General features: G+C 35.9%; 2 protein-coding genes across 2 annotated transcripts; both read right to left on the reverse strand.

The window, feature by feature from the left end:
* Positions 1-9,542: 9,542 nt before the first annotated feature.
* LOC102584193 (zinc transporter ZTP29) lies at positions 9,543-20,757 on the reverse strand. The gene is made up of 12 exons (XM_006354192.2): positions 20,379-20,757; positions 19,679-19,737; positions 19,282-19,374; positions 19,088-19,177; positions 18,919-19,000; positions 17,213-17,268; positions 12,212-12,268; positions 11,619-11,659; positions 10,933-11,000; positions 10,726-10,782; positions 10,506-10,623; positions 9,543-9,967 (listed from the first exon to the last, which is right to left on the reverse strand). Exons 1-12 carry the CDS (start codon positions 20,440-20,442, stop codon positions 9,922-9,924), a joined length of 831 nt encoding a protein of 276 aa, XP_006354254.1. The 5' UTR covers positions 20,443-20,757; the 3' UTR covers positions 9,543-9,921.
* A 2,736-nt stretch (positions 20,758-23,493) lies between these two features.
* Positions 23,494-56,758, reverse strand: LOC102584530 (chromatin structure-remodeling complex protein SYD). The gene is made up of 37 exons (XM_006354193.2): positions 56,581-56,758; positions 55,422-55,539; positions 55,280-55,341; positions 54,816-54,931; positions 54,581-54,703; positions 51,618-51,883; positions 49,867-50,033; positions 49,706-49,770; positions 48,899-49,615; positions 48,391-48,578; positions 46,510-46,607; positions 42,880-43,065; positions 42,577-42,757; positions 42,304-42,498; positions 42,144-42,187; positions 41,863-41,919; positions 41,630-41,726; positions 41,311-41,483; positions 40,993-41,206; positions 40,738-40,860; positions 40,547-40,636; positions 38,557-38,673; positions 38,087-38,167; positions 37,783-37,890; positions 37,267-37,436; positions 34,572-34,650; positions 34,409-34,483; positions 32,673-32,770; positions 32,473-32,580; positions 31,843-31,900; positions 31,486-31,710; positions 30,066-31,371; positions 29,290-29,957; positions 27,127-29,206; positions 25,197-27,005; positions 24,927-25,090; positions 23,494-24,049 (listed from the first exon to the last, which is right to left on the reverse strand). Exons 2-36 carry the CDS (start codon positions 55,524-55,526, stop codon positions 24,981-24,983), a joined length of 10,359 nt encoding a protein of 3,452 aa, XP_006354255.1. The 5' UTR covers positions 55,527-55,539; positions 56,581-56,758; the 3' UTR covers positions 23,494-24,049; positions 24,927-24,980.
* Between the last annotated feature and the right edge of the window lie 15,331 nt (positions 56,759-72,089).

Consider the following 72,089-nt stretch of genomic DNA (forward strand, 5'->3'; position numbering starts at 1 on the left):
ATGTTATAACTTGAAAGTCTAAATCTACTGCTATAACTCGAAAATATTAGTATAATATATGTCATATTAGAAATTTTCACATTTTACAATGTATATCCTAGAATTTCTACAAAATTTTAACATCAATTTCTCTTTTCGTCTCTACTAAAATAAAAAAACTCAATTCTAGGGTTCAAGACTTGCTTTTGAAGCAAGTTAATCAAGATTTCTTCTTTACGAATCAAGGTAAGCATACTATCATCATTCTCTAGTGTTTCTAACATATGATTATGTGTCGTAAGCTAGAATATATCATCAATAGAGGTGGGCATGGTATGTATATACCGAAATATCATACCGTGCCGAAATTTTTAATACTATGGTTTTGATATTATGGTATTTGATGTGGTATATGGTATACATTTTAATTTCTTTGGCATTCGATACGGTATTTGGTATTTAGATATAACATACCGAAATACTGAATACCATACCGAAGTATATAGTTACATACTAACATATATATTATTAAAATACTAACAAATATGCAACCTAGTATTAGTATAAACTAAATGTTCAGAAGTTAAAACTTTGACTACTCCACTTTGATTGAAATGTATTTGAATTGTAATTGATTAACAAAAGAAGTTGTTTGTACTATATTTTGCATATATATTTCTACATGTGTAATATGTTAGTATGATACAATTGAGACCTTTTTTTAATTGACAAAGTCATAATACTCTATTATACGAGTATATATTAGTTAAAGTTGAACAAATTATGGTTACCGATTTATCATACTGTAAAATAACGAAACTAAACTTCGATATACCGAATTAAATTGGTATGGTAATGGTATAATGTTTTAAAATCCGAATACCAAAATTACGGTATCAAAACTTTCAAATATCATATCATACCATACCATGCCTACCCTTAATCATCAAAACATATGATTTTCAAAAACGAATCCAAGAATTTCAGTAAAGGGTCTCTTGATCAATCTTCGTCAAATTAAGGTTATTTTTCAAGATTTATGGAGAGTTTAAGGTATATAAGGTCATCATAGCGAGGAACTTAGTTCTTCCTCACCCCCTACATCAACCGTTTTAGTTAGTAAGATTAAAGCTATGATTTTCACCTTCAAACTTTAAGTTCAGCGATTCTATCAAGGTTTTTCATTCCAGGTATGTGGGATTTTATCAATGGGTATCCTTTCACCCATTGAGTCCCAATGTAAGCCTATTTTCCTGTTCATGATTTCTACGACAATTAGGGTGTTATGAAAAACATGATTCCTACGATACTTTTCATTCCTCTTCATGAATAGTTTAATTATGTGTTTACAAACTATAATTCAGTATTTATAAATAGTATTTTTATGAACCCTTAGAACATAGATATTTCATGTCTCAAAACTATATAATTTCATATGCCTGCCTCAGACTACCAATTTTTATGATTAAATATGCTTTCAGGTAAAGTATCTATTAGTATTCATGAGCTACTCAGATTTATCAGTACATCAACATCATTTAGTATAATCCAGTTTATTACTGTTTTTAGCTTATCAGCATGTTTTCGTTGAGAGTTTTACTTAGCACCGAGCAGACCTAGGGATGAGGCTTATATGTCAGTTAGGACTCAGATATTTAGTAGAATCTCTAAGTCCCAAAACTACGTGTTATTGAAGATATTTAAGAGTCACTCGTCAAACCAGGACTAACTCCTTAGTTCTTTATGGACATTAGTTTAGTGGCATAACATTAAATTAGATCAACCTTTATACCCTGACAGGGTATATTGGACCCTTTTTTATGGGGAATATATATCAAACTCCATGTTTAGCTCACATGATTATATGTCGATTATTAGTACCTCCCACAATTCAGTCTCAAATGTTGCATGACCTTATGTTCAGTTGTTTTTATTTCAGTTGCATGTTTTACTACATGGTCATTGCATCAGTTTATGTATGTCAATTCAATATTCAGTTTAGCTTCTCAAATTCATCATGTCCAGCATTACAGATTATCATTTGTATCTAACATACTCATCACATTCAAAGTATTGATTGCATACCTATTTTACCTACATTTTTCATGTGATGTACATTTAGATTTTTACTATCAGGATCCTAGTCAACTAGATAATAGCTTCCGGTCAGCAAGTAACGAGTTCTCTTATTTCGAGGGCTCAAGTCAATCCATGGTTTCAGTGTCTTATTTATCTTCATATATATTGATTAAGGGAAGAAGGGGGATCATGTCTAACCACATATACTCATTATTAGTAGAAGATTCATAGACATTTAGTTAGAGTTGATGTATTCAATATGGTTAGTATCAATTTCTTTTCATAATACAATTGTTGTATACAAAAACTTTGTTAAGTAATGTATTGAACCATTTTACACCATAATATGCTTATCAATATTTACTCAACTAATGTCATGCTTGTTGTAGCATAAAAATATAAATATGTTGGAAAATATTCAATACCACGTACATAGTGTTTTAATAATCAAGCATATAACATGTATGTATACAATCAATATTTACTCAACTAATGTCATGCTTGTTGTAGCATAAAAATATAAATATGTTGAAACACATTCAATACCACGTACATAATGTAAGGAAAAGAGCGTGGAAACACCACATAGCATTGCATCATATTGATAAAGCAATTCCTGAAATGGAAAAAGCATATTTAAGTACAAGCTTAAGATCTACAAAGCTGATAGTAGCAATACATGAAATGAGAATGCTTAGAATATATGAGTATTTTGCATACAAAGATGCTAAAAGAATATTAAAAAAATGTGTGCTTCATACAGCATAAATTCCGCATATATATATATATAATATATTCATAACAGTCTCGGGTTGTGATAATGTTAAAAGGTGAAACTAAGGAGGCATTTATGGATCTGGAGCAACGAAAATGTATCATGATCTGAATCAACATTACTAGTGGTATCGAATGAAGATAGACATCATAGAGTATGCCTTTGATGTTTGAATTTTCAGTAGGTAAATTACGGACACCAAAGATCATGCGGTATAACTCATATGATGTGGGTACCTGAGTGAAAGTGGAAGAAGATTGTTAAGAATTTCATAGTAGGATTTCACAGATTTTGAGGAAATTTGATATTATTTGGATCACCGTGAATTAATTGATCAAATCAACTCATTTTGTGTTGGTTCAGACTTCATACAATGCGGAGAAGTTGATTAGGATTTATATTCTTGAGATATATAGTACGATTGCATGATGTGCCCATTTCTATAATTTTGAATCAAGATACTAAGTTCATGTTCAATTTCTGAAAGTCAATATAGATTGAGTTGGGTACTTGAATAAAATTTAGCACAACTTTTCATCCACATGATATAGATGGTAAGTTCAAGTGAATGGTTAAAGTGTTTGAGAATATGTTATGGCATATATGATTGATTTTGGTTGTCACTGAGATCAATTCTTTTTATCAGCGGAGTTTGCATATTACCATTTCAATATTCAGATGGTCTTATTTAATGCATGTATGTTGTTCTTTGACGGGTTGGTTCAAGCCTATGATGTCAGGCCTTGGGGTACGAATTTGTGGAAATATGAGCTGGTTGTGCCACTAGACTTAACAGATATTTCATGTTTCATTGTTGAAGAAATATCACTGTGATGGTTCTTATGTGATTCAATGGAATTCGGTACAGTTAGATCCAAATCTAACATTTGAGGAGAAGCCTATAGTTATTCTGGCAAGTTAGAAAACGGAGATTCAAGGACATAACATTTGTGAAGGTACACTAGAGTTATCGTCCGACAGAGGAATACACTTGAGAGGTTGAATATAACCTGCAAAACTGATATCGTTCGGCATTTCAGGTACTTTTCTTTTTGTTCAAAGACGAATCTGTATTTTAGGATTGATGATGTAACGATCCTTTTAGTCATTTTATGAATTTTACATTCTTTTTTTTTATTCCTTCATATTGCTTTTATAAGTGATTTATGACTTACATAAATGGATAACATGATTTTCAAAGTGATCAAACGAGTTTCAGAGAAGATAGTTCATTTTGAGAGTACATAGTTATTGTTCGTATTTCAACGCTTCAAAAAAAAATTTGAACATGTTTGAGAACGAATATAATTTTAAGTGATAGAGAATTTAATAAATCATATATTTATGAGGGATCATTGTATCCTTAAACAAAACAAAAAAGAAGAAGAATTAAGGGTTTTTCAACAAATGAAAAGATTAAAGTTTGATTACATAAGCAACAATAAACCTCAAAGGCGCAAAAATAGAGACGCAACAAAAAGAAAGAAAACAAATTTAGGAGAAAGGAGAAGAAGGGGAGAAAAATAGAGGGAAAAAAAAGAGAAAAATAGGAAATTTTCAACTCAAAACATCAAAGTAATTATTCTAAAATTTTCTTTGAGATTATTGCGTGATAATAAGTTAAAGTTTTTGGTAGAAATATGAAAGAATTATTCGGAAACAAGAATAAGATTTTTAGAGTAAGAATTTATGATTTTGAGGGTCGAGTAATTAACAATTTGTTTTAGCTGAAATTTGACATATAAGTTCATTTCATTATAGGTAAATGTAATCTGAAGAAAATTTTCAAATTCAACTGTAGAGGTTTGGGTTAATTTTTTGATTTAATTGTTAATAGAAATATGAGTATCATTAGATTCGTATTCTTAATGAAAATTCTATATTTAACAAATTTTGACGTTTGAAAGCATTACGAAAGGGCAAGTTCGTAATTTTACGTTTGACCTTCAGTTGAGGCAAATAGAAATTTCTTAATTCCTTGAGGTGTTAGTTTTGTGTATTAAATGAATTTAAGGGTAATGGATAATAAGAGGCTCTTGTATAAATACAATAACGAGCATTATGGATCGAGATACCAATACCATGCTATGAATAATATAAAATGAAATTATTATCAATTGATAGTATCTCATGACATGCGATATGATTCAATTGTTGAAACTTGTGGATTTCTTCAACTTGTGACTAGATGATTTTTTATTGTAGGGTTGAATGACGAATTCATGTTATATATTGTTCATGCATATTCATACCACTCTTATTATTGCATAATAATGATTGATTGAAATTTTTCATTATGTTATTTGTGAAATTCATATTAATATCGATGAGAAATAGTTTCGAAAAGTGACATCATGTAAAGCCATTAAAAAATAATTCCGACGAGTATATGGACCTCATAGTCCCCCATTGATCTTGACTATCCGACATAGAAAGCGGGTGTGTACAAACTGTTGGCCGGTGCATTCCATTTTATTTCTTCGTTATTACATTTCATATTGAGTTGTGTTCAAGTATTGATATGATTGTGTTATTGATTTGATTCATCTTAGAAAAATTGTGATATTATATGTGGTGTAACTGATTTTGGAAATCCACCTGTTTTATTTGTTATGTTGTGGTGATTTATGTTGTAACATAATTATACTAGTGGGAAAAAAATTCTTAGAATATATATATTGTGTTATCACTTTTAGAAAGGATCTGCAATCAAAACTTGTTGAGTACACTTGTTTTACATACTAACTCTATACTTGTTGTACTTTTTTGTGTGCATGAACTGAACCAGATACGTATACAAGTGGTACTTGAGTTGCTATATATTTTTGAGATTTTGCTATTTGAGTCTAGAGTGGGCTATTTTCTCTTCGATAGCACTGGATATTTGAGACCTTATATATTTTTAGTTATTTTCTTCTAGACTATTATTTTGATCCTTTTTGACTTGCTTTGTATTCCTAAACTCTTGTACTGGTGTCACCGGGTATTGGGGTTGTTTTGAATTTAAATTCTTTATTTCCGCACTTTTATTTTTACGCAATTTATTTAGTTATAAAAGTAAGTGGTTATTTTATATTAGTTGCACATTATTTATATTATTAAACAGTTAATAAAGAAATGAGATTCGTCTGTAAGGATAGTGGGTGTTCTCACAACCTAATAAAAAAATTTGAATCGTGACATAACTATTAATTCTTAAAAAAACGTGCAAAGTTCAAACTGAATAAATAAAAATGAACGGAGGGAGTAATCATTTATTCATGTTTTTCCTAACACATTATTTAGTGACAATCTTTGTATCTATGCAACAATCGTCCCAAGGATACAACTTACAAGCACGAATAAACGGGCATGTAGAGTCACACCAAGTCAGTGTACCTGCTGTGTGACATGTCCAATTGGACAGGAGCTTATATCAAGTCCCAAAGCAATTGGCTAATAAAGACATTTGCTAGCTAGGCCCTTTGGAACTCAAACTTACAGACTAATACATCCTATACACACACTGATCATCACTTACTTGAACTTTAATTTCTTTTTAGCACTTGTTTGAGTATACTTGAGTGGGAGGGAGAGTATATGAGAAGGCTTGCAACAACCTAGAACTAGTGTTTAGGATTATTGTCATCAAGTTTGTAAGAGGATTATTATATAGCTGTAATAATTTCTTCTATTGTAAAAGTTGTGACGTTGGTAACAAAAAGAGAGTGTATCCTCTTGATGAGTTGTTGGAATAGTTAGAGTTATTTGCCTAGCAAGGTACTATAATTAGTCTTTTAAATTATAAAGTTGTAAAATCTGAAACCGCTTGTTGAAGTTAGTGAAAGTTTTGTACATCATGTTACGTTTTTCACTAGTAAAGAGGTTTCCCACAGCAAATTGTGTGTTCTTTATTTTACTGGTTTAGCTATCCTTAAGGAACCTGATTCATTAAGCCGAATAGTTGAAACTAGTTTCTTTTAAACCTATTCAATCTTTTACATAAATCTCATAATGTTAATAGTTAATTACATTATTTCTCTACTATTTTTCAAATTACAAAAATCCTTAAAATTTATAAATTGCGGATACACCACTGGATTTCCGGATACATCACTGGACATCCGGATACATAGGTAAGGGATGTATCAAAGATGGGAGGAATGTATTAGATATATCTGACTAGAGGGGAGGGATATATCTGAGAGGGGAGGAATGTACTAGAGGAGATAGGATCCAGATACATAGGAGAGGAAGGTATCCGAGAGGGGAGGGATAATGATGTATCAGCGAGAGAGAAGTGATGTATCCGAGAGGGGATTTTTGAAAAAAATTTAAATGGTAGGGAATTTTGGAGATTATGGTAGAATAAGATGTATATTTGAATATTTTTTCCTTTTTTTAATACCATCAATCATCATATTAGCTTACTTAATTTCTAGATTATCAAATTATTGATAATACATAATTCAAAATGAAAAATTAAAAGAAGACTCAAATATATGATATGAAAACAAAAGGCAGAAGAATCATTCCTCACCAGCAACGCATGCTTGAAGAGCAACTACACCAACCCGTGATATTTTTTTTAAAAGGGAATTAAGAAGAAATTCAATTTAATCAGTAAATAAAGAAGTGATTTAAATTTGTGCAAAAAATGTCAAAAGACTATATCGATGGAAGTTAAATGAGTAACTACTAAAAAAATAACTATCAAAATAAGTGATGAAAAGACTTGCGTTGTAAACTACTACTCCCTCCATTCCATATTAAGTTAATTTTTGAGGTATTTTTCATTTTTCAAATTAACTTAATTGTTCATTTTTCAAGACTACTTTTAGAGTGTTCTTTCAATTTTACCCTTCATTAGTTAGTATGGGAATTAGTGATTAATTAATATTTAGTTATTTTAATCATAAATTTGACAATAATTAATAAGGGTAAAAATTAAAAACTAGGTTCAATTTATGTCTTAATCTACTTTTCTTAAAGGGTGTGAAACACCTCAAAAATTAACTTAATATGGAATGGAGGGAGTAGTAAATAAAAGATTTATTTACAATTAACTATATTAACATTAAATATGCCGTTAATTTTTAATGGCAGAAAAGTGCTACATTGTCTTTTTTCCTAATTAAAACTTCTTTTTTGTTAGAATATAAATTTACATCACCGTACAAAAATGTATTAAGTAATATTAGGTTAAAGGTATCATCATTAGGGGTGTTCATGGGTTGGTTTGGATCGGTTATTGGTCAAAACCAAAACCAAACCAACTTAATCGGTTTTAAAATTATCAAAACCAAACCAAACCAAATATAATATACATTTATCGGTTTGGTGATTATCGGTTTCGATTTGGTTTGGTTCGGTTATTTGGTTATTAACCATACACAAAAATAAAAGAAACAATTCATTTAAAATGTGAAAAAAGTGACAACAATCCATTCAAAACGAAAAATAGTTAGAATGACTTAAATTACTAAACTTTCGATCACTAAATTTACTATCAATAAAGCTTTAAAATTCACTATATTGGTCTAGAAGGAAGAGAAAATAACATTTTCAGTCCCACAAAGAATTGTCATAGACACTCATATACATGAAATTAATAAGATAAATGTTTCATCTTGGGACAATAAGTAAATTATAAAGAAATTTTAATGAAAATATGTATAAGATCTTTAAAATTGTTTATAAAAACAATATATTAAGTATGTATATTAATAAAATATATGTAAATAATTCATCGATTCGGTTCGGTTATTTCTTCGATTTTTTTCAAATAAAACCATAATCAAACCAAATACTATCGGTTTTCAAAAATCTAAAACCAAACCAAATCAAACCCAAATAAAATCGGTTTTATTTTATCGATTTGGTTTGGTTTTTCGGTTTGGATCGGTTTTTATCCAAACCGTGAACACCCCTAATCATCATGATCACTTCACTTTGTAGGGTTATTATGGTGTTTTAACTGTCGGACTTCTCGCATATAATAAATTATAATAATAGAGAATTTATATAGTGATGTTTTTATTTCAACTAATTCAATTTCATTTTACTTTACCAAGTCACGGTACATTTTGCTTAACATCATTAGCCGAATGACATTTTTACAAGAGAAAAATTTGGAAAACTCATTATTATAGGGTGTAGTTATTAATTATTATAGGGTGTAATTACGTAAGGCAGTAATGGTTTAGTTACGGGGTACTAAACTAATATCTCATAAAAGCAAAATAATTATAAATATATATCTCTTTATATTGATATCCCACTAAATAATTACACTATATACCCCCCAAACTAATTTCACTTAACTGATAGTAAATCAATATATATATATATATATATATATATATATATATATATATATATATATATATATATATATATATATATATATATATATATATATATATATATATATATATATATATATATATATATATATATATATATATATATATATATATATATATATATATATATATATATATATATATATATATATGCACTGATTTTATATTAGTTGTCATGTTTTTCTTTCACTGCTGTTTTTTTCCCTGCATTACTACTTTGATTTGCTTCGCTTAAAGCTGAGATATTTGGAAAACAGTCCTTCTACCTCCCTATACTCCACTTAGTGGGATTTCACCGCGTATGCTGTTTTTGTTGCCACATGAGTATAGTTAAAGTTAGCTGCTAAAATGGCAGACTAGTTGTGTTTCCAAACTGAATTTACGTTTTCCAGCATTCAGTTAATACTTTTTGAGTTTATTTATTTCATTACAAAGGTTAGTTTTGTGACATTGTTACAACGAATTGAAAGTTGGATGACCATTCGTAAATTAATCCACACAATGTTTTGCCCATGTATCTCTTGTTCATATATGAGATACTGGCTGAGTCTCTGTGCATTTCCTATTTTACTATAAAACAATCTCAGAAACTGTTATACCTTCACTCTCATTCAGCTTGCCAAACCAAATGCCATGCCTCATGGATTTTGTAAGAATGCGAATTTTAGTTTTGAAGCTTAGCACCACGAAAAAACTCCATCGAAGTTCAGCAGTACAAGTAGTGAAACACCATATGACTGAGAACTACAAGCTCATGTCCGCTGGCAAGCTCCGCTCTAGGAAATATAGGCTGCAATAGGAGAGAAGGTAAAACTACAGCAAAAGTAAAAAAGAAAAAGAAACGAGAAAGTATAAGAAGATAACAAAATCGATATTCAGCAAGCAGCTTTGATGAGGTAGGTGCCATGCCCAAGACAAACAAATTTAGAAAGAAAGAATCCTTTACAGCATGTAATTATAGCAGATTGCTTGGTAATTATTTATATTGGTAAATGAAAGAACAATCAGCTAAGTATGCTGGTATTGCTGAGTTCCTTAAGTACTAGCATTAACTGAATAACAGAATCCTCTGTTATATTTTACTTCAACCATTAGGCATCTAAAAGTTAATATACTTCCATTTTATATAGTAATGTTAAAAAAATTGGATCAAGCAAAGGAGGTTCCACTAGATCAAAAGCATGGAAACAAAAAAATAAATCAAGTTGCCGCTGAGTGCATGTAGTGTTAACTCATTGAAGCTCGGGACCTTTCAAGTCGAAGTACAATAGTTAGCTGTGTTTGGTAACTACCAGGAGTGACGTTGAAGTTTACAGAAGTTATCTCACCTCGCAGACATGAAAGCCATTCCAAGGAATACAGCTTTGACAGCTCGCTTCTGACCGGCATAGTCGAATGCCAATGGAAGCATCTCATGTAAGGTTAAAAATGCCATCACCCCTCCCACTGAAAGCAACATGATCCATTAGAGGATAGCATAATTCAAAAGTAAATGTTTCTCCTTTCTCATCAGTCAAGAAACTAGAAGTAAATAAATATCATATCAACCTGCTCCCAGGAGGCCCTCCAGAATTTCAGGATTCAAGCTGCTTGGAAATAGATATGCTGCAATCAAATCATGTTTAAATTAAAAAATGAATTCTGAACCTATTCTCTGCTTCATGTACACTTTGTGTTCTACTTGAACTAAAAGACATGGATATCAGGTAATTCTTATCCTTCTAAAAGAAAAAGGCATGAATATCAGGTACTCACCCACAATAATTACACCCAGGGGCTCTGCGAGACCAGAAAGTGTTGCCAATTTGAATGCCTGCCATTTGCTGAGACACATATAGACTCACTATATAAATCTCAACTATCTAAGAAAAAAATGGGGATAGTGCATACAACAAGATGAGCTTTGGTGAAACTAATTATGATTGAAGTGTTCTTTAGTCGTTGCACTAGAACTTTATCCTTGCAATGCCATTGACAGAGCCATGATAAATTGTTCTGGGCAGAAGAAAGAATTTTATTTCTACAAAGTGATGAGAGCACCTTGTTGTTACCTTTTGTTGGAGGGAAGAAGGAAAAGGATTTGATTTCATTGATCTTTCTTACTATCTGCGTTTTAATTTCTTATATTCCAAAGCTTCCAGCAACTTCAGTTATGTGCATGTAAGTCTTGCGATTTAAATCGCTGGATGCATTTTATAATTTAAATAGCGTAGTCTTTATGACTCAAATAGCCTTAAGGCCTCAAGCATAAGATGTACAGATAACATGACTTTGTCGAGAAACTACATTCATATGACCTGACTAAATTGAAGATAAGATGTTTACGTGCATCGAGTCTATTAAATAATTAGAAAATTAACCTAATAAAATAAACCCAGATTGGCACAAGCAAAAGATGTTATCCTTAATTAATACTAAGTTAGTTTACTACGAATCATTACCTCTGTGTTGCAAAATAAACTGGAAGTGCAACTGCAACACCCTGCAACCAAATAAATCAGGTCCCCAAATGGAAAAGGAACAAAAAAGACACATCCCTTAGTTCCTTTTAGTTTGATCCCAATAAACATGTTGATTGTTAATTTACCTGTTTTGGCAAGACTATCCACTGTTTTTACAGTAGATGCCTTCCTTGGCATCGTCAATCAATCAACGATCTCAACCCAACTCAGCTAGGGATTTGGTATAATATGGAAATGTATGAAAGAATGAAAAGTGCCCAAACAATGTACAGGCTTTATCTTTAAATATAGGCCACACGTAGCTCTTAATTGAACTGATAAGCACATTGATTTATTATTTACATACATGATCAACAATCTGCTCAGCAGCGAAAATTCAAATAACATGTTCATAGAGCCAAAAATGAATGAAACCAAGAATACTACAGCAATCAAGTACATACACAGACACATTGTGATAGGATAAGATATCTTATATTACAGCTGTAATAAGGAGTCCATTAGTGTATCCTTGCACTCAAGAAACATACAGAAATCAGGAAATAAACTGGTAAATTTGTAAGAAAGTATACCTCTGGTATGTTGTGTAAAGCAATAGCAAGAGCCAAGTTTAGACCAACCCGAAGTCCCTAAAATAAAAGCATGATGAAAACAGAGTAAGCTCTAAATAATTCCAAGTTTATAACTGAAGATCAGTTGCCTGCAAGTTTAGTCACCATAAGAAGAGTGAATTGAGGTGAAACTACATGGGATTGCAGTACCTAAATGCAAACAATTGATATTTAGGCTTGTTGTTCCAGGAGAATGAAATGATAAATGAGGATGTTGCACATAGAATCAAAATCGGATAGTTAAAAATATAGAAGTGTTGCAAGGGTGGTGTTAAGTGATAGAAGGATGTTTATTAAAGTGAAAATGTAAGTTCTATAGAACAGTTATTAGACCAGCAAATGCTGTGTGACTGAATGTTGGACCACTAAAGTTTAACACATCCACAAGATGAATTTTGGATATATGCCGATGCTAAGATAGATGTGTGGTCATACAAAATTAGGCAGGACTAAAACTGATCACATTCGCAAGAAGGTTCAAGTAGCACACATCGAGGATACAATGAAAGAATGTCGGTTGATATGATTTGGCATGTCCTGCATTGACCTCCAAATACAAGTTGTGAAACCATGGTAAGTGAAGGTATTAAAAGAGAACGAGTTAGACCTAAAATCACATGGAAAAAAATTGTCTCGAAGGACCTAGAATATCTGAGGTCCATGTAAGCTAAGCAAAAGATATAGCACAATAGAAGAAAGATTTACATAGGCAATACATATTCGTTAAGAGTAATTTTAGGGATGCTAGCACTTTGACGAGAAACTATGCTTTCTAAGAGTGGTTTAGCCTTTCAGAGATTTATGCATTTTAGAAAATATAGAAAACTTCTAATACATTGAATATGTATTTGCATAATATTGGCATGAGATGAGCTTATGGAATCACATGGTCAGTGAAGATTCATATGACCGACCTTAAATTGTTTTGGACTTAATGAAGTTGTTACAACTGAGGATCTTGACTTTTCCAAGAAAAGACTTCAAAATGTCTTCTCATCAAACAAAACAAAGTTATTAACATACTCTTTCTACAACTAACATGTATCAGTAGCAGCACTAGTTCAGCTTGCTTGAAGCCAAACTCAAAAGTTAATTCTGGCACTTCCATTTTTCTTTCCGAACAACAAATGGCACCTAAGGTTATTTGAAAATTTACGATGTAGATACGCAAGAGAAGTATGGGATTGTGCAATTCCCTGCCCTGTAGTTCAGTGCATTTGGTACAGTAGACTGACCACAGAAATGATAAAGGAACAGTTGGAAGTTGATCCGGGAAGTCATCCCTCTCCGATGTAACAAGAATGATGTCGAAGCAGATTATGACCACAAATATTGGGTCTGTAGACCACGTTGTCCTCATGTATTTCCTTTTTCTATGAAGGTTGTTCCGTGCAATTTATATCCAAGAAATGTCTACTTTATGCACAATAAAATGGTACAATGTTAAGCATTTTATTAATATTTCACATTACATAGAGCCTGTTTGGATACTTATTTTAAGTGCATTTAAGCCAAAATAGCATTTAAGCACTTTGTAGTGTTTGGGTAAAATAATAAGTATTTGTAAGCACTTGTTTTTTTGAGAAGGAATACTTTTAAGCACTTGTTTTCAAGCCAAAAAGACAAAAATAAGCCAAAAGCCATAAGTTAGAATTCCTAAATTAGGTTTTTTGTTTATAAGAAAAAACTAATAAGCCCATCAAAACAGGCTCTAAGTGTATGTATCTAAATTTTAATCCTGACACTACTCCAAACTGAATAAAACCAATATTGTGCAAGTTGAGCAACCATGACTAAACAAGTGATATGTAATGTAAATGTCAAAATTATCCCTAATCTATGGCCCCATAAAATATGTTAAAGAATGTTTTCTGTTATCACAACAGTTGGTTCTTGCTCTTAATTTGATTAAGATATTTAAGATTACTTAAACATATGTTTTCTAAAGCTTATTTGCTAATTTTCTTTTAATCTTCAACCACTGTTACCTAACAAGTAAAAGGCAGGTCTTATAACACAGTAATGAAGACCAGCAATGTCATATGAGAGTGATTATTAGTCCTATATATCAAAAACCTGAGTGTCATAGAAATGTTGATGTTAAGATGGAGGATAAAAAAAAGGTCACCTCAGATGCCTTGCGATACCATACCCTATGTAACCTCCATACTCACCAACAATGATGACTAAACGTGATGAAAGGGACCGAGGCAAGCCAAAAATCACATTGATGAAAGGAACCGAGGCAAGCCAAAATCACATTGATGAAAGGGACCGAGGCAAGCCAAAATCACATTGATGAAAGGGACTGAGGAAGTCTTAAAAGACCAATAACCCCTTCAAATGTGAACTTAGCAAAGAATACAACAATTGGAAGTAAAGAATCTATATAGACAATACCAACTAGTTCAAGTTAAGGCCTAGTTGTTGTTATTACACTTACATTTAATCCATTAATTCCACAAGGGCTTTATTCTGATTAGAACTTGTATGTTTATGTAGTAGGTGTAAGTCTGAGATTTAGAGTTTCAATTGTTGGAGAATACCCAATTTTCCTTAAAAGACAAATTACCAGTAGAGAATGGCATAGGCCTAAATAGATTCACGGCTTTAGTGGAAAGCTTAGATAAGGAGGATAAGAGGAAGAATAGAAAGAGGTATAAGGTGGTGAATAAGGAAGCGGTCATGGCTGCTAAAAGGACAGCTTTTGAGTATTTGAATAAAGAGCTCGAGGGGAAGGAAGGGTGTAGGAAATTGTATAAGCTTGTGACCTGGATCATATGAAGTATATCAAGGATGAGAATGACGAAGTATTACCCCCACAAAAAAATGGTGAATTGTTGGTATAAGAGGCACACATTAGACGGAGATGGCAGACATATTTGCATAAGCTCTTGAATGAAGAAAGGGACAGGGATATCGTGTTGGGGGAGTTAAAGCATTCCGAGAGTCGTAGAAATTTTGGGTGTTGTAGGTGCATAAAGGTTGTGGAGGTTAAGGGGCCTATTCGTATGAGCGAAAGAGCAACCAGGCTAGACGAGATACCAATGAAATTTTGGAAGACCACAGATGAAGCAGGTATGGAGTGGTTGACTGGGTTGTTTGATGTCATTTTTAGGACAGCTAAAATGCCAGAAGAATGGAGGTGAAGTACAATAATACATATAAGAAAAAGGGTGATATTCAACATTGCAACAGCTATAGGGGTATGAAGCTACTAAGCAATACTATGAAAGTTCGGGAGAAGGTGGTCGAAATGAGGATGAGGAGGGTGTATCTATATCTAAAACCAACTCGGCTTCATGTTGAGACAATGAACTACAAAAGTCATCCATCTTACAAGGAGATTGTTAAGAGCAGTATAGAGACATGAAGAGGAACTTAGGCATAATATTCATCGACCCAGAAAAGGTGCACGATAAAGTGCCTATGGAGATCCTATAAATATGTTTAAAGGCTAGAGGTGTACCTCAGACTTAAATTAGAGCAATTAAGGACATGTACGGTGGAATCAAGACCTGGGCTAGAACAATGGGAGGTGACTCGAAACACTTTTCGGTCATGATGGGTTGTACCTAAAACCATCTCTCAGCCTGTTCCTATTTGCCTTATTGATGGACAAATTGACACAGCATATTCAAAGGGAGGTGTTGTGGAGTTCGCAGATGACATAGTATTTATTGATGAGATGTGAGGTGGAATTAATGATAGGTTGGAACTTCGGAGATAGACCGTAAAGTCTAAAGGTTTCAGGTAAAGCCGGACAAAAACACCGTAATTGGAGTGCAAGTTTAGATATGTAATGTGTGAGGACAAGGTGAAAGTGAAGATCAATGCACAAGTCATACGTAAGAGAGGAAGCTTCAAGCATCTTGGGGTCCATGATCCAAGGAGATGAGGAGATCGATGATGATGTCACACATTGTATTGGTGCGAGGTGGTCGAGATTAAGGTTTGCATCCAAGGTACTACACGATAAGAGTGTGTTGTCAAGGGTAAGTTCTACAGGGCGGTGATCAAATCAACTTTGTTATATGGGACAAAGTGTTGGTTAGTCAAGAACGCCCACATTCAAAAGATGAATGTAGTGGAGATAAAGATGCACAGATGGATGTGTGGGCGTACTAAGAGAGATATGATTAGAAACGAAGTTAGACAGTACAAGGTGGGCTTGACCTCTGTGGAAGACAAGATGAGGGAAGTGAATAGAGATGGTTTGGGCATGTGAAGAAAGGGTATGTGGATGTGCCAGTAAGGAGATGTTAGAGGTTGGTTATAGTGGGAGTTAGAAGAGGTGTTATGAGAGTAGAGGTAGGTCGAAAAAGAATTGGAGAAGGTGATTACACAAGACATGGCACAACTTCAGCTTACTAAAGACATGACCTTAGATATGAAGGTATGGATGTTAAGGATTAGGGTAGAAGACTTGGAGGAAGCCGAGTATTGTCACACTTTAGGTGGGAGACACAAGGGGCTAGCCCCATCTCCTCTTCACCTTATTAGTAGTAGTATTTAATAATTGCATAGTTTCTTATTCTTCAATGTTTTCTATTATATGTTGTTGCATTTGCTTTGTATCTTGATATTTTGTTGTCATATTTGTCTTGCAACTCTGCTTTGAATAACTTCTCTTTTGAGTTGAGGGTCTATCAAAAAACAACCTATCTACCCCACAAAGGTAGGGTAAGGTTTGTGTACATCTCCCTTCCCAGACCCCACGGGTGAGCGGACCAACTTACCAACATCTCGACTATCCCATAGGGTACCTGGTATAGATATAGATGATACATACAGCCGACTCCAACCATTTTTGGATTTGAGGTGCCATTTATTAATTGAAACATTGTTACCCTTACGGTTCTTAAAATAGAATGAAACAAAATATCATAGGTCAAGCAACAATGACTAAGGTGATCACTATACAAGATTATAAACATCAGACAATCAAGAAAGGAGAACTACCTTCATTGATCCAAGGAACACAGCCATCCCTTCAGGAAAGTTGTGCAAGCTTATACCTGGACAGAAAAGCCAATACAAACCATGTAAGACATCCTATAATGAATGAAGTTATGGTTCAAATGCATATATTATTCTCTTCTATTTCCATATTGCCAGTCCTTTCATCTAATTATATTAAGTGTAATTTAAGAAGAAATGGAGATTAAGAAGTCAATTTGACTTGTATAGTATATCAGTACAAGTAGCTCAATAACTTGATAAATGAATTTTGATTGCTAGAAATATGTGCAAGTACTATAGAATTCTTATTTGCTAAAGTAGTCTTGAAAATTTAGGAATATCTCATACTTAGAAATGTGGTCCCTTGAATTAGATGGGAGAGAATTTGTAGGTAAATGAGCATTCATTCTGTAACAAAACGTGGGGTGTTCCTTTTAAGAGAAAAGAAAAAGAAAAGAGGTACGCGGGGGAGGGGGCTCCCTGTGCAATAGATAAATGACACTATTACTATTGGGGAGTCAAATAGTTTTCTTTTACTAATACAAGTTTATAAAACTTTTTCAAATATTTTAAATTATTAACTCAACAGACTTGTAGTACTTTCCATGCAGTTATCAGAATATGTAAATTTTATTTCAGAAGAAAAGAAAATTTTATGCCAGATTCAAATGAAAATTTGGGGCTTTGACCCTCTTATTCCAAACTTCTTCACATAAAACAGGACGGAGGGAGTATGGTTTTCTACAAACTATTGAGGGAAATCTACTTTTACTATAGGAAGACCTTACATATTACAGCATAAATAAGTTACACCACAACAGTCCAAATAGAGACTTGACTTTCGCTACAGACAATAAGGAATGAACAGAAAGGGATTATTTAACCACAAGACTGTGCATCTAGCACCTACTAGAACCTTAGCTGAAGGGTAAACTTAAATTCTTCTTTTTTCTTCATATAACCATGATGTCTAGGCCAGCTTTCACGCACCTCGACTAATTCCACTGGATACCTAGCACCTCCTACCAACAACTAATTCTAACGACAAACTAGATAGAAAAAACAAATTTAGTAAGATTTGTAATATTCTTCTCATAACTTAGCACTGTGGAAACTGAACAAGACTCCAGATAAGAATTTTGAAAAAACTCCAGGTAAATTATACAGGCCACACTATATCACTCTTAATTATTTTGTTCAAGACTATGCTTAAATTGGGGGCAATATACTTATTAGAAATCTAAGTTAACTTCCTAATAAAATTTCTCATGTAGGTGGGGAGTGCTACTACTTCAGAGACATAAAAATGAAGATTAAAGCAAGATTTATTTTAAGCATATATGTACTCTGGCATAAAATATTTGTATAGTGACTCTGAAACAACAAGAAACGTCAAAAATGGGCTTCCACAATTTGCACTTCATCAGACCTAGTTCACAAACTACTTCAGAGACATAAAAATGAAGAATCAGCTAGATTTATTTTAAGAATGTATGTGCTCTTGCATACCATATTTGTAAAGAGACTCTGACACAACAAGAAATGTCAAAAATAGGCTTCCACTATCAGCACTTAATCAGATCTAGTTCACAAACAATTCAGAGTTCTTCAAATGAGAACTCAAATGGAGGGTTTACAGCATAACAGAATCAAAAAATGCTGTAAAATCTATGGGAATTATCAACAAACCAATACAGCAGACTAACCTACTGCTGTGATGATTCCACTAAATAAAACTTGGCGGCGATGCTTCTTCATAATATCCTTACCCCTATCATCTCCGTCTTTCTGTTCTCATGCAGAAAACCATTTTTATTCTTTGATAGTTTTTGCATAAACGAGATTTTCTCCTATAAAAAACAAATCACACCATACCTTTTTGCCTTTGGCACTTGAAATGGGTGCAAGTGTAGGTTCCGGGATGAAATTTGAAACAAGAGCAAAGAAGATAACACCTGCAAAAAACTGACAGTCCAGAGATTCGCAATTAAGATCCAAGAACTGTATGTTTCTTCTTTAAGTGGAAAACAGATTGAAAAAGTTCAAAATAAAATTAGGAGATAGCTCACCCAGAGGTTTCCTTTTAAGAAGCCAATGGAGTTTATAGCATTATGAGCCAAGTCAAAGAATGATATGCTAAGCATAAGACCAGCAGCAAACCCCTGCACAACCAAAGAAATTATTCAGGTTCAGTTCTCTGCTATCTATGTACCTCTTGGCATTTCCACATCTGACCATAATGAGTTCTTTTAAGCTCAGGAAGCTTAAACCATCAGTAGTTAAAAATCAAATGATCCTTTTCTTCAGCTCAAAATTTAAAATACTCAAGTCAGAAAATATATAAAATAACCGACAGTAAACATTTACCAGACAACATGCTTAAACAAGCAAGTGACAAAGAAACCATGAATCACTTGAATTAACCATTTTACTTCTGACATTCTTACAAATACGATTAACCATCACCTGTAAAAGTCCTAGCATCTTCAAGTTAGGAGCCTGGCTAATAACCACAAAAAGTGCACCTGCAGATAAGAAAAAATAGATCAGATTACTAAACTTTCTTTAGGGAGGACCCTTGTAGCTTCAAACACTCTAGAAACTCAAAACACACAAAGGAGATGGAAACAACCACCATAAAGTAATAGCGCCATCAGTCTCCAATTAATATTATACAGTTTTTATGAGCTAAGTGGGACTATAAATATTGAAGTTTTAGCAATATGGTTTTCACTATGCTTACAGAAAAGACACAGGATTGAGCACAAAAAATGAAAAAGGCCACACTTTGACTTCCATTACTCAAAAAAACTTACTTCATCTGTCTCAATTTATGTGGTACACTCAGCCTTTTAGTTTATCCAAGAAATTGACTCATATCTATATTTACAAATAATTTAACTTCTTAAATACCTTATCCATTGCCAGATAAATCTTTATGGCTTAATAAGACCACAAGTTTCAAAAACAATTCTGTTTCTTAAACTCCTCCATCCCCTGGTCAAACAAGGTCACATAAGTTTTATTTTTCTCTAGCTATGTGATAATTGGAGAAGAAAAACATAAGATTAGAGCACTTTCAGGCTCTGATAATTAATCCAATTTTACAAAAGAGAAAATAAACTATTCCAAACAAAGAAATAAAAAAAAGGAACTTTTTACTCACCTAGAGAGGTACTCAATCCACCCAACAATGAAAGACCAAGAGCAACAAGAACTTGAGAATCCATAGAAAACCCTTTGCTCTGAAACCCCTTTAGCCAAAAACAAAAATTCACAGAAAAAGAAGAAGAGTAAACCCAGAAAAAATCTGGAGGGATTTTCTCTGTAGTTGAAGCAAATGGGTGTTGGAGATTGATGTCAAGAATAAAAAATGTAGGCTCAAGGAAAGAAGAGCTCCCCTAAATATCAAATCTTGGAGAGCCCCAAAGACTCAATAGCCTTCAGGAATGGGGCAGATGAAAGAATGTGTAGAGTCAAAGAAAGAGACAATGGAAACAAAGGGATTCAAGATATTAGAAACTTCTTGCTTTAGGCCATGGAAAGTTCCTAACTTTTTTTTTTCGGGTAAAGGGTCAAATATACCCTGTACTGTACTATATGAAATAGTTTAAATATATTCTTAGTTATACTTTTGGGCTAAATATATTTCTCCTGTTATATTTTTGGGCTAAATATATTTCTCTTGTTATATTTTTGGGCTAAATATATCATTATGACTAACAGAAAACACATGAACGGTTAAGATTAAAAAAACTATTCAATTTAAAATATATTAAATTTGGATATAACCTGCCCCGCCCAAATAATTTAACCCGACCTAATTTATAACATTGATCCACCTGTATGTGTCAATGGAGGGAAGTGAACGATGAGCTTTTCTATAACATGGACCCACCAGCTGGCTGTACATGATGTTGGCACTGACTGGAGAGAAATTTGGAGATGAAATTTGTGGAGTGATTATTAATGTTCAAGTTAGACAAGAAAAAATAGCTCTATGGATCAAGAATGCTGCCAATGGAACAACTCAGGTGAGCATTGGTAAACAATGGAAGAGTTTCTGGATTACAATGACACAATTGACTTTATATTTCATGATGATGCAAAGAAGCTTGACAGAGTTGCCAAGAATGGTAGCCGAATTGATTAGGTTGAGTTAAATTATTCGGGGCGGGTTATATTCGAATTTGATTTATTTTAAATTAAATAATTCTTTTAATTTTAGCCGTCCACGTGTCCTCTGTTAGTGATAAGGGTATACTTAGTCTGAAAGTATAACGAAAAGGGTATATTTAGCCCAAAAGTATAACTAAGGGTATATTTAAACTATTTCATATAGTACAAGGGTATATTTGACCCTTTGCCCTTTTTTGTTTTTTCATACTCCAATTTGAGCTCGATTAAATCCAAACTCGCAAAATATTATATTACTAATCAGTATTTTCAAAAACATTTTCGGGGCGAGTTTCGAGGCGGGCGTACCATAAACGCTCCGGAGCATAAATTAATATTCAAATTTATTATTTCATAATATTTTATTTTGGATGTTTATATTTAGATAGATAATGTACCGTGTTAAAATCTTATTAGAAAAAAGCTTGTGAAAAATATTTCAATAAAAAAAACAAGTCATATATCTAGTAATATGCATTATTAATTGCTTCATTAAAAATCTTGCCAAAAAAATCTAACGAAAGAAAAGCTTGACTAAGGAAAAAATAGTACATGTACTACAACACACACCAGTCTAATTAAAATATCGATTAATTTTTGTAGATGATGTTGTCCAATTTTATGTACTAGTTTTTCAAATATTGTTATTAATGGTATTATTTTTGTAAGTATAACAAATATCTTTTGGATATGTCGAATTTTAAGCTCAGTCAAATACAGTCTTGTTTGTCATTTTGTTCGTCATCTCGTTGTCTCAGTCAAGGTTTTTGTATGACTTGTTCATAATAACAATTAAATAAAACGGACACTTTCATCGACATGATAGCAGAACTTGATTGTCTTGTAGAGTAACATACTATCACAGTATTTTCACATGCAAATAGATAATTTTTTAAAATCAAATTTATATAAAGTCAATAATATTTTTTGCACTATTGTAAATAATAAACTTTGATTAATATCAATATTTTATTCACTTTGATGTCCCATAGTTAATTAAATCTCCTCTTCTTTATCAAAATTTTTATTTTAGAAAGTGATCTATTATACTTTATGTGTGTCATGATTTTCTTCGTTGATTAAAAACTTCTTCTCTTCTTCTTCTTTTAAACAAAATGGCCAAAGAGGCTAAATTTTATTAATAAAAATAGTTCAAAACAAAACAAAACAAAAAAAAGGATAAAAGATTAGCCTTAAACAACTTTAAAAAAACAAACTCAAATACAAAATAACATAAACAAAAGCTAAAGATAAGTAACAAGTTACATCCACGTCTCTTAAGAAAGCTTATAGAACTTCTCCGACATGTGAAAGTGCTAAAGAGAGTTTTTAAGATCCTCTTCTTTGCAACATTGTCTTCTTTATTTTGTTATCTTTTTTATTCCGTGAGAATTTTTAATTTAGAACTATGCTTTGAATCAATTGCATCTCAAGTCGTTTTAATTTCTCACCAAACATTGTGAAATCAAAATCACTGAAGACTATTTACAAACGAAGAGTTATGGTCATCTCAAATACTTTATAATCATGTGTTAAAGTCTATTACTTGAGGCTTTTTTAGAAAGTTGTAAAAATTGACACTTCTATTGATCATCACAGTGAACCTTAAAAGAGGACAGTGTCATTTCCAATAAAATTTTGGTAAAAGGATTCTAAAAAAAAGAAAAGGCTTGTATAATCAAGATTATATTTCTGAATTTTTTTATATACTGTAAGTCTGAACTGTTAAAGTACTAAAATTACTATTTTTTTATTCTCTCCATCTCTTCCTTGATTCATGTTATCGTTGTGTGTCTGAAGAGTCTTTCATTGCGTCTAAGGCTGGACGTGGTACTTCTACGCAATAGCTCTGCATACCATTTTATACATTAGCTTCAATTGTAACTATTTTTAACCAAGCAGATAGATGTGTAAAGAGTCAAAAGAATTAGTGTTATTGTTTGTTGTACTCTAGACTTGAATAGACTTTGTAAATAAACCTAGTTTGTTTATTTGATCAGTTTTGTTGGCCTGTGGACTGAGGTGACCATGTCCATGAGTTGTACTGATTCATCAGCACTTTTCATTAGTTAAAACTTCCCAAGTTATATATACAAAGTTTAAGCTTGAGAAGATGAAAATTACTATATAGCAACATACCCTGGTAAATAGGCGACCAAGAGTAGTTCAAGTGTACTTAAAGCCTACTACAAGGCATGTCAATCTTGCCAACAGCAAACCTTTAGACTGAGCGCTTTAAGATTTGCAAACTATCAAACTTTACCATAATCTATTTGAGAGAGAGGAGAGAGAGAGAAAGAGAAAGAGAAGGTAACAACATTACAATTTACAGCAAATTTAGTGTCCCAACCAGTTTCCTTACTATATAAATCTAAGAGTTTTGCCTGAACCATCCGCTTTGAAGATGCAGATTTCCATAATGCTAAGGACATGCTAAATCCAGCTCATCCATCACCTGATACGGTCAAAAGAAGCTAAGTAGATACTTGTTGACAACAAAGATTAATGCACAACTTATGCTGCGAGATCCGAATGAAATTCTTAAGATCCTTGAGGAACTATTGCTATTTATACAAGTCCCTACCCTCCCAAGATTGTCAAAATGCAACCTCTTCACAAGTGCATTTTAAATAAGATTGCATGATTCCACGTACTGCCTGCCTGCACGCACACACAAAAAAAGAAATGAAAAAATAAGTAAATTTCCAATAAAAATAAAATAACAAAGACCTCAGCTGGTGTTCAAAATGGAAAAACAATGTAAGGGAAATGGGCGTGGTAGCTTAGTGCTAAGAACAATCCGAGTTGGAAAATGGAGAAAAGTGGAAATGGGTCACTGCTAAACTCCCAAGGTAAAGTCTGGGTCTTGAAGTTTACTATATCATGAAAAAGGAGGTAGAGCATTTTTGAGAGCGAAAGACAATCTTTAAAAAGAGAAGATTAGCAGCAGGAAGCCTAAAGAGCTCAGAGTAAGATCCCAACAATGTCAAGAAAACATTTCAAAGCACTATTTGTTGATGTTACTGAACTTGGTGAAAAATCACTTGCCATGAATATTTCCACATAAGATGCAAAGATTATAAACAGCCCAAGTATTAAGAAAAGACTAGCAAAGTAGAACCAATGAGGCAATATCAAAATCCTACACAGCTAAGGCAAATGAGCCAAGAAAGGAATGACAATTAGCAAACAGATGGCATGATTCTGCATAAGAGGTAATTCAGCCTATCAACTATTTCCATACAATATACCATAGAGAAAAGAAAGTTACAGTAAGGAATTGTAACATATGAGAATGGATATTAAAGTAAGAACCTTCTAGTAAATGGGTAATAAGATACCTATATGATTCAGCACTTAATAAACCCTTTTCATACATAATAAGTAATCCAAGCAGCTAGTAATCAATAACAGCAATAAAAGGAATATTTATCTACTCCAAATTGAATAACAATTTAAATAAACAAAAAACCGGGACACATGGTCAAAGTATCCAAGTTCTGAAACATCATTATAAAAAGTAAGAACAGCACATTACCTGAAATACAGGAGAAACACCAGATCAAGCATCAGTAATTGCAGTGGCCATAGTTTAATCATCACCAGCCCCTGTAGCAGACGATAGTTCTTGATCACCATACTCTATAGCAGTTGGCACATCTTCATCACCAGCTAGCTTTATACTGGAGATCTCTTCTTTGCCTGAAGCAGGAAGAAAATTTATTAATTTGGATTGGAAACATTGAAGGTGCTACTACCAGAATTTGGTGATAAACAGTTAAAAACTTCAGATATGAACACCCTATACCTGAAAATACTTCCTTGGTCAGAACTGTCTCAGAGTCCCTCTCAGCAACCAATTGTGATTCTGCCCCATTATAAGCAGGTCTTGCACCTGGACTACATTTATGCTCTTCATTCTCAGGGCTAGAAACATTTTTACTTGCAGCAGACTTCTCTTTTTCTTGTCCTTCAACTGCCAAGTCTCTGCCAGAAGAACCAGACAAATCTCTGAATGGAGTTTCAACTTCACGTGGAGCTACCTCCTTGTCAGTCAGTCCCAACTCCTCACATACTATGTGTGTTTTCACTTCAATTGTGGATTGACTGGTTTTAGGTTCTTTGAGTTCAGAATCAGAAATTCCATCTGTTACATCAGATTCTTTCTTCCCTTTTTCTTCAACAGCCACATCTATCAACGGAAAATTTTCAGACTTACCTACTGCAGCATTCTCAGCTGTAACATCCTTGTCAGTCATTCCCGACTCCTCACATATTGTATGTGTCTTCACTTCAATTGTGGTTTGACTGGTTTTAGGTTCTTTGAGTTCAGAATCAGAAATTTCATATGTTACATCAGATTCTTTCTTCCCTTTTTCTTCAACAGCAACATCTATCGATGGAAAATTTTCAGACTTCCCTACTGCAGCATTCTTGGCTATAACATCCCCTGTAGCAACCTCCACATGAATTTCTATGTTTTGTTTGGAAACCAAATGAGACTCCGCTGCTATTTCACAAGTTCCATCTGCAGCTTTCGGTTGAGATTCATTAAGTTCACTATTTAAAGTTGAAAAATCTTCAGTTGGATCAGATGTTTGGTTCTTTGGTCCTTGATGTGCAGGATCTCGAATACTCAAATTCTCAGAGACAGCTGGTTGGGGCTCAACAGCTGTAGCATCAGGTAAAGTAATCTTCTTGTTCATTGTCTCAGAGTCTTGTTCCGCAACCAACTGTAACTCTGACCCAATTTGATATGTTCCACCAGGTTGAGCTTCATTTAGCTCAGAATTTGATTCTGAAGCATCTCTAATGGCATCAAATGCTTTGTTACCTTGTACTTCAATTGCATGGTCTAGGACATGCAAATGCTCAGACCCTTCTATCAGAAGTTCAGCAGCTGTTACCTCCCCTGATGCTACTGACTTGTTATACATCCTTCCTATATTTTCTACAACAGCAGATTGTGATTCCACCTCATTTTTTGATGTTGAAGTATCTCCTGTGGCATCAGTTTCCTTACTCTCTTGTCCTTCAACAGTAAGATCTCGGATTTCCATATCCTCGGACTTTTCTGCCACCTGACCTGCATCTACTGAGCCATCGTTTATCTTCCCTGTGTTCTCTTCGGCAACTAACTCCAGATCTGCCACCTTTTTAGATGTTCCAGCAATTGTGCTGGATAGATGTTTATTTAATTCACCATTTAAAACATCAACCTTATCTTCAGCTCTTTTGCTCTCATGAGTCTCAACAGACAAACCATCGTGACACTGACCGTCAGCATTCTCTGTTTGCCGCAGTACAATATCATCAACTTCATCTGAAACAGACTCCTCACAAATGTTAGTTCTCATATCTTCCACCACAACCTGTTCTAATTCTGGGTGATTCTCAGATGACCCATCAGCTGGACAGAGTTGAGACACATCAACTTCAGAATTAGAAAGATCATCCTTTACATCAAAACTCAAGTTACCCTGTAATTCAGCTACGTAATTTGTGTCATGACGGCTGGCAAACGTTTCTGTTAGAGCCTCAACAGGTTCAGCATTTGAAGCAAGCTTAGGTGAAAGGGATTCCTTCTGGGCACCAGATTCTGTGCTGGGAGAAGTCTCTACAAAATCAACATGTGTCATGTCAGATTCACAAACCTCAGGTGTGACAGAATAGATTTGCTTCTGTTTTTCAAACTCTATCAGATTCATTATCTAAACTAGATAAAGAATAGTCCTTACCGGAAATACTGGGATGCAAGTTTGCTTCAGCAATTGCTTGTCGTTCAGGTTCACTTTGAGATGTTCCAACAGTGAAACTGGATTGGGACTCATTTCTAGGGCTTGGCGCAACCTCACTTACATCAGAATCTTTCATTTCGGGACTGTGTGCTGCAAGATCACTTCCACATTCTTCTGTTAGGGATTCAGCAACATTAACTTGCTCCTCAAAAGTTCTTTGAGATGTTCCAACAGTAAAACTGGATTGGGACTCATTTCTAGGGCTTGGTGCAACCTCACTTACATCAGAATCTTTCATTTCTGGACCATGTGCTGCAAGATCTTTTCCACATTCTTCTGTTAGGGATTCAGCAACATTAACTTGCTTCTCAAAAGTTTCTGGAATCCTATATTTTTCTTTCTCCCCCCTACTTAAACCTTTAGTTGTCTCCAATGACACGTTAACTGATAACTTATCTTGTTCACAAACCTCGGCCATTGCACCTTTATCGGAATGTGTTCCTTCTGCTGTTTTTTCAAGTTTGTCCTTGGCTGGTTCATAAGATCCACATACTGGAGGTTCATCCACTAAAGATTCTGCCTCAGTAGATGGAGAAGCAAATGATGCGATTCCCTTCATATTCAGATTGTCAGTCTCCACAGCAGGTGAAACAACAGTCTCCTCCATGGTGCCTCCGGTTTCCTGTTCTGTTCCAAGTATGCCACCAGCGAGATGCTCAGAGCTGGCTGCCTCAGCTTTAGAAACAAATGATTTATCCAGAGGAAGATCCTCAGTCTGTAACTGTTCAACATCAGTTTTTGCAGACACACTCTCAGACAGGCTTTGAGTTGATCCCGAACTAAAACTTACTTTCCCGGAGCCTACGGAACCCAGATATACCTCTGTCTCTGTGCTTGGATGGGGAACTAACTCAGAACTTGTGGGAAGGACCCCGCTTAAACTGCTGCTAGTTTTCCCTTCTGCATCTCCACTCTTGTTCAGATCGTCAGATGATGTAAGCTCCAAAGCTCCAATGGGAACTTCCATGTTTGACCCATCTATAGAATTAGTTTCAGTCTTTTCACCATCGTCACCCTTAGAATTACCTTCACTCTTTTCAACCAGGCAATCAGTAACTGGAGCCATTGATCCTGAAGAGGCAAGAGTGACATGGGATTGAGATGCATCTGTTTGTATAGCATCACACTGTGGCAGAACTTCATTACTCACTATATCTTCAGGCATCTTCCCAACAGAGTGAACTGAAGGTGTCTGAGATGCAGCTGACTGAACCTTCATTGTTTGTTGATCCTCAGTGAGAACTTCCTTTGTCGTGGCAACCTCACAACCTATATCTTCAGGCATTTTCCCAACAGAGTGAACTGAAGGTGTCTGAGATGCAGCTGACTGAACCTTCATTGTTTGTTGATCCTCAGTGAGAACTTCCTTTGTCGTGGCAACCTCACAACCTATATCTTCAGGCATTTTCCCAACAGAGTGAACTGAAGGTGTCTGAGATGCAGCTGACTGAACCTTCATTGTTTGTTGATCCTCAGTGAGAACTTCCTTTGTCGTGGCAACCTCACAACCTATATCTTCAGGCATTTTCCCAACAGAGTGAACTGAAGGTGTCTGAGATGCAGCTGACTGAACCTTCATTGTTTGTTGATCCTCAGTGAGAACTTCCTTTGTCGTGGCAACCTCACAACCTATATCTTCAGGCATTTTCCCAACAGAGTGAACTGAAGGTGTCTGAGATGCAGCTGACTGAACCTTCATTGTTTGTTGATCCTCAGTGAGAACTTCCTTTGTCGTGGCAACCTCACAACCTATATCTTCAGGCATTTTCCCAACAGAGTGAACTGAAGGTGTCTGAGATGCAGCTGACTTAACCTTCATTGTTTGTTGATCCTCACTAAGAACTTCCTTTGTCGTGGCAACTTCACAGCTAGCAACATCGCCACTGGCTTGTGATTCGTCGGATTTGATAGCATTGCTATGTAGCTCAACTTCACAACACGCCATAGCTTGAGGGATTTGTCCTGTGCCAGGATATGGAATCTTTTGAGAAGCATCTAAGTGGACAATAGCTGTTTGTTCCTGCACTTCCAGGAGAACCTCGTTAGTCATAGCAGTTTAATAGTTTATAATAGAAGTATCAACCTACCAGCAGATATACCAACCTGGGAAGGAGAATCATCAGAGTTGACCGTGTTAATCTGCGGCTCAACATGAGGACTAGAGCAACTTTGAGATGTAACAGATTGGACCACATTCTCCTTTTGCTGAGCATCATCGAGATCCTCTTCAGCAGTAGCAACGTCACCAATTAGATTATCACCCATTTGACTAGGAACCGGAATAGCATGGGATTGAGATGCATCTCTGTTGATTGCACTGTTATGTGGATTAACTTCACTAGAAACCATATTCTTAGGGATTTCCCCACCAGCAAAATCTGGAGTCTTTTGAGATGCAACAGATTGGTCTACTACTTGTTGAGATTCATTCTCACGCTTGCTTCTTGTAGTGGGCTTCCTCCCAACGGATAACCTGGTTCTCTTTTGTGGGGGTTCAATTAATCTTGGATCCTGAGCACTTAACCCTTCAGTAACAGCTGCAGTGACCAAATCCTGTCTCTTCCCCCTGCGCCGTGGTGCCTCACTTCCAGTTTGAGCCTTGCGTCCTCGTCCTCTACCTGGCTTAGGTGCAGTGGGAGGAGTACTATACTGTGAAACTGATGAAATCACAGGCAATGGTGGAACTGGATCAGAAGTATGAGCAGTTACTACACCAGATTCTTGTTGACAAGTGCTCTTCAAGTTAGAAGAATCACATACAGAATTATGACCTGAAATAGAAGAAGAGCAAGACAATGTCATCCTATCTGATCCATAATCAAATTTGCTTGCTGCATTAGATGCTAAAAGAAGAGGAGTAAGTGCAGATGTATTTGTACCTATGCTGGGAGAGGGTGCAACAGCAGGAAGAGGGCAAACTGAACTTAGTTCCACGCAAGCAGACGATGATGCAGGAACAACAGTAGGTACAACTGAATTGGAGTCCTTTGAAGTTAATGACTGAAGAGGAACAGGTGACACAGAACTCGTTTCCTTGCCAGCTGAAGGTGAACTATGAGGAACTACTGAAATTGAATTCACCTGCAGAGTAGCTTCGGTCTGGGCAGCAGAGAGGGAAAGATGGTCTGAATGGTTTCTGGAGGATGATTGAAGGACACCTGGAGGTGAAATTGAACTAGGGTCCTGACTGGCAGCAGATGATGGAATAACAGAAACAGTCGAAACAGGGGTTAATTCTTTGCTAGAGGAAGATGCTGCAAGAGGCACAACCGAATTCAGTTCCTTACTAGCATCTCTCATGGAAACAGGAGCATGACCAAGGTTTTTTGAACCCAAACCTGCCACCACCTGTGGCACCAGATCAGGCTCACCCACTGCAGGAGGTGTTGGGGGCATATGGTGAGTAGAACTCATATCATTCACACCTTGCACTGCAGAGACAGGCTCACTTACTGCTTGAGTTGGAGGGGTGGGGAAAGCCTCTGCTGTAACATTCTGTTGTTTTCCTCTACGCCCTGGAGCTTCTCCTCCAGTTTGAGGCTTTCGACCTCGACCTCGGCCTCGGCCTCTACCTCGGCCCCTTCCCTGTCCACTTGTAGGAGGGCAAGGAGGACCAGACTGAGAAACAACAGCAACAGAAGGTACACTTGACTGATGGCTGGGAGCAACACCAGTTACATTCTGTAGGATGGTTGCGCTGGTACTTTCTACGGAAGAAGCACAAGGAAAAGACACAGAAACAGGCCCAGAAGTTGCCTGACTAGTAGAAGTATTTTCTGCAATGGTATTGCTATCCACCTTTACACTAGCTGCAATTGCTGAAATAACGACAGGGGACGGTGAAATTTCAGTCACTATTGCTGTCCTCCTTGGTCTTCCCCGGCCCCGTTTAGATGACGGAGTCACAGTCACAGGGCTTTGTTGAACTATGGGTCCAACATGTTGTTGGGGAAGTTCTTGCACAGGCTGTTGAGAAAGTTCTTGCACAGGCTGCTGGAGAGGAGGCTGATACGGTGCTGGGGTTTGTATTTCACTATTGGCAACTACAGGGTCAGGACAAGTGCCAGAGGCTGAAGGGGAATTCTTTTCTTGAATTTCTTCCTTTAGACTAGGTGATTGGGGAGACTCAGCAAGGCACATTTTCTCAAATTCCTCTTCCGTCCATTGCTCTTCATACGAACGAACCTAAGGAAGCACAAGAATTAAAATGAACAAACTAGTGAATAACAAATTATTTTATTATAAGAACTGAAAAAAGATATGGCTGCAAGTTCTGCAGTCTCCAAAAGTATAACCAACCTCTCTTGCTCTTTTTCCACGTCCATAATGTTGGATATCAAGACCCCCAAGACTCTGACCCTTCCTTTTTAACCCAGGGCTAGGAGCCACAACTGGCTTATCAGATATTTTCATTGCTTCATAGAATGGTTTCAAGTCATCATCAGTAAGAAGTCGAGAGGGCAAAGGAGGAATGAGTTCTGAACTTTGTGTTCCACTTTCTAAGCATAACTTCTTCCAGATTTCCTGCATTTTTATGCTTGAATTAGAAAAATAATGATGAACTAATTGGGTGGTAACTGTTCAGCTAGATTAGCAGGATTTCGTTCAGAAAATGAGAGAATTAAATAGCCTGGGATAAAGTATTGACATGATTACCATCTCTTCTTCACGCCTTCTCCTGTCAACTGATTCAAATATATCAATCTCTGGCTCACTGCACGTAGGGAGTTAGAGATATGAGAGTTATGCAATTGATAGCGAATCACCAAATAGTTCTTGTAAATTCATGTTAAATACATTAGAAACACAGCATCGGTGCTATAGAATAAAAATGAATTGATGACTAGCCAGGCCCTCAACAACAAAAGAAAAAGAAAAAATAGAGGGGAGGCGAGAGGGAGGGGGACCAAATGCTAGTCAGCACTGAGCTTCAAATGCTGTTATTTCTGATTAATGAAATATTGGTACAAGAAGTGATGTGGCTTTGACATGCAGTTTCAGTACTATGCTACCTCGAGCTATGTTGCTCGGACTCTCCAAAAATGTTGCCGGACCCGTGTTGGATCCTCCGAAAATGCGCTACTTTGAAAGGATCCAACATGCATCAGTCAGCGCTTGAAGAGTCCGAGGAACATATGCCTGGAGTGAACTAGATAAAACCATCACACGGCGTGCTTTGTTATTCTGATGTAAGAAATGTCATATTGCACAAGTCATTGGAAATAATTTTAAGATAATCAATGAATTTACAGCAGAATAAGAGCACCTTTGCCGCTTCTATTTTACCTTCGTGCTATAAGATCATTCAAAGAATCATCATCAAGAACAGGTGCATCTTCCTCTTTTTTGCTTTCTCGCAAGAGGGACTCCAAGTACTCCCTTCGGTCTTCCGCACTACATCCAAGTTAAAATACGTTTATAAGCACAATACATTCACCAAAGTAGTCAAAGATTGAGCAGAATTTCCAAATCTTCCTTCAAAAAACCTTGTGTTATTATCAAAGAATCCAGCAGTAATGCTTTGGTTAGCAACTCCAAGTTTATGCTCAGCAGCAGCTCTTACTTGTTCCTCAACAGTTTGGACCTAATTTTAACAAGGTAGTAGAAATGCATAAATTAGACATACCATAGGTGCAAATTGCAATGAATATTTGGATCAAGAAACTAACGACAGTATTTGAAACATAAATGTGGCAACAATTAATGCAATGAGAAGCTTCATAAAGAAACTCTCGATGATCATTCAATGTCCAAGATAATCAGAACATATAGTTCTGAAGAAACCAAAAAAACCATCAGCTCTGATCTTTCAGGAATTCAGTGACAGTATTTGATACATAAATTGTTGCAACAATTTTTTATGTTATTATTATAAATTGTACCAACAATTAATACGACATGAAGCATCATTGAGAAACTCTTGACGATCATTAAATGTTCAAGATCATCAGAACATATAGTTCTGAAGAAACCAAAAACCCATCAACTTTGCTCTATCAGGAAACCAAAAAGAATGCTGCAATTAATGAAGTAAAGTTCACCAGAATTTTTCATTGCTTTCATAAGAAGAATATTCACTTAACTAAATAATGATTGTCTAAAGACTACACACTCAATTGTTTTTGAAATGGTGATTGCACACTTAATTGTTTTACCTGATCGCAGAAAGAAGGCAAAAAAGAAAAACGAAGTAACTGTATATTTGGCAACTTAGAGAACATGCTTTTCCATATTTTATTGTCTTTTCCTTCTCTGCAGCAGGCTAATGCGGATCCCATGGACATTTATCAAAATTCCGGTAAAGCTTTTCAAGCTACACATTGGGTTTTAAAAGCTAAGACTGGGTTCTCCTCATTGCCAAAAAGACTGTTGCCTCTCGTTTTTTTTTTTTGGTTTGAACAGGTAAGTGTTACATGTAAAAGAACCAGCACTAAGAGAGTGCTGTCATTACATCCAAAAAGGAAGAAAGGTAAAAAGAAAAGGGATGCCCTGAATGTCTATACAAAAGCTTCTAAAAGCTGCAAAAGGGATTCACCATCACTAGCCAACTCCAATTTACATAAAAAAGACAACATCCATGATGCAATCAGACTCAACTTCTAAACAGAACTTTCTTGTCCTCAACATATATTTCTCTTTCCAGATACACCACCATATGCAGGCAGGTACGGTGTCCCCCCAGAAAAAAAGGACAGTTTCCTCTTAACCCAGAGTAGAAATGAAAGGAAGTACTACAGTATAATACAATAACGGATTAACGGAACTAAAAGAAGACTGGTTTCATCTACAAACATGCAAGAAACAAAAAAACAAAAGGTATTTTACTAAAATTATGCCAAGTTTCTACATCTATCCTTGAACCATAATAATCACTAGATTGACTACAAAATCTTATCCCGCTAGGCACAAGAGGGAGCATTGTTTCAGTCACTAGAGTCTAGACTGGAGAATGAAGATTTCATGGGACACCGGACATGCATGTGTTAGTATCTAGAAATGACAGGAATAACGAGCTAAAGATACATCTTGAGAAATAGTGAGCTAACAATGCTAATTACAGTAAATAAATCAGAATGACCCATCTGATCCACATAACAGGAGGCCACAGTCATAACAAAGCAGATTTAATAGTAATTTTACAGCATGAACAACCAGCAGTGTGCACAAATGAAAGCATGAAACTGCAAATGCATGAACAGACAAGAAGTCAAAAGGCATTTACTGTTTCTAATCGAAGAACAAGAACATCCTTCTTTTGACCTATCCTATGAGCCCTTGCTTGTGCTTGAAGATCAACCTAAATGCAGCAAACCAAGAGAGCAATAAGTGAAAGCCACATAATCAAAATATAAAAGATCCTCAAAAGAGTAAGTTTGAGCTTTTGCCTGAGGATTCCAATCTGTGTCAAAAATTATAACTGTATCAGCAGCTTGAAGATTTACTCCAACACCTCCAGCACGAATACTGGCACCATTTTAGAATGGATCAGTCTTAAGAGAAAATGTTTACATGAATGAAGAATGCAGAGAGAAAAGAACAAGAATGTCAAAACATGTCCTACAAACAACCCACTCGTTCTTTATTTCCAAGAAAAGATTAAACCCTACTCTCATTATCCCAGTATACGCAATGTTCCAGCTTGGAACATCGTCTATGACACTGTATTCTATACTTTTTGTTTTGACAAGGTAACAGATTGTAAATAAATCATCAATGCGAAGTGTTGGAAGCCAAAATTACATCATTGAATCTACATCGAAAAGAGTAAAACAATAACTAACACTAAATCCTATCTCATCTTACAAGGATCCTAGGATGTCTACTATAGAAACTGGGTCATCTATATACTCTTGAGCTGCACCAAACCAATAACAAAAACTTATAATGCAAATTCATTTTTAAGTTTTGCAGAGAGCTACTATTGCCTTCAAAACACCTAGAGTTTCTCTCTTTCCAAATGTTCCATCATAATGCTGGGAAAATTCTCCATCTGTTTATGTTAGTGCTACCACCACCCTCAAAATTCCAGCTAGTTAGTGCCTCCCCTGTTCTTCCCGGCATAGTCTACCTTATGCCTCTGAAGCTGGTAAATAGATTCCAAAGCTGGCTAACCACTTTACAATCAGGAAACAAATGGTTAATTGTCTCTGCATTATGCTCACAATAATAACATCTGGAGCTCATATGCTTTCCCTCTTCTGTAGATTCTCCTGATTTAAAACAGCTTCTTCCAAGACCAACCAAGTGAAAATAGTGTATGGAATTTTTACTTTCCACATAAACTTCCAAGGTAAAAATCTGATCTGAGAACCCATCTGATTCATGTCCTTATAGGTAGAGCTTACAGTAAAAATGCACCTTAAGAGTGCCTTCTCCTTCCTGTAGCCCCTTGCACTGGTCTAGAGTGCCATAAAAGTTGGCCAATCTTTCCATCTCCCAGTCTTGCATCAATTTTCTATAGGTCAAGTTCCAACCTTGATTTGGCCCTAAGTTGCTCAGACTCTTCACTTTTGGTGCCACACCCATGTCGACACGACATGGGTGTGGGTGTGGGATCCGTGTCCGATTTGGTCAACGGATTTTAGGTACTTTAACCAAAATCGATGGGGAAAGTCTAGACAATTTTAATGATTCCTATAATCAATACTAAAGTTAAGGTGAAATTGAAGAAAATTGCATACCTTTTATATTTTATATAGAAATTTCTATGTCACTCCTTTTCCTTTAATCTCTTTCCAGGATTCTCCTCGAGTTCTCCACATAATATCTCATAATTTAGGTTTTATAACTCTTTTTTAGATATTTTAATTATTTTAAGGTGAATCCCCGCACCCGTATCCATACATGGATCTATATCCCCGAATCTTAAAAATTAGATCATGAAGGATCCGCACACGTATCGAACACCCGCACCCAAGTCCGAGCAACTTAGAATTTTGGCCACACTTACTGTAAAGTGGAATCCTGTTGCTGATTTAAAATATAAATTTCATGGAATAGTTGCTTAAGACTTCCATTCCCTGTCCAGTTATCTTCCCAGAACAAGATCCTCTAACCATCTGTCACATTAAAACTAGTTCTTGCAAAGAATACATGTCACAGGTTCCTGATTGATCTCCACAAACTTGTTCCATATGTAGTGTTTACTTCTTTTGTCCTCCAAAACCTTCCTTTTCATACGTAACTTGTATCACAGTGCCCCATAAAGAGTACTCTTCCTTAGGTAGTCTCCTTAGCCATTCTTCATCAGGAAACTTCTGTTCTGCTTTCTCAGATTTCTGATTCCCAGCCCTCCATCATTCCTAGCCAGAATTAAGGTGTTCCATTTGACTAAATGATAGCCTTTTTCCTCCTTTCCTTGCTTCAGAAAATTCCTCTTAACAGCATCGACTCTTCCCTCTACATTAGCGGGAAGAGTAAATAATGACATCAAATAAGTAGGTTAGGCATCTAATACAGAGTTGATCAGGACCAATCTACCACCCCGAGACAAGTATTGTGGTTTCCATCAAGTCAATCTTTTTTCACATCTTTCCATGATATCACTCTTTCGCATCTATCAGATCCACAAAATAATTAATACTTGGAAGATAATGTGATGCAAACCTCATCACACTAACTTCTCATTCGCTATAATATTTTCTCTGATTCTACCGAAACAATAAGCAAATCAAATTAACTTATCAAACCCCATTGTAATCAAACTAAATCACAAGTAAAGGGACAACATAGTAATATTCAGTTAGATTTAGAAATGGAGTTCGGCACTAGAAACTATACATTTTGAATACTCAGTTAATATTCATTGTGATATAATAGGACTTTAACCTATTGTCTGCAAATGTTGGAATCAACAGCAGTGGAGTATACTTTATTAGTTTATTTTGGTGGTTAATGAAGTTTCTTTTTCTTTTGGTATCAAAACTCACAGAAAATTAAAATTAAGTTTTCGGCAAATTTTCAATTTTGCAAATCTTCATTGTGATCATGGTAAGGACAAAATGAATGATTATTGAGAAGACTACATCCTTTAAACCCAACAAACTTTGAATCTAAGGCAATTCTAAGTTAGTCATTTACCTCAACAGAAATATAAAGAAGGGAGAATTAGGCTGATTGAATTTATCAATAAGGGCACCTCTGTCACCCCCACACGTATGTCCATCCAAGCGAAGGTACTTATATTGCTTCCAGCAGAGATAATCTTCCATTACATCAAGCAGCCTGGTCATTGTTGAGAAAAGCAAGACCTGCAAAATGACCAAAAAAGAACATGATCAAGAAGGAATATATCTCGCGTCTTTATTCTCTTTGACGCCTCATCTCTCAAAAGGATTTTGATCAACAAAATAGCAAGCATCAGAATCCTCTCAAATGACAATTGAAGTCAAGGTGCCAGGTAAATACTTTATAAATGGCAAAAACAAGATCAACCGCTACAGAACAAGGAGAAAGAAAGGATTATAAGGCCAAGTAAAACCAGCTATTAAGAAGGCTTAACAGTACATGAATATGCACAACCTCAAAGAGTGATCTAGAAATAATAAAGATTTTCTTCAAAAAACAATTTTGAAATGCAAACGCGCTATTTTGTACCCGGTGATCTGTTGCCTTAAGTTTAGGCAGTAATCTGTCCAACATCTCAAGCTTCCCACAAAGTCTCACAAAGGTTGGCAGATAATGCTTAGGAACTAGCTCATGAACCTGACATATAAAACATAATAATTAGACAACCAAAAGGCGACAACTTGCCACCTTCAGCAATTCTGAAGATAAAAGACGAGTACAAAATCATGTTCTCTTAAGAAGCAACACATGCATGAAATTGTCCAGTTATACCTTCTCTTCACATCAATTTTAAAATCATAAAGATATACGAATAGAAGAGGGAGAAGCTAACCTCCTCCACATGAAGCTGACTAAGATACGGATGATTGCAAATGTTGCGCAGCTCCATAACAGAATTGTGGACTGACCGAGCCTAGAAGGAAGAGTGTGAAGGGTAAGAGCTAAGAACATAATACCTGAGTAAGCATCTTTTCTTTTCTTTTATGATAAATGAAAAGAATCTGTTTCATAATATGCACCAATGACCCTGAATAAGCATATATGTTCGTTTCTAACTGCAGGACTACTAGTGGACATTGAACCTCATATAACTAAGGAAATTAATAACATAAAAGAAACATAATTACCGAATAAATGGTCCGAATCCTTTTGGACACTCACATAAACATATACAAGCACAATTCTTTTTTATATACATATATGAGCTGCAATAGATGTTATGCTTAATTTTTCTCAAAAAAGAATTAAATGATATTTCCAAGCATGAATCATTGAACTCAAATAACAGCAGAGAGGCTAAACCTTTGAAGTTCCGAATGCACCAAGGTTGTATTCCACTCGCTTCATCAAAAGCTTCTGATACGAAGAAGCTTCACATCTAACCAGTCTTTCAATCTTTGAAGGCAATTCATTCTCAACCTAAGATAAGCATTTGAAAAGACAGAGGCATAAGCTCTCAACACTGTCAATAATTGAATGCTAGAAGAATCTTAGGAAGAAACTTTTGATCAGACGACGAATCTAGACAAGTTAGATAGCATATGGCAGCATATACTGTATGAAGTTATTGTTTGTTTCCTGGCACTATCAAAAATCTGAGAGACTGGAATAACCAACAAACTATCCATCCTCTTAGCGACATAAGTAACAAACTCTGAGCAAATATATCTAAATTTTCACCATGTGTTCTATAAGACTCATCACCAGTTATGGTTATGAAATAAGAGGAAGAAAATGATTCATTTCAAATATACAAGATAATAAATAAGAAGTCGTCACAAGTGTGAAAAATAGTGGGAGGATGTACAGGGTTCCCCATGACTGTGGGTTCACACAGGATCTTCCCTGAGCCCGTAATATTCACCAAGTTATGGATGAGTTAACTAAATAGTATGCAAAATGAGGTTCTATAGAGCATGTTATTTGGAGATGAAATTGTGTTAATGAATGAATTAGTGAGAGAGCCATCAATAGCTTGAGCCAAGGAAAATATTGTGGGGAGTAAGAATTTTAGACAAGTAAAATCAGAACAGAATATATGCACTATAAGTTTAGCCATTACAAAGGGGGTAAAACTTTGGTATTTTTTGCTTCTGTAAATAATGTTCAGCTGTTACAGCACATCTTTTGAGCTTGTTTCTATATAACATTATCTTACCTTTTTCAAAGAAGAAAATTATTCATTACAAGAGGAATAAAATTTAAAAGAAAGACTACTGAATGATAGTGTCTAAATGCAGAAAATTTTAAGTATCTAGCTTTAGTGTCACCAAGAGAATGCTATTAGTCGTGTTTCATCCTGGTTGTGGTGTAATTTTATCTTGTTGAATAACTTCGAACTAGCAACTAACAAGGATGAAACCAGAAATATTAGCTGTGAATTGGATTTTCATTTTTAACTTTTGAAATTATGTTACTAGTCTATGTTGTATGGTGCCCAGCCAAGAACTATCGGAGATGAAAGTTGTGGAAATGAGAACTCCACCATGGATGCTTGGGCATACTAGGAGATATAGGATTAGAAATGAAGATCTTCGTGGCAGGTGGGAGTGGCCTAGGTAGAAGACAAGATGTGAGGAAGCGAGGCTTTAGTGTCACCTAGCTGAGATGGTCCAGGCACGTGAAAAGGGGAGGCATGGATGCGGAGGTGCGAGAGGTTAGTAATGGATGGTGTCAGGAGAGGTAGAGGTAAGCCTAAGAAGTATTGGGGAGAGGTGATTCGATTGGACATGTCACGTTTTCAGGTTACCAAACACATGACCATATAAATAGGAGATTGTGGAAGACAAGGATTAGAGTTGAAGGTTAGTAGGTAGTTGAGAGTTGTTTCACTACCCCTTCTCACGAGTTGTCATAGTATTGCTGTTGTAGTTCAATATTTGTTACTATATGTTGTTTCTTCTACTTCGATAATCGTATTATTTTGTTGTAGTTACTACTCCCTTGAATATTTTGTCATGCTTTCTACAATTTTTTTGTCACGGCATCTTCACTTCCATTATTTCCTTTTCCAAACTGCTTTCATTTGCTTTTCATTGAGTCAAGGGTCTACTGGAAACAACCTCTCTTCCTCCCAAGGTCTGTGTACACTCTACCCTTCTCAGACCCCACTTGTAGGACTACACTAGGTATATTGTTGTTGTTGTTGTATTGGTGGGGCATCAATAAAAGCTTATGATTAAGAAAAAAAAGCACAATAAGCATCGTTCAATGATAGAATTTGATACATATAGCATGAGGTTTGACAACCAATTGAATACGGGAAGTGCATACTACGGATGAAAAGATATACCTTGTGTTTCAATCTCCTAAGAACAAATGGACGCAAAACTTGGTGCAGACGGTTAATGATCAAAAGATTTTCCTCCTCTGAGAGCAAAGCCTAACAGCAGGAAAAGCAGATTAATCAGATCAACAAAGTACTAGAAATAACTCAAGCAACAATGAAGTTGTACTTCAGAGTGGAAATTGTAAGAAGCATACTTCATCAGGTGAGCTGTCACCGCTCTCAAATGGCTTGTTAAACCATTGTGAGAAGTCTTCTGATGAATTGAAGATATTTGGCAAAAGGAAGTTAAGTAGTGCCCAGAGCTCCTCAAGATTGTTCTACATAAACAGAATGATGTATACATTCAGATCACATCAGCACCAGAAGAAACAAAACAATAAGTAGTACATCATGCTTATATGTCATGTAAGAATATGAAAGAAATTAAAAATCCCATAGACAATATAAACCTGAAGAGGAGTGCCCGTCAACAGTAACCTATGATTACTGCGGTAGTGCTTCAGATCAGCATTCAACTTGCAAGAAGCATTTTTTATGCGATGCCCTTCATCAATTATGATATAGTGCCAATGCACTTTACTTAGTTTTGGTCTATCATGTTTGTTCATTAAATACTCATATGTCGTCAAAAGAACATTGAACTTTTGATGAACAATTCTTTCCCTGCAATGACAAGTTACCCAATAATTACAGCATGAATGCAATGGAAGTAACAAAACAATAATAGAATTTCTAGACAACAGTATGAAATAATTGATATGGCGTACTTGAAAAGCTTCCTCCGCTCTTCTGGTGGTCCAGAATAAACTATCTTGAGCATATCTGGTGCCCAAAAGTTTATCTCCGACTCCCATCCGGGTAGGACAGAGGATGGCACTACCACCAGAAAAGGTCCTCTGTCATTTTTGGTTTCCATCAGGTAACACATAAGGGATATAACCTACAAAGTTGTCTTCGTGAGATCCTCCAAATATTCACGAGTAAATAACTTTGAAATTAAAGTTAACTCTAAAGGAGAAATAGAGAAACTTTCTAAACTAGGGATCAAGAAAAAATAACCATTAAAGCAATTACATATTAATGTACCTGAACAGTTTTACCAAGGCCCATTTCATCAGCTAAAATTCCATTCAAATGGTTATTGTAGAGTGAAACCAACCATCGCAATCCATTCATTTGGTACCTGAAAGAAGAATCAAGATTAAACGTACTCTAGGAGCAGAAATAGGAAATATCTCCTGAGTAGAAAATTAATTAATAAAAATGCACTCACAAAGATAGATAGGCAATGACAACAAATTCTGAAATGAAAAACTTACCCCCGTAATTTTCCACCTTTGAGAGAACTAGGCTGCTCTGCGATGGTCTCCTTTACACTGCAGAAAATACATTTAGTTATTTAGTGTCTCAGCCAGAGAGATTGAATACTGACACTGAACAGATGACAAAGTTGAATCAGCCATATCAAACAGCTATTAATAGAACCCAAGAATGGGAAGGATACTAAGCCTCAAAAAGAATGTAGATTCAAATAAAAGATTGAAGGATCTATAGCATCAAGTCCTCCAAGACCATGTAAGAGACTATATGCAGGAATTACCTATGTGCCATCAAATAGTATTTTTCATTGCTTTCCAAGTAATGCTGCATACAAAATAAAACGTATAAGAAATCAGGAAATGACACAGATGAGCATAGAACAGCAGCATGCCGATTAGCAATATGTGCATTTAACCATATAAGACAATTTCTGAAAGAACCTTAGCCTGGTCTGTTTCATCCGCATCACCAAAGTCAATTTCATCCTCCTCAACCACACCTGAGTTTCTATTATCACCCATGTCGGTCTCGAATTTTCTTGCAATTGATTTGGCCTCCTTTAATTTGGATCCAAGCTTTTGGAGGTACTTTTCCGTCTCTTTTAGTAGTTTGTTAACACGATCCGACTTTGCATCCTAGAAGCAGAATGAAAGTAATCATCAAGATAAGTGGAACAAAGTACAGTCCTGGCAGAGAAATTAGACAGGCCATACCTGAACCATTCGAAGGTATCCCTCAACATCATTGATTTTCAGTAAATTAATCTTCTCACGTTGGATCCTGTCAATCTTCTCACGATGTATCCGTTCCTTCCTTTTATGGAACTCCTTCGCACCCTTATTGAAACCTTTCCAGCGTTCTCTCTTCATTTTGAATACATCTTCCAATCTTTCCCTGGAGTTCAGAATAATTCAAAGAAAACAAAAATAAGTAAATCAGAAAAGAAGTCATTAATCTTTCACTGTTAAAGGAGCAAAGTCATATGATTAACCCTAAGGATGAAAGTAAGTGCATACCTATGAACTTCAATCTCACTGAAAAACTCCTTCTGTCTCTCACGAAATCTCTTTTGACGTTCCTCCTTCATTCTTTGTTCATATCTTTCAAATTGCTTTGATTTCCTTCCAATTCTGTGCTTCTTGATTGATTTTAAACGCTCCATGTCAGTTGCTACTGGCTTGAAAAAATCATAGAGAATTTCACTGCCAAAAGATTGTCACAAGGTCACAAGAATTGGACAGATAATGTGAAACAATAAAGGGTGATGTGACTTGAAAGAACCTAAACAGTTGCAAGCGATATTAATAAACTTGGCTACCAGAGGTAAGAACAGGAGTGCGAGACCACCAGTTTTAAGAAATACATGCTTCCCAGAGAACTACCAAAGTCTATCTGTAGTTATAAGAATATGTTCATATACTGCAATTATGACATGCATTTTAACACCAGCTTAAGAAGAAGCACCAACGCTCCAGAGAACCACCGGAGACTGTATAATACAAGAACATGTTCACATACTATGACAATGTATACACCTACTGGTTTATTTGTCAAGAGTGTTTTTTCTTCCGAAAATATGATTTTTAAGAAGTATAGTTTGATTACTATTCTCCCCGGCACAATTATCGAGGAAAAGTCTCAGCCCTGTTGGTCTTTCTCTCTCTCTCTCTCTCTCCCCCTCCCTTTCCGGTAATCCTTCTGATCGCTGGAATTTTTCTCCTCTTTCTTTCTTTCTTCTTTTGACAGAGTAAAGATGGACAACAGCATTTATTTTGTGGTAGGCTTCAAGGCCTATGACATCACGAGAACAGCTGGAACGGTGAGGGAATGGTAAAACTGAGCAGAAAGAAACAGAAATTCTACGAGAACAATGTTTAATGTGGAGCCTCTGGGATGGATTACTCAGGTCTTCCAAGAAGCATCCCGGACAAATGGGAATATGGTGAAGCGGTGGAAGAAAAAAGATGTCTTCTCAGAAGTGTTCTACTCTAGGAACTATAACAAAATGTGAGAGGCGAAGGAGGGCAGTTATTATCATCCCTGAATTGACGTTTAATTTAGGATGGATAAATATTGCGGAAAAAGTGGGGAGATTTATCAATAGCCACAGGAATGTGGTTAACTTTGGGAAACACAAGTTGATGGACAGAAACATTCCTTATGCTGAGATGCTTAAGAGTACTAAATGGGCTAATAAAGGGTGTAAAGAATCAGAGGCAGAGAAGATAATAAAGCAGGGGGATAGAATATGCATTAATGACAGCCCAGAGGAGTGCAGTGAAGTTTCAAAGAGCTTTTGAGGCTAAAATCGGTGAGACACCAACTTTATCAGAAATCAGGGGATGGGCTAATAAATTGTGGAAGCAAGCACATGAATTGAACATCTATGAGATGGCCTACTTCCTATTTGAGTTTGATCCCAGGTCCACGGGAAAGCAAGTAGCCAAAGGAGATTGGGACTGGAAGAACTCTCCAGTAACTCTTTAATGGTGGAATCTGACGAGAGGTACAGCTAGTGGGAGGAGAAAACCTAGCTCTACTTGGGTTAGAATTGTTGGTCTACCACTACAATTTTGGGACCAGAAAGTCTTCAAGGCCATTGGAGACCATTGTGGTGGCTGGGTAGACACAGAAGAGGAGACACAAGTAAGAAATCATCTCAAATAGGCAAGTAGTCAAGGGCTGGTCAAGGTGTTGGCAGGAGAAGATTTTATCCAGCAGTCGCGAGATAAAACTGCTGGATAAAGAGGAGGAGCCTCTTTTAAGCAGACCAGCAGCAGACAGCGCAGCTGTCACAACACGTGTTGATGCAGAGGGCACATGGGGAGGCCAGCAGATCTTTAAATGAAAAGCTGGCCATAGCTCTCTCAATATTGAACAAAACCCAACTTCCAATTTGGGCCAAAAATATATTAGCACTGCTGATCATGTCAAGAAAAAGAAAATTATGGCACGTATGGGGCAGGGGGGGAAGGCTTTTAGAAGGGCTAAGTGGTTTAAAGGAGTTGGCAACTCAGTTCTTAGCAGCTGGGAATCATCGCCCATGGAGGAAAACATCGAACCTTCTGTTTCTCTCAAGGCAAAAATTCCAACAACCAACAAAGGGATTCATAACCAATTATCACAGAAGACAGTAAGGGTGGCCAAACAAAAGAAATTGGGGAGGGATCAGGGATACAAAAGACTCCAAATGTAGACATGTGGCTACAACAAACTCACGATGTTGACATTAGCCACTCAAAATCCAGGGAACCAACTGATAGCAAGATTGAAGCATCCAGCTGGGTTAATTCTCATATTTTGGAGTTGACCATGACATACAGAGTAGCTTTTGTCTTTTGAAGGTTTCAGGGGAACACATGCATTATTGATGAGACTTGGTGAAAGGAAAGCTGTGATGGAGAGAAAAGGGGCAGATTGCTCATAGCACAGTGTCAACACCTAGACACAGAGGTATTGGCAAAGAATGAATTGAAGAACTTACAGTCCAGCCTGAATGAGGAAATGGAAGGAGTGAGGAACAGAGAGAGAGCTCTTACTCTGACACTCAAATGAAAGTAAAAATATTGTCTAGTAATGTTGAATCTTGTTAAGAGATCTTGATTGAAATGGAGGGCTGATGTTTATTGCTTGCAAGAGACAAAAGTGAGTAAGGACGTGGAGGGTGTTGCCAAACAACTTTGGTCCTGTAGATGGATGAGGTGTGGGTATATTGAAGTTGATGGTAGTAGACATGCGTAAGACTGACAAAAACATGCCCCACAACTGAGTAGTAACTCTACAATGCAAAAGAAGTAGCCAACATCCTCAGAGTGCTCTTCACACATGGGGAACCTACTACAAAGCTGAATTTTCCTCTTTCGAAGGTTGGAATGAGTGAGGCAAACCTCTCTAGCCACAATCTAAGAGAAGCAAGAGACCTTCAAAGGTGCCTAGCTGAGCCAAAAAAAAAATTCCAAGGCCAAAAAACCCTGTTGTTACTTAAATCCAGCTCTGTGTAGCAGCTTCTGACCATAAAGAGACCTTCGGAATGGTCCTTCCATCTAATAGAATCAGCTTTGTTGCAGCCCAACACTCTGTTGCTTAGCAGCTGAAGCAAGAGACATACTAGTTCTAGTTCCCAATCATTTACATTCCTTCTAAGAAAGAGAGTCCACCCTTATTGTTGAATAAAATTTTGCAATTACTACATTGTGTTGAGAGTTGGTATTCTAAAAATATCTGAGATCTACTCTTTAAGAGTATTGTGGCCCAACCATGCATCTTCCTAATAGTAGTACTTTTTTATAATTTCATTTGATCCTTGATTAAAATGATTAATAGATCAAACTTCTTAGATTAACTAGCTTAATTACCTTTAATCAATTAGACTTGTTTCCCATGAAAAAGAACTGGGTTTCAAGAAACAATTCCTTTTACTAATATGATTTGCTTGTTTGGGTTGGGTTACATTTTGACCCTCGGGTTGCAGTACTTTGACTCATTTTGACCCAATTGTTTGATGGGTCATTTCTAACTCAACCCGTTGGGTCAACTTAAACAAATGGGTAATGACCCAACCCGTATACGAAGTGAGCGGGTTGGGGATGATTAGCCACCCCTAAATCTAGATATGCATAAAAAGTAAGTAAGCCAAGACTGATTACCTCCGTAAACGACGCTGCAGCTCCAGCAATTGAAGCTTTTTCAGCTCAATGACACTTTTTGTTTTTGCAGAGATATCCTCAGAGGAGCTCACAGATTCCTGCCACATAAATGAAGACAAGTATTTATCACATGCGAGCGATCTTAACCGGGATGTAAGAGTCATTGTCAAATAAATCAGGTCGTAGCAATCTACGGACATTAAAGATGCTTATAATAGTTCTCACATGTGTATCACATGCTGGAAGAACATATCATCAAATGGTTTGTGTTGATTGGAGGATATTGTTGATAGAAAAGCTCAATAATGGGAGAATAGAATATGTTATTCCATTGTATTTTATTGTATTGATTCTCTTTCCTTAATTAGTCATAGGATTCCATGTATAAGTACCCAATTCTCATGGGATGTAGAAATATCCAAAAATACAAGCAAGTCTACTTCTCAAAAATCTTCGGGTCTAAAGCATCAAAAATAGCTTATGCAAAGGTTTAATGAAATCCTTTTTTTAGGGGATAAAGTAAGTCATAGACGCACTCAAGATCCATAAAGAAAAGACCTATGCAACATTAAAGTCATTGATGCCAGCTTCAATTGCTTATTATTTTGGCATCAATGACATCATTTTGCGCTCATTATGCAGTTTAATTTAACATTTTGCAGCTAAGGTAGAAAAATGACCAACTAAACAGTTTTTCTTCATCTGCACAGCCTACACAGTTGGCAGTTGCTTTGACCATTTCAAAATGGAATTAAGAAACAATTGAGAATCTCTGGAATTTTTTATGAAGAGTAACTTTGTATATATCCAATGCAGTGCTTAGGCAATGAAGGATATAAATAACTTTGGTTCTCAAAGTGAACAGTAGAAAAAGGAATATATGTTGTTCTAATAGCATCAAAAACTCCTGAGCAAATGGCATAACATGAGAAGATTCAGAAAGTTTTATTGCTCTACTTAAAAACTGCACCAGCTAAATCACGAGTTCCATTGACAAGGTAAGAGCTGCCACCCCACCCCACCCACCCCTCCAAAAAAAAGAAGTGTATACACTGCTTATGCATCTTGGTGGTTTTTAGGTGAATGAAAGTTCTAGTCAAGCCAAAGAAGAAATCCTGACATAACATGAGGATTCTATGAGTCCTGAACATTGAGCAAACAGTACATTCAATTACCTGCCACCCCACCCCACCCCAGCCCTCCAAAAAAAAGAAGTGTATACACTGCTTATGCATCTTGGTGGTTTTAGGTGAATGAAAGTTCTAGTCAAGCCAAAGAAGAAATCCTGACATAACATGAGGATTCTATGAGTCCTGAACATTGAGCAAACAGTACATTCAATTACCGTAAACTCACCCACCCCCCACCCAATGACGGAAACAAAGTCAATTGAATTCTTTCCCACCTGGAAGTGCAGACCACCTTTTGAAAAGATAAGTAAATATTATCATTTTAAGAAAAATAATTGTGGTGTCGGAACCAGCTTGCGCGCATCTCAACTAATTACATCGGATACCTAATACTTCTCACCAGCACAAGTCCCAGGTAACTCTGTTCACCATAGCTTAGATAGATGGGAAGATATCACCTAGTGTCTTCACCTCTGCTGGAATTTGAACCTGAGACCTCATGGTTCTCAACCCTCTTCATTGACCACTAAGCCAGTCACACCCTAGATGAATAGATAGGATCTTATGATCTTATCTACAAGTACAAACTCTCATGAAGAAGCTAATATGGAATCAAGTTCCACCAGAAGTAAGCCTTAAGACAGTACCCAATCTAATCAGTATCAACAAAGCTCACCCCAAAATTCAGTCTACATGAAATTCTGATAAGAGCATTGCATCTCATAAGGAAGAAGGATTTTCAATAACAAACCTTCAACTTCTCAGCAGAAGCAGCAATTCTTTCGTCTGTTTTTTGCTGTTTTTTCGACCATTTCTGTTCACTAATAAGCTTCCTTTTCCGTTGATCCAGAATCCATTTCTCCAGCATTGTATGCCTTGGAGATGATAACCTATCTGTGGATGCTGAAATATTATCATCCTCTTGATCTGTTTCTTGCACTGTAAATGAACTTGGTGCACAGATGTTAGAACTTAATGTGCAGATGTTAGAACAGTAACTAATCATACAAAGAGAAATATGTATGTACACTCAGCACACAGGAACATCAATCCCATGGGGGGGATTTGACCATACCATAATGGCAAAGAAAAAGAAAAGCAAGAAAAACAAAGGTCGAATCTGCATCTGTGCATGGAAGTTATAACAGAAGTTCGTTTTACTTAGATCCCCAAAGCTAAAACCAAATCCAAATAAAAGGGGGAAAGGTGATCTTTCGTAAGGAAATAGATAAGAGGTGAAATTCTTATATTATTCAGACCTTGTGACAGATTTTTCAGCGTTATATTTGAATCCTTCACTTGCATCATTGTAGGACTCTGATTAATTACTCCAGGAACAGATTTCCACTGTTGCCTCAAGGGTAAACTAGGCAAGTTACTATCAGCATGTCGATTTCCTTGAGCATTGCTATCAACAAGATTTTGAGAATGACCAGTATGATTATCTCTCACTAGCAGACCCAATCCATGGGTATTGGCAGAGGCAGGTGGTGATACCTTTGAAGCCTCAGTTCCACTCCTACCACTCAGATCAGGCTTCATTTGCTTGCTTGTGCCCATAACAGAGGAAGCTTGAGGAAACATTCCAAGTTGTTCAGTATTTGCAGGAGCATTCTCATGATTATAGGGAGGAAAGGATTTCGGATCAGTCAGAACTCCTCTAAGAGCAGATGCCTGTGATTCTGTAGCATCCTGGATGGACATTTCAGCATCCTGAATCATTCTCATTTTTCTTTGAGGTCTCCTTTCGTCAGCATGCTCAGAAGGATCAAGCTGACTATTTTTATCTTCCATCAAGTTTGCATTCTCAGCCTCCATTGACGAATTTGTATCAGTAAGAATTCCAGAAGGTGTAGGACCAGAAGAAAGCCTGTCAGTTTCGCCAGCTCCTCCAAATGTCCGTGTGACTTCAGATGCACTGCCTTGGTCAGTAACCAGTTGCTCCCTTCCTTTATGGTCAACCAATTCTCTGCGATCTATAGAACACCATATATTAGCACATGACACAGATTATATAACATTTGAATCAGAGCAAGAAAAAAATAGAGCTATTAAGCAGCAGATACCTTCTTTCGGATAGAAGTTTCCAAGTGCAATTTCAAGATGAAGCTTCTTTGGCATTAAACCATTCCTACAAGTGAGGAGTTATTGAAAACTGTGGCAGCCGGAAGCAAAAACTTCTTTGCATAATGACAAACACTAGAATCTAACTCATTATCCTACATACCTAAAAGCCAAAAACACAAGACATTGTGCCCTAAGCTGTTTCAAATGATGTTCTTTGAAAGGCATGGTAGATACAGGAGCCTGAGCAGCAACAGACAACATCCCTGCATCTCTGATTGTTTCACTTCTAAGTATACTCTTCTCTGGGACATTGTTGGGCATGCCCCCCTGTTAACACAAACAAATTAAGGCAAAGATGAAGCACAGAGAAACGGATACTGCTGAAAAAGAAAACCAACTACATACTATCACTTAATCTATTGTGTTCCTCGAAATCGAGAAGCCTAAACATAGTAAAAGGTTCTCTGTTCTATGCAGTCCAACTCAAGCAATAATTGGAAAGAAGATCAAAACTCCCCCAACTTGAAAAGCTAAGGAAAGGATTCCTAACAACTACAAGAGACAAGAATAATGAAGTTCAGTGTTTTGGAGATCCTTCTATTGGTGCTCACAGCATACCTGTGATAATAATAAAGATAAGTGTTTACACTAGTTAACCAAATGTTGTAATCCTCGATCTGGAAATCTTCTCCTAATCTTAGGAACTTGTATTGATGATGAAAATGCAACTAAATAAATTATAAAACAGATGTTACACGTGAAGATACACGAAAAAAATCATGTTATCCTGGCCCTTTAATTTTGCCTAGACTTCTGTATTAGCTGGTTCCAAATCATCACTTGTTACCTAGTTAAAGGAGCAATTTGGTAAACCATAACAGTATCCCCAGTTAAGACAAGGTATAACCAAATATCTATATGTAGACTGGCCTTTGGCAGGAGTGCTCACTGTTTTCTATGATAGTGCTCGAAATCGGGACACTCAGTACTTCAACTAGTCTCCATATTCCTCCGATGGATCTCTTTTTTTTTATATAATGCTAACATTCTATATATTAACAGGTATACTTTACCAACTGTATAGTCCCCCAAAATAGACATTACAAAATAGAGGAAAGCTTCCCGTCTATGTTCCTTCTTACATGTGGTCTAAAACATCAAAAATATCTTCAGTTTCTACTTAAATATCCTGTTTACACCAAAACTAACAAAATTAATAAAGGGGTAAACAATTTTCAACTTCTGGATATTGCATTGCTTATCCTCATAACACCTCTGATTTCTCTCTCCACACAGACCACCATATACATGCTGGGACAATCCTCCATCTCTCCTTCTGGTGGGATTAAATTCCCACTCTGGCCCAACTGTCTAGTATCTCCTTCATATTTCCTGGCATCACTCATCTGATCCCCTCCTCAAATTAATGAAGATTTTCCAAATCTGATTAGTCCAATTGCAATGTAAAAAGAGATGGTTGGTTGTGTCTGCATGTTCCCCACATAGATAACATATGAACATAATTCCCACTGCCAGGAATCAAATCACATAAAATGTCCAGCATTACAGTAGTCAGTTCTTCTAATAACACTGCATGTGAAGCATGGCATTTCTAAGAACCCCCCTCCCTAAACCTTAACTATCAGGGAAAAAAGTAAAGGAGTTTCCAGTCACTTTAGTACTGGGCCAAAGTTGCAAGTAGAGCTGCTATTAAGTAGTAACCAAATGCAGAAACAACGTGAATCCTTCATCAAAAGTAACCACTTACCTTTTTAATCAATACAATAAACGTAGACTTGTTTATGTCAAATCAAGATAGAATGTCATAAACATAGTAATTATCAGATGACACATTTACAAAACTGTTCAACAACCAACAACCCATTATAAGGAAAGAAGGAAAATAAGTACCTGACTGATCTTGCTAGCATTTCCTAACATATTAGATCCTCCTTCATGCTCTAGTGCTCTTCCCGCTGCAGTTCTGCCAACAACAAGATCAGCCGAGGTGGGACCAGAGAAAGGTTCTGTGCTTCCATCTTTGTGCAATTTTGCAGCATAACCATGATTATCAATTGAAGGACTTCCAAACTGCATTGGACTTGAAATTCCTGCCTCTACTGGCTGAGATGAATTAGAAGCAGGAGGCGCCATTACAGGAAGTTTGACACCTGTACCTGAATTAGAGTAGCACTTTACGACATTAAACTACCCTGAATGTACAACTAGTTTTCATCTCTCCTGATAGGGGAAATTTTGCACTCAGCTCAACAGGCGATATCAACATTGCTCCTACACTTAGAATGGCCAGTGCTAATGACATAACAAACATTCATGAAAGCGAAAGAGTATTGTCAAAATGAAAATCGAAAAAAAAGAAAGAAGGGTGAGATAAACAAATAAAGAGCTAACTTTCTTTAAACTTTATTTGTTATTATGTAAGATTAAAAGGACTGGGGAAGACAGGTGAATTATAAAGGAGGTTAAATAGGGGCAAGTCAAGGGCCCATCGGGATTGGGCATGAACAAGTCTCAACTGGGCTAGCATTGATGAAAATAGAAAATCCCCCCCCAGCATCATTAACCAGTGTCAAATTCAAGATCAGGTTCAGGATTCGAGTCAAATCAAGTAAAACTCTAGAAACACTCCAGAGAAATTTCCTTTGGGATGAAACATATGGAACCAGGCAATATACTTATAGTAACTAGTAAGATAACTGATTAGAGGCTGTCACATCCCCGAAAAAGTGGGATGGGCTTGAGTGACTCAGAGTGAAAGACCTCAAGGAGTTCAACAAAGTTCTGTTAGAAAAATGGACATGAAGATTTGGGATGGAGGAGCACGTTTTTAAGGGTAGTGATGGCAGAAAAGTATGGTGCTGTCAAGTGCCAAGGGGGAATGGAAGACTAGAAAGATCAACTTTCCATTCAGGCGTAACCTTTCTTTTTGATAAGGTAAGAGATTTTATTAAATGGTACCAAGAAGGTACAGGAGAAGAAACAAAACACCATAAAACAAAAGGCAGCCTCCTACCCTCTTCTTCCAAGCATATCCAATAAATCCATATACTGATTCAAACTATTTATTAAACTAATGTGAGTACCCTTCCCTTCAAAGCAAGCTTTGTTCCTCTCTAACAAAATTGTCCAAAAGATGCATAGAGGGATGCAAAGATTTCCATTCGGGCATAGACTTTGGAGGTGCATTTATGAAGGAATGCAAAGACTTCAGCGGCCACGTTACTGAAGCAAAATAAGCTTTTGCGTGATAGGTGGTGTAGAGAGAACATGCTGAAAATTACTTGCCTAATGTACAAGTATAAAGAGTCTCGAGCAAGATAGTATTGGTGGTGCAAGTACATGACGGGTGCTTTTCTTTTTTTTGTTACATTGGAATCCCACATTTAAGAGAAACTTGCAATATTTGGGAAATGGGTCAATAGCAGAACCTAGTAGGATTACCATATAAACAGGAACACATTGCAAATGAATGAGATGAGGGAGATGGGGAGAGATGGACAATTCTCAGTAGAATCATACTACCAAAAACTATTGATGAGATCGTGCAGGATGAAATGGTGTTCCTGCATCTCACAATTTGGCTACCAGAGTGACCAAAAGAGTGTGCTTCTTTGTGTACTTAACATAAAAGGAAGGAAGAGGAAGATCACACATGTGTCAGTTGGTGCTATATGTATAGATGTTCAAGAGAAGATGTAGATCGCCTCTTATTACATTGTCAAGTAGTTACTACATTTGGTGGAAGTTCTGAATTGGTTTAGAATACAGTAGGTCATTCCAACTACAATAAAATTGGCATTATGTAGCTGGATTTCTACAAGGGAGAGAAGACTCTGGGCACAACAGATAGCCCCACTAGCTCTTATGTGGGTAATATGAAGGAAGACAAATAGGAGAGATTTTTAAGTGATCGAAAATGTTTTTGCACATGTGGAGAATATCATGTCTCTGATTTCATTTTAGTGTACTATGAGATTCTTTTTTGGATTAATGATTGAATGGCACTTTTTAATAAATAGATAGGTAAAAGGTCTTTTGTGGAAAACCACATTTTAACCTAGGTTTCTCTACTTTTTGCTATACCACTTATATTATCAGGAAGATGAAAAGAAATCACCTAGTGTTTTCGTCTCCGCTAGGATTTGATCTTGAGACCTCTTGGTTCTCCTCCCACTTCGTTAACCACACCCTTGGGTGCTGCACTCACTCACTCCTTATGCAAAATAGGAACCCGTCCAACAACTTAAATATTGTTGACTCTCAAGTTCCAATTTATCTACAAAAACAAGGCTTCAATAGTAAGCCACCCTGATTTTTTTGAGTAAAAGATGTGTTCACACTTGCGTACACCACTACACATCAACTAATCCACCAAATACATGCTCCCTCCCACAACATAAGTATCTAGTAACTCCATCCACCAAAGCTTAGACATATAGGAAGAATTCAACTAGTGTTGCATTTCTAATATTCATTTTGTGGTTCTCGAAGTTGTACCCCAACTTTTTGACCACCAAGCCATCCTTTGGGAGTAGGACTGTTACTTGATATGTGTCATACATCAAAGTGGTTTAATAACATGATCAAGAAATAGCATTAAATCGCTTACAAACCAAGCTACTACAAACCTTTGGCGACAAGACATGGTTATCTGTTGTTTCATTTTCTTCTCCTTCCTAATTTTATGTAGAAAATGCACAGTTCCAAATGCATATTGGCCATCTACATATGTTTTATCAAATTGTAATCTTCTTTTTTGTTCGGTGAATATTTTAGTTTCCCCAACACTAGACAATATGAATGATTTGCCATGCTTGCAAGTTGCAAGTTAGCAGACAAATCGTTGTACTTACCACTTATGTGGGGTGCAGATGCTTGATAAATACCATGTCCGCTGCCGCTTGGACCGCTAACCATCTCATTTCCCAGAAAATTTGCTTTAGAGTCTCTATTAACCCCTGGCCTCTGTGAAGATCCTGCAATAACACTCGATTCGTAAAATATAAAAATAGCCAGCAAGACATGGCTTGGACTTCTTGCCAATACATATTAGTGAAGTGCATTGAAGTGCAACAAGTATCATTCTACCAGCTACTTGTGATGATGCAGCTTCTCCTGCTTGTGCTGCAGCAGACACAGGAAGACGCGAGGACATTAAAGCCTCAATGTCAAGACCATGTTGCTTGACGACAGTCTCCATTGCCCTTGAATCAACAAAAGAGAAATTAGGGAAGTCAAGAAAACTGTAACAGTACAGCATGTCAGAGATGAGTATCGAGAACTCTGAACTATATCACAATCAATATTTAGTAGCTTCTAGCGTCAGCCAGCCAACCACAGCACTAGGATGCATTTTTGTTAATCCAGGAGGCATAGTATCATGGGCAACTACCATTATACTGTGACAGTTATACTTTCCCATCATAGCTGGAAAGTACAATAATATAATGATTGAAAAAACAATTATTGAACAGAAAGATGATTGAAGGCGGGAAATATGCAATAAATTCTATGATGCTCTAAATATATGGATGGAGTTTAAGACGCTATACCTTGATATTACTTGATAAGGCATTGAGCTCTCCTTCCCGCTGGATCTCATATGTTGTAAAATCTGAGTCATGAGTAGTACAACTTAATACAGGTAAATACTAGAATTTTGGAAAACATACAACATAAGAGATGTATACACACCACATAAAGCTTTGTAGCCAATTTAGTCGGCTCATCCTTAGACTCTTGAATAAGCTTGTGCAGAAACTTTGCTGCCTCCAGCTCAACATTATTTGGATTGGTCATCTTCTTGCTCAAACTACACAGAATTGCAAAGTAAAATCTAGCAAATCATAACTAATATCAAAGCCCCCATGACTTTGTAGCAACATCCAATCCAACACCATAAAGAAAGAGAACAAACAAAGAGCACAAAATATTCAATTCCAACTTCCACTCAATTGCAAAATTTCAAAAGAATAACTCAAAGCATCTTGTCACCATTAGTTCATACTTCATAGTACACAATTACTAAACAAGCAACTAATAAAGGAGCTAACGGCTTTCGAGAGCAAGCCCATTGTCTAAGCTCAGGTACTTAAGTTCATCCTTCTCATATCCATCCAGGCCAATGGCTTGTCAAGAAAATACTCGAGTATCCGAATCTCATTTCCTCCAGTACAAAAGTGGACAGACAGGTGAAATCACATGAGAAGAACCTCTTAGTAGAGTCCACTCCCCAGGAAGACTGAATAGCACTTCTTAGTGATTGCTATGGATTCATCAATAACAAAAGAGCGAAAGCAACAAGTACACCAATGTGGTGGTCATACCAAGGAGTCCCAGACAAGGGAGGAAACCACCACCAAAGCCCTCCCCCTAACCTCTCCAATTTTAACTTTCAACCTTCAATTCAGAAATTTTCCAGGAAAAAGAATCCAGTCCCTTCTAAACCAAACTAAGCTTTTAGGTAAAAAATTCCATTTGACCCTCTTCTACACAAGTCATCATCATCACTCCTCATAAATCCTTCCTCCAATGTTCAATTACACAGTAAAGCCCCATAACCTACAACCAATTTTCATTCTTAAACAAGAAACTAGTCATTCTAGAATCACTCTACACCCAAAAAGGGTAAGGAAAGAAGAACCCTATTTATAACAACCACAGTTAGGTTTCCAAATGAAGCTAAACATAAATGACAAATCTATCATCAGTTACAATCTACTCCAATTACAAGCCACTGACGGTTCCAACTAGCAAAGATCAATTTTTTTTCACAGAAAAAGTGTTAATAAACAAAAAACAGCGGTGACATATGAGAATTTTGGAAACAAGTAAGAGAATTAGGGTTTTTTACCTGATCGCAGCTTGAGGAATCAACCAGATGAACTAGGCAAAGCTACATGTATATCGAAAAAAGTACAAAGAGAACACGAACACTCTCGAAAAATCAATTCTCCTGAGTAATTTTTTTGAGCTTTGTGACTCTTCGATTGATAGATGAATGAAATTTCAGCTTAACATTTTTCTGAAGTGCTTTTATAGTAAAAAAGGGCTTTGGGATTGTGAAGATTGAAGAGTTCCAGTTTCGGTCTTTCTATTATTTCCTTTTTTCGTCCCTGTAACCTCTGCCCTGTTTAGTTTTGCCCCAGAAAGAATTAAGAACCACCAATTTCAACTTTCAAGTATTTCTTGGAGTCCGATTATTTCGAATTTGGGTCGTGTAGGGTCTTATTCGGGAGAAGCGCTCCTATCAAGGATTTTTTCATATTCACGACTTGAACCCGAGACCTTTAATTAAGGGAATAACAGTCTCATCCACTGCACCACATCATTTGGTGGTGTGTTGATAACATGCTATGTTGGAAACATTGCAAATATGCCCTTTTTTTAATTGATCTGTATTTTTTTAATTAAAAATTGTTTATCTTGTCTTTTTTAAATTAAGAAAAGTATAGTTTGGTTTAGAAGGGACTGGATTCTTTTTCCTGGAAAATTTCTGAATTGAAGGTTGAAAGTTAAAATTGGAGAGGTTAGGGGGAGGGCTTTGGTGGTGGTTTCCTCCCTTGTCTGGGACTCCTTGGTATGACCACCACATTGGTGTACTTGTTGCTTTCGCTCTTTTGTTATTGATGAATCCATAGCAATCACTAAGAAGTGCTATTCAGTCTTCCTGGGGAGTGGACTCTACTAAGAGGTTCTTCTCATGTGGTTTCACCTGTCTGTCCACTTTTGTACTTGAGGAAATGAGATTCGGATACTCGAGTATTTTCTTGACAAGCCATTGGCCTAGATGGATATGAGAAGGATGCACTTAAATACCTGAGCTTATACAATGGGCTTGCTCTCGAAAGTCGTTATCTCCTTTATTAGTTGCTTGTTTTAGTAATTGTGTACTATGAAGTACGAACTAATGGTGATAAGATGCTTTGAGTTATAACTAGACTGACTCGTCTATGAAACCTTCAACATACTAAAGATAGGTTACCATGACAAGATCTGGACTACTTGAATACTCTGCTAACAATATATACCAACTATTAATACTCAAGATAAATTAGATCCCTCTGAAAGTAAGAAAGTCTTATCAATGTTCGATGAAATCATTCTTAATGATCTGCCTGTTGTCATGAGTATCTGAATCTGCATCATAAAACGATGCAGCGTCGAATAGCACCGGTACATGAATGTACATTATGTAAATAGTTGAGTGAAACAAGTGTCTAAAATTAAACATACTGAGATTAAATAAGTAAACATAGACTGAAACAAGGGCAACGAAATAGTAAAACATGCATGAGTGCTTTAATAACAAAAAATTAAAATTGAATATATACAATAATAGCAAATACTAAAAAATAATATAATTGTACTTTTCATGGAGAGTTTCTCTAACCGACAACCATCACTTTGAGCATCGTGATTATACAACATCTTGCTCATGTTGCTAAAGTCAAACTATACCTTGTCAGAGTAAAAGACAAATTGAACTAATGGATCCAATCTTTAAGTCCTTACCGGGCTTTCTAAGAAGTTGCCTGAATCAACAACACAAAACTATCATACACTAGTGGCATAGTTATGGGGTTTGAATTATTTGAATCATTACTCAATTCAATGCTCAATACTAATCTCAAAATAATGCAATAATATTCAGTAACTATATGATATCCCATTTAGGGAAAAGGTTCCACTTTAGGTGAAAAACTGAAAATCTGATACTTTAAATCTATGCTCTATAATACTTCTTTAGAATTGAACTGAACTTTAAGACACTTGACTATGTTTTTCTAAAAATCTAGCTATTCTTTCTCAAATTTAGGATATTCTTTTTTTTAATGTTAAACATGCTTTCTTTAAGAAATTATTTATACTTTCTTTCTGAAAATATGTATCTTGATGCAATAATACATTTTCTTGAAACTCTTCTAAAATAATGCACTTGAATCAAAATATACTTTCTTGAAAGACTTTTTAAAAATTTTGAAACTTACTTTACTTATGAAAATAGTGCATATGAATTTCTATGACAAGGTTTTCAAGTAACTTTTAGCTAGAAAGGGTCCAAGTGGTATAATAAGCATGAACCATAAATCAAAGATCATCAATGTTTTGAAGTACCATAATTTCGATAATAAAATCAAGAATCAACAATAGAAAAATAGAGTGAATTCAAAAATCATGGACTTTGGGATAAAAATGCTATCTTTGATCTTACTAACTAAAATGTAGATGTTGGGCGTAAAGGACTATTTTCTCACCATAATAGCTTTACATATCTAAACGCTCCACAAATATTGAAAAAGAATCCTAACTTGATGAAGAACAATCAAGAAATCCTTTCTATAAATTTTTGGATTCATTTATTGAAAATCCTATGTTTTGATGGTAGATTCTTTCTTAGGATATATAATTATATATTAGAATCACTATAAAATTTTGAGAGTATGTTTACCTTGATTTAGAAGAAAGAACTTTTGATGGACTTGCTCAAAAATAAAGTTTTGAATCCTAGAATTGAGTTATTGATTTCACTAGAGATAGGAAGAGGATTTGATGTTAGAATCTTATAAGAATTCTAGGATTTATGTTGAAAGTTCTTCCGTTCACAAAGAAGACTTACCAAGACTTAGTAGAGTTGAAGAGAGCTTTTGGAGGATGTTGTGGTCAACCAAGGGTGAAAGTGAGAAAAGAAACTCAAGATAGTGTTTTTATGAAATCTAAAAAATGTGATATACAACTGACATACGTGTGATATACATGATTTACAGACCTTTTACGACTCATAAGCATAGAATGCTACATGGATCGTGGATTGAATCAATGGATTTCATATACAAATTTCCAATCTCTGATCCCAATCCATGAGCTAAATCCATGGCTCATGGTTTCTTCCGCAATCGGTGGTGGTTAGTTCGTATAACCTGAAGCAAAATTCTCATATTGGAGCGTCTTTGGTAAAACGACCATAACTTTCTAAACTGAACATAGATTGACGCAAACTTAGTGGCATTAGAAAGAAGACTTATATAACTTTATTTGACAGGTCATGAGTCACCTAACTCTTTATATATAGAGATATATGGTCATTTAAAGTTGACTACAGAAATTGTGACATCTTGTTGAATCCTATGTGTTTGAATTTTAAGATCACATGTTGAGTTGTGGTTGTTGTAATCTATTCTATCTAGTCCTCACTCTAAAACAATCAAATCTTTGCAACACTATTAGCTATGACATGTTGTAGACCAAATCTTTTTAAACTATGTACGAGTATTGATGTCTTCTAGTAACTTCTCAAAAGAGTTTTGAGTGTTAGCAACTATTATATTCTAGAAAATATTTTATCAATCATTGATCAATATTATTTGGGTTGGCCTTATTGCTCTTTGTTGTCACTTGTAGTGGAAGGGTATTACCTTTTTCCTTCTTATTTACACTTTTAAGGTTGGTAATTTATTTGGGAAAATTGTATGAAATAGCAAACTATTAATTCAAATTAAATGTTATAGCTATAGTTTATTTTATTTGTAATTCGCAACAAACATTCCATTTTTTTGCTATTTGGTTCGGTATACAATTAGCCATTTTCGGTATACAAATGTATAGAATGTATAAAATGTGTTTGTGTTTGTATAAAACGAGAGAAAAATGTATATACAAATACAAATACATATATTTTCGTCATATACACTTATAATTATACAAATACAAATCTTTTATACAAATTATAATGTATAAATGAATTTATACAAAACTGAACAATTTGTATAAAATTGGATGTATCTAGCGAATTATACAAATCAAAAGCTCCATAGCAAACATAAAATTTGCTATGGAGCGCAATTATGCAAACTATAGCTATAACATACAAATATGATTTTTATGTTTGCTATATGTGAAAGTTGTTCAATTTATTTTGGTGATAAATCACTAGCCTTGCCTATTTGCTATATGTTCTCTTCAATGTTATTCTCCTCTTTTATATCTCTTATATGTGCTTAATATGCTCTTTGGTCATATCCTGCAATTCTACACCCTTCTATAAGTTTTATTTGGTATGATATTATGCAGGTGTGGGCATAAGTATCCAAAAATTGAAAAATCGAATTGAATTGAACTAATTCGATTCATCAGTTTCAGTTTTTTAGTTTGATATCAGTGTTATTTTTTTAAAAAGTTTGTTTCTTCGATTTGATATTCGATGTAAGGCTCTCAGAATTTTGGTGCATTGAAGAATCGAATTAAATTCAAATAGTCTATTCTTTGTCTTCAGCCCTTTCTCAGACATTGGGGTGGTTTTAGATGTCAATTGTGTACCCCTTCTATACCTATTTTTTCTATTTTTGTTCCTTGAATGTATTTGTGTGTCTTCTTTCCTTCGTTTATCTAATCAATACTAACTTTTTCCTTTTGTTCTATACTTGTGTTAGTGTTTTTTACTACATCTGAATTTTCTGTGGGTGTCTCTTTTGAGTTTTCTTTTCTTATCTTATCACCTTGTTTTTCTTCTTCTTCCAATGTTTTTGGATATAACTCCGGATGTATAACAAAACATTCAACCTCATTATGTTCCTGTAGTTGCACTTTTTGCAATACTTTAGGATATAATCATATTTGACGTTTTTACTCATTTATATATGGCCTCTCTTGTACTTTGCTTTTTTATTCCTACATTTTTTTCTTTTTGGGAATTCCCTCAACAAGTCCACTTCACCTTAACCTTAGCACAACAAGATCTAGTTTGATTTCTAGTAGCCATGTCAGGTTTTCCAACAATTGAGGCTAGGGAGAAACTGATAAATTTGAAAGATATCATAGGTTAAGAGTGATCACTTAACTCTGTCTTGAAAAAACTTTTAGCTATAAGGCAATGAATATCAAGTTATAAATGTATCATATAGATCACTCTCTTAATGGGGAGGAATATATAAAGAGGAGGAGTTATTTTAACCTAATAGAATCATCTTCTACAACTTAAATAATATTTCACAACCAACTTAAGAGATGTCAATATTATTTAGTAAGCAATAGGCTGTCAGTTCTTACTATCCGAATACTAAGTTGATTTAGTTATTAATCATAAAGGCGTACCAAAAGAAATAAAAAATTATAATCGTATCTTAATATGTCTACCTGGCTCAAAACTTAATATTCAGGAGCCATTTGACTTACTATTTAGATATGTGTCTAGACTAAATAAATTATAGAGTGCTTAATAGATCGTTACTAGCGCCAAACAGAATAAATAGCAGAGAAGAATAATTAACACATAATGATTTCATGTAACCCTCTAAATAGAATTAGATTGATTAAATATTTAAACATGCTTCAACTTATTATTAAGTTCCTATAGACATGGTTTCTAATAGTGGAGTATCATTAAATTGAGCATGCTATCTAGAGGACGGCAAGAACACAAAAGAAGAAGAAACAAAGAGTAAGTAAAGTTCACCCTAACAACTTCTTCTTTCACTATGCCCAATTTTTATACATAAATATTACAAATTAAAATGAATGTACATAATTAAAGATCCCATAACTAAGAATGATTTTGCAAGTCAATCTAGTCTAATGGTTGTTCTCCAAATTTCAAGTGAACTCTTCTAATGACATAACCCAACCATGATATGTCTAGTCCCCATAAAACAAGCACAGACACATGTGTCAGGTAACAATGTCAATTTTAAGACTTTAACAAATGATGTATGAAGATCCTAAGTGAAAACATATTTATAAACATAGATAGGGAACAAATTAAAGTTGACGGATTTGGGAGAAAATAATTCTTATAGCTATTGTTCAAGTAAAATATGAATGAACACATGGAGAAAAGGGCAAGTTGTTGAACAATACATTCTATAGACATTCTAATATTTACAAATTCATAAATTGAAGTACTCTAATATCTAAGGGAGTGGACAAAGCCACAAAAGGTAGATTTTTATCACGTTTAGACTTACATGTGTAATTACCAAATTTTAGATATATCAGAAAATTATGGCTACTTAAAGAACAACATTAAAGTGAGATACACTAAGGCAGACATTCGCAGTTATGACTAATTAAGTTATAATGTATGCCCCAAACATAAATTTAGTTGTAATTGTGATATACAAGACATATAGACACCAAAAAGTATGAACGTGAGTGGTTCAAGGAAACAAATAAAGCAAGTTTTATCCCAAAATGTAATATTGGACATATACAAGCTTCCTTCATTCAGGATAGTCAGATGCGCATATACCAAACTGTATGACTTCTAATATTTGAGTATTATTATTATTATTATTATTTATAACATTCTTTAGTGGACATTAAGATTTCAAAATAAGTTAGATTACAGAGATGTCACATCCAACATATGAATTCAAACTTGATCTAATCGTCCGAAACTTAAATTGTTGATCATATTTCAATGCACCAAAGTTTGACTAAATTCTAAAAAGCCAAGTATACAGTAAAAAATTTAAAATATAGAAAAAGGTAGAGAAGAAAGTTGACCTTGTATATTTCTTTTGTCATAGAATGTTTATGGCATTTGAAGAATGCTAATTTAATTTCTACTATTTTATATGGAGCTACAATTATTTTACACAGAGCCACACATGAAGAAAAAAATTGCATCGAAAGAGACTATCATGTCAAAGAGTAGCATGCTATTAATAAGAGGACCAGAGAAACTTGATGTCACCAACACTCAGAATCAACCAGTCCAATCCAATAGCATACAAGCAATAAATTAGAATTCAAACTTGATGCACCAAAATAATAAAGAACTTCAAGGGTTACAAGAAATATCTTATTGAATTGAATAACAAGCTTGAAACAATATATTTTGCTTTGAATTACAACCAACAAAACAAAAATAAAATCGCAATAGAGGAACTAATATAGCAGATAGATTTTTCTGGAGTTAAAACAATACTCAAAAATTTACCTTTAAATAATAAGAGGGTTCCTATATATTTATAATATAACAAGAAAACGTGGAATGAAAACACGAAAAATATAATTACTAAAGAATTCGAGGAATAGCAAAACATTAATGATAGTTTAAAAGGAAAACAATAGGAGTGTCCAATATACTTCGCATAACTAGAGCATTTGACATACTAGGGTTTTTGGATTTGGAAAAAATAAAAAACAAGTGATTCTTTCTATTTTTTATCTTGTAAACATAAATTTAAAAAATACCAACATGGAGAACTAACAGAGGCTTAATGAGTTATACACGAAAGAAAAAGATATAGAATTCAAAATCAATAGAGAGTATCGAAACAAAAATAGTAAGAAAAGAAGGACATTACCCATTTGAAGTTATTCTTCTCAAGTTTATTCCGATTTGATAAAAAATTTCCTCTCGTGCCCTAAGCCTGACCTTCAACGATGCTAAGTCTCAGGGTAAGCCCTTCGTCGTTGCGTTTCGATCGATAAAATCCTCTAATTGATTGACGACTCGTGAGCTCATAGGGCTCATAGAATGGGAAAAACCCTTCTCTTTATTTCATTATTTTATTGACGGGTTTTTACGAATTTCTTTCGCTCTTGCCGTCTCTTCATCAAAATCTTACCCTGGTGAGTGAATAGAATGGATACAGAGAAATTTCCTTGTTTATAATCGGTGATGTCGTCGAACTTTGAGGAGGGAATAGAGGAGAAAAGATTCAGGTGCTAGGGTTCATGAGTTAAGAGGGGAGAGCATGTGCAAAATTGGGGGTGGAGAATAGGATTAAGGTAGGTCTTTTAGATTATATATTAAGTAAAGAATTATTCTGAGTCTTTGGATGGAGAGGTTTGCACAAATGAGTTTTAAAAGGGAAATTGGATCGGGTTTATTAGGATAGGTGTTTGGTTAAATTGGAGTTTAAATTGGGCTAGTTTGGAGTTGATTTTCGACTAAAATTAACATTAATTCGGTCAACAATTACTAGAATTTAAATAAATTGAATTGGATTGAATTGAATTGAATTGAGTTAAATTATGTTGTTATTTAATACTACACGTTTATAGTTAAGTATTGTAACAACCCATTCCAATCGTTAATGGTGAAAACTTTGGGTCATAATACTTTATGACTAGTGACTTGAAAATTTTGGACTAGGCCAATCTTTAGACGAAATCTAAGTAAGGTAAGGTCTAGGAAAATCCAGGAAAGGATTGGAGTTAATGTCTAAGTGTGGATTGAGTTTTCCATTAGCTAATACATTAAGGAGTCTATAAGGCTTCTCGAAAGTGAATTTGGGTGAGTAGAACTCCCGATATCAAACTTGATGTGGAAGGGTTAGTTTGGAATGCCAAGGTTCGAAGGTGTGTTGCGAAATGAGAGCTTTGGGGAGGATTTACGAGTTTCTGTCTCCACGCAAGCAACTATGGTGGGTTGGTGGCCGCTATAACAGGCCAGTCGCGAATTAATGAGGGAAAATTCTCAAAATCACTCATTATTCTACAACTTCATTATTCTACAAGTTTATTTTGGGAGAAGAAAGGGCGACCTGGGGTACTATTATTGTTTATGACTAGATGGATACTGATTTGTTTGACCCGGGTTCTACTTATTCCTAGATATCTATTAAATTTTCTTTGAGTTTTCACTTGACATGTGGTATTCTTGATCCCCCTATTCATGTTTCTATACAGGTGGATAGTCTATGATAGTGACTCATGTGTACCGTTCTTGCTCTGTGATGCTTGGGTAAATTTGGTCATATTGAATATGGTTGATTTTGACATCATCTTGGGTATGAATTATCCATCCCCCGCACTATGGTGTGCTAAATTTTAACTCTAAGACAATAATTCTAGAGATTAAAATAGGGAAAGATTAAAATCGGAATTGGTGTACAAGTCTAAGACAGTAAGCATTATACCATCATTCAAGCTAGCAGGCTAGTGGGAAAGGGTTTTTTGGCCTATTTGTCTCATCTCCAGGAAGTTAGTGCAGAGTCCTCTTCCATTGAGTTTTGGTATTTCAGGAAGTATTTTCTATGGATCTGCCTGGTATTTCTCTTGATCGGGACATTGACTTTTGTATTGATTTAGAGTCGAGCACTTACCTTATATATATTTCTCCCTATCGTATGCATAGCTCCGACAGAGTTGATGGAATTCAAGACTCAGCTTCAGGAACTTCTTGATAAGGATTTCATTCCTCCCAATGCTTCTTTTGGGGTTCTCATGTACTGTTGGTGAAGACAAAATGATGGTAGCATGAGGATGTTCATAAATTACAGACAATTGAATAAGGTTACCATCCGGAACAACTATCCATTGTCTCACACCTCTTTGACCAGTTGCAGGGTGCTTTTATTTTCTCTAAGATTGACTTGAGGTCAGGGTACCGTCAATTAAAGTTTAAGCCTTGGAATATACTAAAGACGACTTTCTGAACTCGATGGACATTATGAGTTCCTATACTATCATTTGGGTTGACTAATGCGCTGCTAACTTTCATAAGCTTGATGAATGGTGTGTTTAAGCCATTATTGAATTCCTTTGTGATTGTGTTTATAGATGATATCTTGATCTACTCCAAAAGTAAGAAGGAGCATGCAAATCACCTTAGAAGCTTTTTGAGTATCCTAGGGATACAAACTATACTAAATTTTCCAAGTGTGAATTCTGGTTATCTTCGGTTGCCTTCTTAGGGAATGTGGTATCGAGAAATCAGTGATGGTAGATCTCTATAAAATTAAGGCAGTTAAGAATTGGGTCTATCCTAGATCTGTTATAGAGGTTACCATTTTTATGAATCTTGCTAGTTACTATCGCAAACTTGTCAAGAACTGCGATTTTGATTGCTACTCATCTGACAAGGTTGACCGAGAAGGAGGTACCTTTTGTATGGTCTGAACATTGTGAGTAGATCTTCCAAAGGCTCAAAACGCTCTTGACCACGACTCTTATCCTGACATTACTGGTGGAAGGTAAGGATTTTACCATTTGTTGCGATGTTTCACTATTGAATTTGGGTCCTTTGTTGATGTAGGATAGGATTTTCATAGCCTATGCTTCAATACAATTGAAGGTTCATGAGTGGAACTAACTAGCCAATGATTTAGAGTTTGCAGCGGTAGTATTTGCTCTCAAGATCTGACGACATTATCTTCATGGGTCTAGCGTGAGGTGTTTATCAATTATCACAGCTTATAACATGTGTTTATTAAAAGGATTCTAAGACAGAAAATGTGGATGAGATTTGAACACGCTTCAAAGCAAGGTGGTTACTGGGTGCTATACTCGATGTAGGTGGGGTACTCATTTTCAGAGGATGAATTTGTGTTCCTCGGGTTGATGAATTGATCCAGAAGGTGTTGATAGAGTCCCATGCTTTGTAGTATTCAATTCATCTTGGTGTAACCAAAATCTATCGAGATTTAAGGTGGCTTTATTTGTGGCCTGGAATGAAGAAGGACATAGTTGAGTTTGTATCCAAGTGTCAGAATTTTTAGCGAGTAAAGTATGAGTATCAAAGGTTTGCAGGTTTAATCCAGATAATTCCTAGTGCTGAGTGGAAGTGGGAAATGATCATCATGGACTTCGTGTGGAACTTTGATTGAATAATGCTATCAAAGACACTTAATCCAGTTCTAAAAGTCAACGATCATTAGTCTGTATATAACCCAACTAAATGAGTTGGGGTTGAATCCCACATGGAGTGGTACGTGTTTAAAATTCAATAGGAAAGTACGAATATGCTCAAGTCAATCATATGAATAGACATTTATGCATAAAAAACATAATGTAAATCATGAGGTGACACGAATGTCAAATAAGAGGGTTTTGGTTTTAACTATCAGCTACAACAACATCAAATAATACGAGAATGACAATAATGAGACGGGTTCTTGGGATGTGATTCGAATATAGGCTAAGGTAGACAAATGGGTAATTGCAATTGTTAGAAAATAGTTGTAAATCAGTGAATAAGCTAGAATTTAGACGGGATAAACTTTCTCTGGAACAATTTACCCCGAATCAGGTCGATTTCTCTCGAACATCGACAAACATGCAAATAAGAACAATATAAGCTTTAGTGCATTCACTCTCTCGAGCTGAATCTGTGGAAAAAGGTTTAGGATTCACTCTCTCGAGCTGAACCCATGACAACCCAATACCCACATACCATCAATTCAGTAATCTTGGTTTTAAAACCTCTCTCTCGAGCAAGCCAAAAACACGAAGATAGAACTGCATTTGCAAATACAATTCTTTAAATTGAACCACAATTACTGAATGAAATCACTTCTAAACAGCATTTAAACTAACAATTAGCAATACCCACAAACTAATCAGCCCATAATCACACCCCAAGAATTGGAGTTTTAGCTAGACATCATAAAAGATAAAAATGGTTACCAAATTGTGTTTCCATCAACTGGCTAAGATTAATTTCGTCTTTACAAAGGTCCAAATTGAAGAATCTCAAAGACCCACTTCCAATTTCTCAAAAATGGAAAACTTCAATTCTTCAAAGCTAAGGAAAACTTGTCTCAAAACTCAGAGTTCAAACTGAAAATTACTCTAATGATTGTTTAGAATAGAATTTGATACTAGATGGGTATATTAAAAACGTATTTATAGTCGCTAAAAATATGTTGCGAAGGACCATTCGACGCAGTAAGTCGGGCTCATCGATCAACTCGGTGATCCGCCCTTTGACCTATTCCATCGCTTTCTTGCTTTGGCCTTCAGCATCCTCAAGGTCTGTAACTTTGGGCAATCTAACACTGCATCGCGGAACCACTTGGCGATCCGCTGACTACTCCTTTCTCTCGCCAACTTGATTTTATCTTTCAGGGCTTGGCACACTGGAACTTTAGGCGAGGTAATGGTCATTCGACGACTCGCTAAATGGACTTGGTGATCACCAAGCTCTCTTTTCTTCCTTCTTTCAGCTCGCTTCGTTCCTTTTTGCAAATTAGTGTCCTTGCTTTGTTTCTCAATCCAAATACATGGAAATCAAGGATTTTACATAAGTTATTGACACAAAATAAGCATATGAGGACATTAAATCTATCCAAATAAAGTCCTAAATGAGTCCAAAAATCTCGGACTCATCAACACCCCCAACTTATACTTTTGCTTGTTCTCAAGTAAAACTCAAGTTCAGCAATTCAAAAAGGATGCCTCAAACAGTGCTACATAAGACTCAATCATGAATGCACACAACAAGACTCAATTTACTTATGCAATGATCAATTGTGCACTCAAAGATTCAAGTTGTGACTCACTATTATCAAAGATTCTCAAGTTCACAATATTTGCTTCAAATACAAGTTCAAGCTCAACAAAGGTACTCAAATGCCCTCATATAAAGATGATTCCATATTCACACACAATGGTTCAACAATTTATTGCTCCGGAATCACAACAACTTCACACTCACAAAGATGAACACATGCATGAATTCACCCATATGCTTGCCCTTATTTTCTAATTAACCTTCGTTTCAGCTCACTCAAGATAAAAAAGGTCTTTTCAAGGCATGTAACGGGGTTGAGTGTAAATGTATGGTCAATTAGGCTCAGTGACTGCTATCCTCATGAAATGTGGTATGAACAACACTTGCTTCCCTTCTCTTTAACAATTCCATTACTGCTCAAACTTCACCTCATTATTCATTTTTCATGAAACTATAACACCCCGTATTCGAAAAAGACCAAAAATGCAGATTTTGAGAAGTTGCAGGTGCAACCCACAATTGCCACCCACGGACCGTAGGTCAAACCACAGCCCGTGCTGGTGGTCCATGGTTCACCACTACAACCCCTCCCCAAACCAAGCTCAGAAAATCAGCTAAGTCTCGACCCACGGACAGACCCACGGTTCGTAGGCTAGACCATGGTCTATGGTCTGGGTCCGTGGATTGAGGCCCCCTTTACCCAGCCTCTGATGCGAACGACGGCCGACCAACATGAACCGTCGTTCGATCTACGGTCCGTAGGTGTGATCGTTGGTAAAGGCCAACAGCCAGTTAGGGGGGGATTGTTGATTGGGTCAACTTCAAATGGTCATCACTCCCACCACAAAAGGAATTATGTGTTACATGACCTATGATATGATATATAATTGAATCCTCTTTCCAACGCCATCGAGTTTGCTAAAATTCGACCTCCGAGTAAAATGTTATGCTCATTTTAGTGAAACCCTGTCTAGCAGACTTGACATACGACCCCAATCTACAGATCGTAGGTTGACCTATGGCCCGTAAGTTGACATATGACCCGTAGGTCCCGTCCGTCAGTCACTCCTACAGCAGTTAAGTCAGTTGTCTTTTGGTCTTTTACTATTTTGTTTCACCCCTAAGCTACGTCGTTTAGACCCTAAATTATGAGGTTTTAGTCAGTTTAAGCCTAGAAACATAACTAGAACTTACCTAAGTCAAATAATTAATCAAAACTTAAAAAATTAGAGTTTAAGAGGATAAGAGAAGTCAAGAACCCTAGTTCAAGAACGCAGCAAGTTTCCTCCAGTTCCGGCCATGAAATCGAAGGATTTCTCTGTGGAATTCGTCACCAGGTATGTGGGATTTCACTAGTGGGTTCCTTTCGCCCATTAGGTCCCTAGAATTTGGTCAGATTTCAGTTAGTTTCTTGATTCCCTTATTATGACTAGACCTAGGGTTTGTTGAATGTTAGAATTATTGGGTTATTAGCTGTTAGAATGATCCAAATCATATTAGTATGTTAATATTCAGTTTATTGCATGAATTCCAGAACCCTAGCTATGTGTTTCTTTAGTTCTTGAATTATACATGTTAGGTCAGATATTTCAGTTATTCAGTTATACATGTTTAGTTATTAATGCATCAATATCAATTTAATTATTGCATTCTCAGTTTGCATGTTTAGTTCATATCCAGTAACTTACAAAAATTTCGTCATAATGTGTTAATTACTTAATCCATTGGGAGTAGCACAATACTGAGTTGGACTAGGGTTTAGCGTACCTGAATAGTCCCAAAACTATGAGCCACGTGGTTGTAAGTCCCCTCTGTGGGCATCATTTTGTGATCACGTTAGCATGCCTCTATACCTTTGGCCGGGTATATTGGGCCCTCTCGATGAGGCGAATACATCGGACTCCACATTTAGCTCATGTGGTTTTACTATCGGTTATTAGTAGCTCCCACAGTTTAGTCAGATCCTATTGTATTGACCATTTATTAGTATATCGAGGTTTCAGTTTTGCTAGACTTAGTTGGGGCCTGTCCCAGCATTTCTAGTCAGTTAGAGGCTATTTTCAGACATAGTTAGATTTAGCTTAGTATTGAGTTAATATCTTCTTTGTATTAAACTCATTAGTTTTCATTTATCTCAGCTATAGTAAATGGGTATTCCCCATCTTTTCATTTTATTCATGATGATAGCTTCCGCACAGTTTTTATTATTGAGTTTATCTTTAGTATGCTCATGATTATGCCAGCAGGGTTAGCTTGAGGTCACTTGTGATCCTAGGTCACATGTTCGCGTCTAGGGGGTAGCCTCGGGGCGTGACAAACTTGGTATCAGAGCACTAGGTTTAAGTGTCCTAGGATGTCTGACAAGCCGCACTAAGTAGAGTCTTTTTCATGGGTGTGAAGTGCACCATATCTAATAAGAGGGAGGCTACAAAGTGTTTTGGGAAAAATCTTCATTTTCTTGTTATTCTTATCGTGCATAAGGTATGATTTAATTCCATTCTAACTCAACGTTCTACGTTTCAGATCATACCTCATTGTAGGACTTACATAAGTAATGCTAATGCACGCAATACTAACGCAGTTCCTCTAGTCCCAGACCATGGGGTTTCGAACACAGAGTTTCGGATGCCAATTCAGCTTTTGGCTCAAAGTATGACCAACCAGAACAATCAGCAGGTTCCAGTTCCTGCTAATAGAAATAATGGATCAGTGGCAGTTATAGTTTCAGATTTTGTTAGGATGAATTCGCCAGAGAAGGTGGCTTGAGTTCCTCAAAGATTATGATATGAGCGTGCATTACTATCCGGGTAAGGCGAATGTAGTAGCAGATGCTCTTAGCAGATTATCCATGGGTAGTGTAGCACATGTTGAGGAAGAAAGAAGAGAGCTAGCAAAGGATGTTCACAGACTTGCTCGCCTAGGAGTTCGTCTTATGAGCATATCATATGGTGGTGTAACAGTTTAAAATGGGGTAGAATCTTCTTTGGTAGTAGAGGTTAAGGAAAAGCAAGACAGTGATCCAATCTTGCTCGAGCTTAAGGGTGCAGTCCACAATCAGAGAGTGGAGGTTTTCTCCCAAGGGGGAAATGGTGTGTTTCGCTACCATGGTCAATTATGTGTTCCTAATGTGGGCGAGTTAAGACAAAATATTCTTGCAGAGGCCCATAACTCCAGATATTTTA

The sequence above is a fragment of the Solanum tuberosum genome, unplaced genomic scaffold, assembly GCF_000226075.1.
Source record: "Solanum tuberosum cultivar DM 1-3 516 R44 unplaced genomic scaffold, SolTub_3.0 scf00168, whole genome shotgun sequence".
Lineage (NCBI taxonomy): Eukaryota > Viridiplantae > Streptophyta > Magnoliopsida > Solanales > Solanaceae > Solanum > Solanum tuberosum.

Bases quoted from the DNA above. Each gene is read 5' to 3' on its own strand.
- LOC102584193 (XM_006354192.2), bottom strand. From the start codon at position 20,442: ATGGATTCTCAAGTTCTTGTTGCTCTTGGTCTTTCATTGTTGGGTGGA. The intron at 19,001-19,087 runs GTATGGTGTGAT...GCATGAGAACAG, and splicing joins CAAGTGCCAAAGGCAAAAAG to AAAGACGGAGATGATAGGGG. The intron at 12,269-17,212 runs GTAGTTCTCCTT...CTTTTATTTTAG, and splicing joins TGTTCCTTGGATCAATGAAG to GGACTTCGGGTTGGTCTAAA.
- LOC102584530 (XM_006354193.2), bottom strand. From the start codon at position 55,526: ATGACCAATCCAAATAATGTTGAGCTGGAGGCAGCAAAGTTTCTGCAC. The intron at 31,372-31,485 runs GTTGGTTATACT...GTGCTTCCTTAG, and splicing joins GTGGAAAAAGAGCAAGAGAG to GTTCGTTCGTATGAAGAGCA. The intron at 27,006-27,126 runs GTAAGGACTATT...TTGATTTTGTAG, and splicing joins CTTGCATCCCAGTATTTCCG to AGACTTCTCCCAGCACAGAA.